Genomic DNA, 72,089 nt, shown 5'->3' with positions numbered 1-72,089 from the left:
GAATCAAACTGGATGGCTTCCATTGGGGTTGAGGTAGCTAGTGACAATCTAGCACAAAAATGAGGGTCTAAGACACCAGTGGCTGCAAGAGCTCCCACAGCCTGTGCTCCACCTGGCAAATTTGTCATCTGAGTTATTCACCATTCTGTGTGGTCTCAGTGAAGTGCTAACACTGAACTGGTGATGAGGGCATTGAACAGGTTCTTGCACCATGGATGCTTCTTACAGTATGTGCTGCCTGCAGTTTTGTCAGAGTCTTGGAGGAAGGAAATGTACTGAGCAGAAAAATGCAGTAATTCTTTGTGCTTGGAGAAGGACAGCTTGATGTCTTCACCAATTGCAGTTCAGCCCTTGAGGGGCAAAGAGGGAGGAAACGGTGGAGTTATCACAGCCAGGCTACCAAAATCCCATTGCCATTTAATCTTAGTCTCTCTCTGCTGTCTTTATATCCCTCTTTCTGATTCTTTTATTTAACAGAAATGGGAATCTTGAAAGGAGATAGGTAGGTTTTAATTCAGACTTTCAAGAAAGGAATCAAAAGGGGGAAAACCATAAGTATTGAGGGACTTGGCAGTGCTGAATTAAGAGAAATTTTTAAAGAACGATTAAGTAAAATGCAAAATAAGTTATGGAGAGGAGCAAGGCTTGACACACACTTTCATATTGGCTAACTTGAATGGTTTCCATAAGCATGTAACTTTTACAGAATTATTTTTTAAATGCCTTGTTTCCCCTTAGAAGAGCACAAGGAGTCTCAATTCTGAACTTAGGGAAAAGTTGTTGCATGATCAAGACCCAGCTGCAGGCTTAGGAGCCTTCATGTCTGCTCTCAGGTGTGACTTCCCCTGCACAGCCACAGCACTCTCATTTCACTCGCATCTTTCCCTACTTGGCATTCAGATAGTCTCTTCTGCTTACATTAAAAACCCAGCATTCATTGTGACGTGCCTTCAAAATACTGTCAGCCTTAAAGACAATATTTGCAAAATGTAACATCTTTAAAGTAAGTAAACAAATAATGAAATGCGATTTTGTAAAATTAGAACTTCCATAAAAAATACTGTCTTTATTAGCAGCTGCAAATGCTGTTCAGGGTATTACACAAAACATATTTAGGAGATAAGGAAAGATTATCCACTTGGCCTTATAAAGTACTGAGAGGACAGCATGTCATTGCTGTAAAATACTTACAGGCAAAATATGCTAAGCATTGCATTCCTTAACCCACAAACTAGGAGTTTCTTGGTCTCATGCTGACCCTTTACTGATTCGTCTCATACAAAATATCACATAATTAGTAGGCTTTGTTTGGAAAGGTAGACCAGAAGGGGAAGATATCAACAGACAGGGTCAGTGTGCTGGCAGGGCTGTAGAGGAAGCCTGCAGACGTGCACGTCCTGCAGAACGCTCTATTCTGTGTCGTTCAGTCCAGTGATGGTTCACCCTCAGCCTCATAAATAGCTACCCGCAGCTGTACGGTTTTAAAAAGAAATTAGAAACAGTTAAATTTTGGAAGAAATGCCTTTGACTTTAGTTTACATTGCTAATTACTGTAACTTATAACAAACATTAACTAAGCAAATCACACAATTAACTGCTGGTTCCTTTTATGATACTGGTATGCAGTGCTGTTTTGCTCTTGTTTTAATGGTAGCTGCAACATAACCCCATGGTGGATTCATTATATAAATCCAATCTTTTTTGTTCAGACAGTAGATTTTAACTCTGCAGTTAGACTGACATCAGTATGGCACGTCTCTGCAATACCTGATCGGCCATCTGCCTCCAGCTCCTTCAGAGCAAGTAATAAGCCAGAAACACATGAGAACTGGCAGCGATTAAAAAGGCAGAACAACTGGAGAATAAGGTTTAATTGCTAGTGCCTCAATTGTGCCAGGATAATACTATGAGCACTGACTCATCAGAATAAACTGATTTCTAACTACAGTGCTGTGCTTTGTGAGAATCAAGAGAAGAGCGTTTGACAGGGTAGACAAATGTGAAATTGCTCATAGCTCTTGGGCACCATCCCTGCCCTTCCATAGTGCTTTAATTTGCAGTCTCTAATGGGATAGCATATCTCAGGCTACTCCAGAAAACCTTTAGGAAAACTATCTATTACACAACCCCCTGTAATTGAGAAGCTCAGACCTGATGTCTCAGGTGTGATGACCTCCGGTGTGATATTGCTAATAAAGCGTTCTGCTGAATCACCTTCAACTCCTTCACCGCTGTCTTTCCTAAAGATGAAGTGTAATTACTGCTGACTCACACTGGCACATACAGCCTGTGAATTTCAGGCAGGGCATAAGGTGAGAATAGCTCCGTTGCAAATTTGAGAATTGGGGATGCATGAGAGGAAAAATTGCAGGGGGGCCAAGAAGGGAGGCAAGCATGAAGGCAGAATTACTGTGTCGCCTGACAAACAAAACCGAGGGCTATCCGAGAGAAATCTTAGCTATTTGCACCATGTTCAGCGTAGGGTGGGAAATCCAGCTGGAAATCAAAAATAGCTCCTTCTACTCCAGAAGCAGTCTTTGCACTAAGAATATATGAAATATGTAGCAGGCCTGAAAAAACATGAAAATGAGTGAAATGGTTTAGATCAGCCACACCTTCACACCTCCATCTTCTACTCCCCTCCTCGCTAAACAAAATTCAAATTTGATTTGTAGCTCTGGCCTTTGCTGAATGAAAGGAGTAAAACCCCTGTGAAAATAGTGAGGGATAAAAATACGTGTATTTCTCAGTTATGTTTCCAAATCAGTGAAATTAGCCGGAGGCTCTCAGCACTCCTCTCCCCATCACTGGTCCATCTGTCAAATGTAGGAGTAAAATAGATGTTTAAGAGGAAGCAGATGCTGGCAGTACAACTATTTCAGTGTCTCCTTATTGCAGAGGAATATTTCCTTTAGCAGCGCTGAGCTGCAGCCCAGCCATCACTGACCCAGCCGTCCCCCCAGCCCTGTGTCTGGAGCTGGCTGGGCTCTGCTTGGCAGCCAGCGTGGGAAGTGAGGAGCTACGGCAAGCGTCAAGGACCGGATGGTGGAAAATATCCAGGGACTCCGGTCCACGTTCTGTCCTTTCTCACTCTTGTGCTGCTTGCCAGTTTGAGAGGCAGTCACACACGTCCCAAATTTATTGAAGGATGGAGACACTTAATTTGCACCATTATGCGAAGGGAAATCCACACCGTCCAGGAAACCATGTGGGCTCATGGTGTTGAAAAGGAATGCCCTTTGGAAGACAAAAGATGCTTGAACGTGATGGGCCAAAGTCACTCTGGCAGCACTGGCATGAGTTCAAGAAGAATTGCTCTACAGATACTTCTCCCTCACCAGCGATGCCAGACCAAGCCTGTCGTGTAGTCACAAAACCAGCAAATTCATAGTAACGTCAAAGATTATTTGCAGGAGGCCAGAATTTAAAATCAATTGGAAAAAATACATTACAAACCACTGTGCAGATTTGTCTGTATAAATGCGCACAAATAAACCCTTATATAAAATACTGCAGGGGCTCCCATGCTGTTCTGCACAAACTTGTGACTCAGAGCAGGAAAGGCAAGAAGTTGCTCTGACAAAAATTGAAACCATAGATGAAAAAAAAGCCCACCGCTGTCTCAAGATTATTTTAAACCTGTGGCAAATGTCTCTGTGGCACCTAAACCACAGGTTATGTGCCTATGAATTACACTGCTCTATTTACCAAAGGAACAGTATAAAAATAAAGTTAAAATATTAGGAATTTATTCTGGTTTCTAGTCGTGCCAGAGTGGTGGTAACCCTGATGGCTCAGAAGATCCTTCAAAAATGTTATGAGAGACCATTTTTCTAAGTACTGCTTTAATAGCTGTGCCTTGAGGGTTTAAAAAATACTCAGTACACAAGATGAATTGGAAAATAGGTAGAATGGTGTCTGGAAAATGTCCATAGGCCACTTCAGAAAGCAAATGCTAGAGCTGTTAATCAAATTCCATTAAGAGTGGAGAAAACGCACTTCCCATTCTCTTTATTGTTTTAAAGATTTTTGTGTTTGTACATCAGGACCGTCCAGTGAAAATCAGGTTTTTTACTATCTTTTGTCATACCACTGCGCTAACAACTGCAGATACCAATTAAGCTATAACCCAGTCCTCTTCCTGGCCAAAGGGCTATAGACAAAAACATTCTCCTCTTGTCTCCCGAAATAACACTGCAAGAGGTTTCTGTGCCAGATCACATCGAGCAATGAGCATTTGACAGAGCTTTTAGCCACAGCTTCCCTCTCCTCCGCTTGCTCCTGTAGCTCCAGAGGGACTTTTGCCTCCCTCCCTCTGGGCTGCCCCGCCATGGGCTCTCCTCTCCCCGCTCCGCTCGCACTGCGGCTGCATCCCTTGGGCCCTCCTGGCTTTACGTGCAGGCCAGGGACTATTTTCTCTGTTGCTAATCTAAAAACAGAAGGTGGCAAATACGCTTTACATTTTTAATTCCACACGTCAGCGATGCCAGGCATTAAATCCCAGAGCTGAGAATGCTTTGAAAAGGCTCCCAAGAGGGATAAGCAAATGCTAGAGGGGCTAATATAATCCATACGGAAAAGGAGGGGGGGGGGGGGGGGGAAGTATTTTGCATTTGGAATTCACTCTGCTCTGCTCTTGCTGCCCTAACATGATAATTAACTATAAATATATGTCTCTGCCTAACTGTTCCTTGTAAAGGCAATTGCTGCTCTATGTTCACAGCAGCTGAGGAAGGCATTAGTGCATAGCTGTGAACCGTAGATCCTGAAGGGTAAAATTTTGCATTTTCTAAGGAGCTGTTAGCCCAGGGAAGGTGACTGATTATTTAAAATGACTGCACAGGCCTCTCCCCATCACTTCCATGCTGACAGAAAGTAATTCTTCCCCATATTACCACAAGAGACAAGGAAGACTACACCTGCCAGGGCGAACGGCTTCACAGCCACTGTGACCCTGAACTCGGCTCAGGCGCGTGCCCTGGGCAACCTCCTGGAGCCCGCAGGAGTAAGGTGTGAGCTCTAATAACTAGCTAGCAAGATGTGATCTCGGAAACAGTCTTCATCTCTCGTTTTTCCCTTCTCTGAATAATGACTGAGACTCGAGGAGGAGAAATCCAGCACAACCTCCACTGTCAGTTAGCTGCTTGAGGCTATGACTACATGGCACCTTAACCTGCACTGGCACAGAATGTCCATTTGTAGCATTTGTATGGTATTTTATACTTAAAGAAGTAGCATATTTTTCACTGGGTAGAATAAAACGCAATGTTAATTATGTACCTGATCTTGAGAATAAGAACATAATATTTGACATTTGCAGTCCACTGAAAATACCAAAATACTGTGTTTTTCTAATTACTAGCTGGAATGAATATCAGAGTCAAGTTCTTCAGTATTCAGCTGCTCAGGGATTTTGAAACAGAGGAGCAGAGGCTTCACTCATACTCCTCACAGAGTATATTGCCCCGTCGCGCTCTCTTCCAGCCGAGCAGAAACACCTTGTACCCACACCTCTTACTCTAACAAGGTCCACACTGCATTCAGCACAGGCCCAGGTATTTCTTCAGTGGTGCCTTGACCCTATGCTTTCACATGAGCCAATATAAAAGTTAGGCAACTGGTCCCAGTACAACTAGAATGCTGAGATAGGGGCCTGTGAAATGCCCCTTCTGTTTTTCTCCAGCATGGTAAAGGTTTGATTTGGAGAGAAATGAATGTCATTCAGTTATTTAGCAAATAACCACCATGTGTGCCATACAATCAGCATCTGCTACTCCCATTTTCTCAGCTGCTGCTAATGCAGCACTCGGCACTAACCCACCGCTCCCCGGCTGACATCAGGCCTGCAGAAGATTTACTTCAGCAGTAACGCCTCCTTTCCATCATTTCCACTTCCTACTGGTGGGGTTGGTTCTTAGCTCTTGTCCTGAGGACTTATGAGGGGTCCGAACTCAGTTGCTGGGGCCTCCTTTCCACCAGTAGACTGTTCCTGTGTACTGGGATTTCATACTGCCCTCGTGTCCTTCCTGAACAGAGGTGATGACAGGCCTCTGGAACTGATGTTGTCCAGCAATTCAGGTGCCCATGGTCTTTCAGAAGATTATGCCAGGTAAGAAAAGGAGGATCTTATAGCCTGATAGGAAAAAAGAAGCTCTAGGGCTGGGGAGAATGGCTTGGAAGTTAGTATTTCCTGACTTCCCAATGCGTAGCAAAGGGTAAATGCTTTTGCTGGTGCAGCTGCTGAGGTGAGAGTTACAGACAGAGACCACGTGCTGGTCCTGACTGTGCACCTTTGAAGGCAAAAGGGAGGGTGGGACTCTTCCAAGGGAATAATAAAGTGGAGCAGAAAAATGTTAGGAGCTCTTCTATCGCTCACCTTTGCTAGATGGAGAGTTTGAAGGGTATCAATATCTGATGTATGACCGTCACAAAATCATCTTTAACTGTACCCATCCAACTCCGCAGCTCCTGCGTGTTTCTGCACTGTATAGGTGTCTGGCCTGAGTTTATTACAGGTAGAGGAGGGGAGACTAGTAATGACTGTGGCTGTACACTGAGTTTATGGATGGATCTCTTTTCCTCGGGTCAGTGGATTTGCTATGTATGGTGCTCAGAGCCAAGTCAAAGAGGTCTGTGCCATACCATAATATTCTTGACCTGACCTGATGGACCTGCAGTATGTAATTAGGAGTACGTAAATTGAGGAATAGAACTAGGGGGGTTGCTTGTTTGCTTTTTGGTTTGTTTGGTGTTTTGTGGTTTTGTGTTTGAGGGTTTTTTTGTAAATCTCTATAAATTCTATTGTAATTGTTGGGTTAAAGTAAGGCAGCTGGATGCTTTCAGAACCTATCTGTCTCCTGGTTAGATGTTGAATTAGCTCCGGGCATGGGAAACTGGAGGGAGATTGTGAGTGGGAAGGCAGGAGACAAAAGCAAAGCCTTGCAAAGAAAAGCCTTTAAAAACCCCAAAATGCAAAAGCACACACACAAAAAACCATCTCACCCTGAGCCTTCCCTGATTTCAGTTCATGATACTTGCTACATACTATGAATTCATCTGTTAAAATGGTATTTTCTCAAAGGAATATCAGTAAGACGCATTCTTTCCCCAAAAAATTCAGAAATTTGCTTCTGACATTACAATGTCACAGATTTGACTTCATGGTTAACTACCGTTGTGTGTGTGATTGGGGGAAGAGGGGACTATTTAGGGCAGAAGTTGTGCTGTGTGAAGCTTTTTGTTTTGTCTTACCATTCCTGCAAGAGAGGGGAATTGCCGTATCAGTCCCATTGCACTTAGTGAAGTGTGTAGCGGCAGTCACTTTCATGTTGGTCCTAAAAGTAAGGTGCAAGGTGCTGCAAGTCCAAGAGCATATAAAATACCATGATGACCTGAAATATGAAGAGATAGCAGAGGTATTTCCCTAATGATACCTTTTGAAGCAAATAATTTTTATTTTATTCTGCCCCATTTATTTCTTTTACAGTATGGTAAACTGTAGACCAATTTCTTCTCCTGCAGACTCCAGTTTCTGGTATACTATGATAGCTTGTTTGATACTTACTCCTTTCCCCTGAGTTGGTTCTGGTTGCTAACTTATTGTAACCATCACCTTACTGACAGTCGCTCCTATCAGAAAGCCTAGTCTTTAGCTGTTGAGCAGCCTTATTTTTTGCCCCTGTGCTCAAAGAAAGCTGAGGATGTAATGCATGTACACCACTGCAGTACGTTCAGTGCACTGCAATGCCTAGAACGTCTTACAAACTTATCAGCAAGTGAGCAGACCCACAGTGCTGCGTTCATGCTTTGCCTCCTCAGAATTAACCCTGGTATCTTCTACCTTACTGTTTGAAAGATGTACTTGCTGAGATCACCACTGGGCCATCTGTGGTGGGCACTGCAAAAACAAGTCAGTCTGCCTTTTCTCCGTGGGTCCTATCAAGCTTGCATTAATTTTGTCACTGCAGCAGAAAACGCTGTTCTTCACATGGAAGAAAGGAAAGGCGACCAACTTAACAATTCATCTAGAAAGGAGATGAACAAAGGCTGGAGTGTTAAAGCAGTTTGCAATATAGGGAGGAGGAGCAGGATAAAGGTGAATGTTTGTAATGGAGGAAACGCAATCCTTAGAATAAATCATCAGTGAAATGCATCACTGATTCAATATGTCCAGCTGTCATAAGCTTCACAGACAGTCTGTCGAGCACTACAGAAATGATACGTACATTCTCAAGGCCTTATTGTATGAGGCGGATGAAGTCAGTCGAGCAATGAAAGATGGGTACTGAGCTGTGTTAAATTTTCACTGGTGAAGTTCAGGACCACACCACAAGGCTTATACCAGAGCTAGCAGAGAGTGGTATTTCTACCTTAAGGAAAATCCAAAGGTCTAACAGGTTCCTTTTCAAACAAGGATGAAAAGGTGAAATATCCATTTTTCATGAAATGAAGTATTACGTAGCCTAGAGAAGGTACGTGGGGAGAGGAGGGAAAGCTGTTCTTTGCTCTCAAGCACTTACAGGCTATTGCAAAAAGAAAGTAATAGTTTCCTCTTCTTGTCTATGCAGAATAAAACAAGTAATCAGGAGCTTAATTTTAATTAGGCTAAGACCTCAAGGGCCTCTTTTAAGGTAAGAAGAGGAAAGAGTAATTGGAAAGCTTGTGGAGCCTCCATCACTGGAGTGCTGTAAGAACAGGCTAAGCAAATGCCAGTCAGGAACAGCTGTAGTACAGGTGATTATTGAAACAGGAGGAGAGGCCTCTTGAGAGAGGATTTAGCACAGCCTTACTTTCTTCTATTTTGGCCTCACTGAAACATTTTATTCTTGATTACACTTCATTTTAAAGCTCAGAAGTGTCTGTGAAGGATGGGACTTGTTGCTTTACATATATGTAAATACTGTAATATCTACCATATTACCATTAATTTACTAGATTTGCCATATAAATTGTGGTAATTTGTTTAGAGAGATATATGTAATTACAGAAAAAGACATTCACTAACTGCCTGTGAAAATTCTAATTATGTTCTCAGGAAATGTTCAGATGCTGATCTTCCAAGGTGACAGATCTTTGTTAATATGAAATACCACCAATTTCAATTTAATTTTGCATGGTAAGACCAGGCCTAGCTTCACAAAAGTGAGTACAGTTATTAGGAACCCAACTTGAAACACTTATGTTCAAAGAATAAAGTCTGTAAGTACTGTCCCACCTATAGGCTATAACTGAAAGTTTTAAGACCTTAGACCTACAGAGCTATAGGAGCAAATCCAGTCACCTCAGTGGTGGAAATGCAAATCTACAATGCAGCTGGAAAAGTGACTTCCTAAGGGAACGAGATGATGCTGTAGGTTTGCAAGCTCTGTTTTGAGGACTGCATCTGCTTTATACCTTCAGTTTTTGAATAGGATGTGTCTGAAAGCAGCATCTAAGATGCATGTTTGAATCCCCTGGCCTAAGACCATTTTCCAAGGGTGACACTGTTTTTCTCGGTGTCTGATAAATACATTTGTAAGGCTTCTTTTTTTTTTTTTTAAAGTTACTGTATCTTAGTGTTGGTAATACCTTCCTCTAGGAGCCTGTTACCTTTTTGATTTATGCAAGCTTTAGTGTTAAACACAGAAAGCTCCCTGTTTTAAAGGGAGTGAAACTGCATTGCTTTGGTAGGGAGTGGAGAAAGGAGAAATCCTTTGCTCTGTCGACTGAGGGAGGGCTTTGGAGCTGCTGAGAGACTGCAGTACCGCGTTGTCTTTCTGCTGGGCAAGTAAGATCTTCCAAGGCATCTTTGCAAAGAAGCTGGTTTAAAACCAAAGCTTGGTCAAAGGAACCTCTCTTCTGGTATTTTTTAAGTGATTTATGTCTTGGTCAAGAGGACAAGTAAGCATTTTCAGTTGTGATGGCTGGTCACAAAACTTGGCTGGAGGATAAGAAAATGCTACTTTTCCTCATGCTAGAAGTCTTCTGCTCTAGCCAGCAGCCTTGCATAACTGGTTTGCCGAAGCAAAGTCCCACATTGAGGCAGAGCAGCCTTCAAACCACTTAAGTTACAAATCTCTCTTCAGTTCACTTTTTTTCTAGAGCAGGGAGCAGTATATATCACAAGAGCTCCTGCGCAGTAATACAGTATAGTACTTGAGATTGGTAGATGGCATTAGGGAAAGGAAGGCTCTGAGTCCAGTGTAAGCTTTGCAACGGGGAAGTTCTAAATTCATTCCCCAGGTCAGAAACACGCTGTTAGGGCTATGTGGTCTTCTGCCTTTTGGGAATTGCTTTTTCATAATTAAAATCAGATTTCTTGCTGGGAAGCCCTTGACTTTGTGTGCAACAGATTGAACTAAACCGCTTCTTGTCACTGAGTTAATGTGTTAAGAAATCCCATATAAAGTATCTGGTGTGCAACTGGTGCTGGCTAGCCTGCTCTTACTCCGTGCTTGTCTAAATTGGCACCTGGGAGAAGCAGGGGTGTGTCAAAACCCTCTGCCCCCAAGGGACTAGGGCTCTTGGGAAACAACGCACCGTTTTCTCCATTCTAAGTACCTGCAAGGGTAGGTCCGTGCCACAGCGTCAAAGGTGAATGGCTGGCTCAAAGACAGACGCTTGATTTTGCCAGAAGTTTTTTGGTACTGATGGCATTTCGGCTGGGTTCCCGGGTATAAGAGGAGAAACCCCAACTGCCCAGTGCCCCAAACAGCAGTATGGCTGCAGGAGGCAGCATAATGAGCAAAGTACAAGGTGAAAGCGAGCCGGAAGACATTAAGTGTTGCTGCCTAGATGCACTCATGCAAGCATCACATATGCTACAGCTCAGCAAGTAAGTCTGGCCATCGGATTAAGACAGACTCCTGCCAGACAGACTCACCCATGGCATAGCAAGATCCATGACACAATCTGTCAAACCAAAATATTCCAGTTAGATTTGGTGAGATACAGGGTTTTTTTTTTTTTTAAAAAAATGAGACAACTCATAAGGCGAATAATTTTGGATCTCTCATTTGGTGAAGAGCTTGGATTTGATTCTCAGGGTAATGCCAGCTGCTGACCTGAGATATCATACCATAGCCAGATTTAGCAACATCCCATGGCACAGAACAAACTGGTTGTACTTTGTATCACAACTGAAGTTGTTTAAAAAAGTTGAGAAAATAGATTGAGCTGACACAGTAAGAACCAGGTGTATCAAAATACAATTTATTCTTAAAATGGCTAGTTAACACGTAACAGCAAGGGTTACACAGGGAAAAAGTGCAATTAATAGAAGAGGCTTATTTCACCTTTGTCTCGCTACATTGCAAGTAGCTTCACTCAGGATATTATATGTCTTAGCATGGGCAAAAATGTGATTTATATTTTGATGTTAACACCATTTCTGTACAGCTAAAAGGTGTGCCAGTATTCAAACCTGCTGAGTATGTATTGGACAATTTCTCACACAATTCTTGCATGAAACACAGATCACCTTTACAGTTTGACAGCTCAGAAAGCTAAATTATAAGCATACAGATACAAAATATATATTAGTTTACTGAAGTCTAAAAAAAAACTTCAAAAAATGAGGTACAATAAAACAGCAGTTTTCTATTTATGTGCAAGCCTATATTCAGTCTAGAAAAAACTAGCAGCACCCCTGCTCTTTTAAAGAAATCAGCATTCGGAAAGTGCAGCTAATTCACTATCTTCAATATGAAGGACCTTGCCTATGTTACCCACTTGTGAAAAGTCATTGCTAACTTTCCAGTAGGGAGCAGGATACTCAACCATCAGATGCTGTAAGATTAGATCAGGTGATGAGTCAAATCATCTAATGCTGCTACAGACTAGGAAGTTTACAAATCACTTTTTGTCACCTAACCCTGTTTTTGGCATGGAGGGTGGCTTTTAATGTTTTTTTTTTTAAAAGGCACGTTGGCACGTTTTCCTTTTAACACTAGAAGGTAACCATCTGCCTGCTAAGTGACTAGGATGATGAAGTCAAGGTTAGATTTGTTCTCAAATGCAAGACATTTATTAATCACAAAGCCAATGATGAGAGATGTCTTCCCAAAGCAGCAGTCACTTTCACCGCTCACTTTGCATTGTTTCCCGTAGTCTCCTTTTTATCCCAGAGAACTTTCTCTGGGATTTAGAAGACCAGCTTTGGAAAGAAGAAATTAGAACACTGTATGTCTCCATGTTATATACCACATCTTACCTCTTCCCCTTTTCCCCGCTCTTCCATTATCCACTCCAAGTTTCTTAACCTGTATTGAAGCCACAAATCCTAGCCATGCATTCCTACCTGCCTCTGCTACCAGCATGTAGAGGGTCACAGCAAGCCTCCGTCCTGACAGCATCACCTCATCTCTACTGCACTCCCACTAGGTGCAAAACGAACTGTGATGTTCTGCTCATGTAACGTCCCTGTGCATGCACACATACTCTCACACATGCAGTTACTACAGCTTGCAAAGGTACCATTGCCTTCTGTACTTCCTCACAAGAGTCTCTCACCTGCTGACTCAGGAGAGTCTACAGCAGAAAGCAAGCAGCGTATACTTAAGATACGGGCATGCTATTTCTATAGTAGGTGGCATATGCGTCGGTCTTATCTTGGTTTTCTTTCTTTCCAAGGATAAGTTTTGGCTAAGAACTTCATTAACATAATATGGTTTAACAAGTCCCACAGACTAGTGAATTTGGATTTGTTCAGACAGCTGACAAAACCTGCCAGGTGGTTTTGTCACATAGTATGTGAACCAGAAAGCTAACACTGTTCTGTTGCCAAACGGAAGAATGCTTCCTCCCTAGTATCGATCACCAATATGGTGATGAATTTTCAATCTGACCCAAGCTCTGCCACTGGGGAAAGAGACCACTGGACAGTCTCGGACTGCCTAGCTCATCAGGCTCTCTCTCTTGTCCTCTCCTTGGAGTCTGAAGATCTACACAGTCTTTCTTGGCAGATGGTATCTGAACACCATCAGGCTTCCACTCTGCGTGGACAATCTTGTAATTCTGACCCTCGTTATTGTCCCAGAAGGTATGTTCTCTACTTTGGTAAGAAATGCAAAACTCTATCTTCTCTTCAGAGGAAATGGCAGGAGGCAAGTCAATGGTAAATGAGAAGGTATCATTTTCAGAATCACTGTAAACATTGTTCATGTATACACACTCAATGTCCATGTAGGTCTTCCATGTATCAAAGGTAATTCGAAGCTGAACCTTTTTTTCGAAGCTCACATTTTTTACTTTCACAGTGCCCGACAGCACCTTCTCTTGCAGGGTGCAGTTCTCCAGGCAGACCAAGTTCTTCTGCAGGCGGTTCCTGAAGTCCAGGTAGTCAGCTGAGGGCTGAGGGAAACCCAGAATCAAGTTTTTCTCCTCATGTAGTTTTAAGCCAGATGTTATGTTTTCAAGGCCTAAGAGGTCAAACTGAAGATCCCACCCAGGCTGCTCCTGGAACTCGGAGAAGGTGTGTATGGCTGTCAGGGACAGCCCCTTTGAGTCCGCAAACACAACTCGCTTCTTGGCTCGGGCTGCCGAGTCGTTCCAGTCACTCTTCTGAGCTTCAGAGTCACGTTTCACATGAAGACACGGTCTGAGAGGTTTGAATCTGTTCACAAAGTTTTTTCTTTGACAGTCCTCAAGGGGGCTGAGAAAACTCTTCAGTGGTGGAGAATGGGCTAAGCAAATTCTCATGGCTACGTCCACAGGCATGATGGAGCTTGGCAAGGGTGTTGGGTCCAAGATCTGTATCATTCTGAAAGGAGCAGAAAGACGGGACATTATTATTTGTTACATCAGGTAAGAAGCTTCTTAAGAATGCATATTCGCTTCATCCACTGTCTTAATTATTCATGGCCTTGTCTTTGCATGGCTTTAAATAACAATGCCTAAATTAAAATTGACAGTTCAAGCTAAGGAACTAGGGTAAGACTGTTCAGTCACTTCTTGCTAATTCTGAACTCTTTCAATTCAAATGTAGTCTTGTTTGCTTTTTCTGAACCTCTGAAAAATAAGATTTTAGTGACAGCTAATTAAACACATTTCCTTGAAAATACAGAAAAGAACATTCTAGTAACCAGTAAAACAGATCCAGTTACAGTGGAAGTGCTCATCCGCTTTAGCTTCCCTTTTACAGACTCCGAGACAGGTCTTAAAATTTCAGGAAGCTGGATCAGCTGCTTCATCTCTGAGCAGAGACAGCACTGTATTAAGCAAGTCACCCATCCTATCACAGCATCAAGTGGGATGCTATATACCTGGATGCAGAACCATCACGCTGTGGCTCTGAACAGCCATAAGTGCATTTGTTAGGCACTCTGGTTTTGGTTAATTCAGGTGAATAAAAATGCTAAAGCACCTTTGGAAATATTTTCCATGAGCTATTAACTCAGGTCTAGGTAACAGACCTCTCTTGCACTGTTGATGTTTACTGCTGAGTGAATAGGAGGAAAAAAAGGGGGGGAAGGTGGGACACACTTTAGTTTTTACCTCACTGTGCTCCAAGAACTGTCTTAAAAACACCTTTTTATAATCCCCAAAGTCCATGCTGAAAGCCTACTGCAAGTATTCAGTAAGAATGCTACAGCTTTATTTGTAAAGATTTGTTCATAACCCTCCCTCTCGGATGGTGAAAATCACAATTACTCTGCAAGAACACAGCCCATTCAAAGCCAGTTAGCTTGAATATTTGCAAAAAGGGGCTTCAACTGCAGCACACCCCTTCTGAGAAGGATGCAGTCCTTGCTGGAGATGTGGAATTTTGTTGAGTCATGGGAAGCCAGAGCATTTGCTGTGTCACTTAAATAAATGGCTTTCTCCTTCCCAGGGTTCTCGCTGGTATTCTAGAGCCCTGCCAAAAAAAGCAGAATCTGTGTCGGCCACTTAATTCTTCTCCTTGCTTTTATTATTGCGGCAGTATTTGCCATAGTAAGTAGGACAAGGAGAGTACCAGCATCAAATTAACGAAGTTTTGCTTTGCTTTAACAGGAAAAGAACTCAGGCTTCAAAAATACTCTCTGCAACTTTTGCGACGAGCTCCTGGGGCAACCGCTCCTAAGGTGTTGCAGTATCAAAAAGTGGGGGATGGAACCCCAAAACAACAACCAGCCAACCAAAAAAACCCCAAAACCACAACCTGGAAAAGGCAGGCTGCTAGAACAGGCAAAAAGCCGGCAAAAGATGAGGTTCGGCAGTATTAACGGGCACTACGCAGGCATAAGGGCGCTTCTGCAGGACCTATAGAACCAGGGGAGGGGAGCAGCGCACGCTTTGGGGCTGTACCTATAGAACCCGAGGAGGGGAGGGGAGCAGTGCAAGCTTTGGGGCTGCACCTGTAGAACCGGGGGAGGGGAGCGAAGCAGCACCTATAGAACCGGAGGAGGGGAGGGGAGCAGCGCACGCTTTGGGGCTGTACCTATAGAACCGGAGGAGGGGAGGGGAGCGGAGCAGCGCACGCTTTGGGGCTGTACCTATAGAACCCGAGGAGGGGAGGGGAGCAGTGCAAGCCTTGGGGCTTTACCTGTAGAACCGGGGGAGGGGAGCGAAGCAGCACCTATAGAACCGGAGGAGGGGAGGGGAGCAGCGCACGCTTTGGGGCTGTACCTATAGAACCGGAGGAGGGGAGGGGAACGGAGCAGCGCACGCTTTGGGGCTGTACCTATAGAACCGGAGGAGGGGAGGGGAGCAGTGCAAGCTTTGGGGCTGCACCTGTAGAACCGGGGGAGGGGAGGGGAGCGGGGCAGTGCAAGCTTTGGGGCTGCACCTATAGAACCGGAGGAGGGGAGGGGAGCGGGGCAGTGCAAGCTTTGGGGCTGCACCTATAGAACCGGAGGAGGGGAGGGGAGCGGGGCAGTGCAAGCTTTGGGGCTGCACCTATAGAACCGGAGGAGGGGAGGGGAGGGGAGCAGTGCAAGCTTTGGGGCTGCACCTATAGAACCGGAGGAGGGGAGGGGAGCAGTGCAAGCTTTGGGGCTGCACCTATAGAACCGGAGGAGGGGAGGGGAGCAGTGCAAGCTTTGGGGCTGCACCTATAGAACCGGAGGAGGGGAGCGGAGCAGCGCAGTCTGCCCCGGGGCGGGGGCGGGGGCGGGGGCGGGCGGCGCTTACCTGCTGCAGTGCATGGGCCCGCGCCGCTCCGCGCCTCGCCCGCCCCGCTGCCGCCGCCGCCGCCGCCTTTATGGGGCCCTTCCCGCGGCCGGCGGCCAAGGGGCGGCCCCGGGCCCGGCCCGGCCCGGCGGGGCCGCGCTGCCGGCGGCGGGGGGGCGGCTGCCGCCGCTTCACGTGTCCCGGCTGCGGGGCGCCGGGTGCCGCCCCCCGCAGGCACACCCGCCCTTCCCCCGCCCTCGTTTTCCCCCTCCCCCTTCTCACACACCCCCTTCACACCCCATTTTTTCACCATTCCCCCCCCGCCCCGTGTGATCCAGAGTCTGTGAACTGTAATTTTCCGCGTTCATAGTTTTGTACCACTGGATGCGACCATGCACGAATGAGCAGCAGGAAGTCCTGCGCTCTACATGAAGCAAAGGGGGCTCACAGTGATGAACAGATGATATGGGATTTTTCTGGCTTGTGCAAATTATTTTTCTGTTCTTGGTTTGCAAGGAAAAAAAAAAAGCCATCTCCGCTGCTATGTGTGAGAGTTTATTAGGAGATAGTATGGGAGCATGGCAGGTGGTGACAAGGACACCTCCATTTTGGATTCAAGCTACACAGAAGCAGAGGGAAAAAGGTCATGAAAGGGCTGGAGAGGGAAGACTTCTGCTGACTGACGCGTGGCACGTGGATCGGTACGCTGTCTCGCTGACTGACGCGTGGCACGTGGATCGGTACGCTGTCTCTGTACGTCTAATGAGAGCGCTCACAGGACAGCAAGGCTTCAGTTTCCTAGGCTGGGCCCCTGGTGACAGAAGTTCCTGCCTTTCCCGCCAGTACGTGACACTAACTGTCCCACAGATGAAGCCTGAAGCACTGACAGGCGATGCAGACAAGGTTTTGGAAAGTGCTGCTCTGTTCTCTGGCACCAGTTGTTGAAGATGACCTTGCCTGGTCCTCCGCTTGGCCAGTCACACCCCACCGCTCGCATCCTCTTCCTCTCCTTTCCCCACTCCATCTTCCTTATCTCTTGGCGACTGCCAGCTCCCTCTGAAAGGTAGATGATATGTTCTCATCGTTCGCCTGAGGAAAGTGCTAGAAAACAGTACCTGTGCTCTGGAATCCTTGCTAGTTGACGGGGTTTATTTATCTTTAGGAAGAGCTGCAAGTACTTACTATACTGGAAGCAGGGCCCGACATCCCCCGCAGGCATAAGGAAGGACCGGGCACGTGGCTGGCACTTACCAAATCTCCTCTATTTCCCTGTTACGAAAAATGAGCGGATAACTGAAGAAGTTTTACGAGCCTGTGCTACTTTAATCTCTGTCCACGCAGCTTCCCCCACAGCACAGCTTAGCTGGGCTGCTGCACTATCGGGGACCACGTGCAGCAGCTGGGGCTGCTATATCACACTACCTATGTGCAGGCATTAAAGAAGACCTGGAAAATTATTTTATTCCATGCTTGAAGCCTGCACAAAAGGAATCACCTCAAGGCTTTGCTACACGTATTTCTGCTACTGTGTAGTGGCTCATTGCACTGTTTGCCGCTATAAAACATTTTGTACTCATGTTAAAATATCTGCTTTGCCCGACTTAGCATATCACCTCAAATAATCTTTCATGTTTTCTTAGCAAAAAACCAGTAGAGATACAGAGCCTCTCGTGGGCAGATCATTACCCAAGTTAGTAAATATGGACTGGATACAGCAACTTCGTGCCTACTTGGTAACCTGGCGCACGTTCACGGCCGCGGACTGGCGTCCCGGTTTCCGGTTACCAACACAAGCAGAGAGCGTTGTGCAGAGCCAGAGTAACTCTTTCCTCATCCGAGGAGATGTCTCTGCATCGAGGCAAACTGATGGGGTTATCTGAGGTAGCACAGCAGTTTGCATTGTCAACGATGGCTCCCTAACAGCGCTTTTTATAGAGGACTCAGGTTTCCAGTTATTTTGGTTCGGCGGCTCTCCTGTCATTGGCAGCTTAAAAATGTGGATCTGTCTGTCTGCCTTACCTTTCAAATAGGGCTGCTAAAATGGGAGCACCGGAGGAAAAAATCATTGTCTTACTGTGCATTCGACAGCGCTTTATGGCATATCAGCTTTCCTGACGTTTGTAGGTGCACATAGTAGCAATGGCAGAAATATATATGTGCATATATATATAGGAAGAGACAGGGTTGATTAGAAAATCAAGCCCCATCATAGGGGGTCATACCTCCAACTGCTGCTGTAACAAGTAAACCCAAATTGACCACCTAGACTAGTTCTGTGTCTTTTTCTGAAAACATTGCACTTTAAAAGTAAGAGGCTATTTGCAACAAGTTAGCTACAGTAAATATAGCTTTAGTATAGTCACCATAGTTTTGGTAAACATTAAATGTATCTTCTTTAAAATAGTTTGCAGCCTAGGTGATCTGGAGGCAACGTGAGGCACAGGCTCACTTTGGAAGGAGTTCACCGAGGCTGCTCTGTGACAAGGAGGCAATTGGGTTCACGCTGTTCTGTTCAAAGACAAATATATGGTATTAGCTCCACAGTGAATGTTTTTATATGCAGATGGTTGTCCAGGTCTCGCTGTTCTCCTGTCTGAACTAACCAAGGCTTTTCAATCAGCAGCTCTGAGAGCAGATCATGAGTGACTGTGCCTTTCTGTCAGCTATCGGGCAGCGATGGGTTGCTTTGGCCACTTGTTTGTTGGCTCTGGTCATTTTATGGTAGAGTAGAATGAAAGAGCTGCTTTTGTCAGTCTGTGTTCTGAAACTGAGTAATTAAACAAGGTTTTTGTGGTTTACTCTGACTTTATTACTTTTGGGTCACTGTGCTTCTCTGCTGTCCTCCCCCAGAGCTCCAGGAGGGAAGAAAGGAGATGTGTTGCAGTTGAGGATATAGAAAGAGTTGAATGGCCTTTGGCACTTAATTGAAGCCTTCTGAAGCAAAGATAAGCAAGCATTTCCTCAGGGCAAAGTTAAGTCACGACCACATTTATAGGACAAAAAGTCCAGGGAGAAAAAGAATATAAATCTCCATTTCATCTGCGTAGTAATGCATCCCTTAAAAAATTGTTGCTGTTTGCAGGGTGGGAGAGCAATGCTAGCTCAATGCAGCTACAGTATGTAATTTAACATTAACATAACAAGGGAAGTCGTTTATTTGATTTTGGGCTTGCAACTAAAATCGATTGCTAGGCCAAAGGCAAAATACTGGGGTTACCAGAAAATAGAAAAGACCCACCTTCTTTTGGCTGGCGCATATTTGGTTCCTGCAGCATCGCTCAACACCTGTGAATGAAGCAGAGCTTTAATGAAAGAATATCTGTGATAGTAGACAGATGTGACCCATTAGGTGAGGGGACAGTGCTGTCACACAAGATTTACAACAGCCTTTTTTTTTTTTTCTTGAACTGAGCCTTTCTGTTCAGTACTTGCTCTCTGCTACTAAGACTAATCTTTGTAAATGTATATTATCTATGAAGTTGGGCAGCAGGTTTCTATGAATGTGTCTGTGACGCAAATAGTAATTATTCAGGTACGTAGCAAGGCTAGAGAAGTCCAAACTGAGTTGAGCCTGTGAGCCTTTGAAAATTTAAAATCAGTGATTTATCCGATGAAATACAGTGAGCAGAAGTCTTATTTAGTCTTAACAGAAGGTTATTTTCTTTGCTAGCTTCTCAGAGCCCTTTGGTGACCTTTGAAAATTCCAAAACAGTTGCAAGTATATACTGAGGAAACTTGTCCTGGGAAACACTTATTTTAGGGATTTCTTCAGCGCTGGCACAGTCCATATGAAGCATACATAAGTTTTTGATCTTTTTAGAATTTTTATTACGCCATTTGTCATGGTTCCACCAGACCTAACATGCTCCAGCCTTTGGGATCCCCTTACCAAGAGGAAGGACATCGGTAACTTGTGACCACTTGTTAAGAGACAAATCATGGAAAGTCTGGAAAAAAAGTATTGCAGTGCCCACAAAACTCCTCTTTATCATGATGATACTGCTATGCTTTGGGAGACTCCGAGAGCTTTATTTGTTGGTATCATTCAGGTTGACCAGCTGGGTTAGCTCAGTTGGTTAGAACATGGCGCTAATAATGCCAAGTTCACAGGTTCAATCCCTGCTTACTGCAGGGGGGGTTGGGCTCAATGATCTCTCAAGGTCCCTTCCAACCCAAAGCATTCTATGATTCTATGAAACTGCTGCTAAACCATGTTTGTTTGGGATGTGCTGCTTTTGGAATAAGCTTTTAACTCTGAAAGAAAGAAGGTAAAAAAAAATACAATGAAACATTTCAAAAAGACAAAAGGACATAAAGTTGGAGATGGGAACAGTAAGTTTTCAGAAATGTTTAGCTTTTCCAGATATTTCATTGTTAGACAATGTTTGAAAACTCAGACTTTTGACAGGACAGTAAACCCGTTTCCTACCCAGTTGCAGCTTGCTTGTAGAAATCAGGCCTTTTCACAGATCTGCCTGGCAGAACATACCCATCCCCTAGAGAAAGGGGCAAGCGGCGTGCAGCCAGACTCACTGAGAAATTATGCTAAGATGGATGGGGTTTATACTCTCTTAGAGCAATTGTAAGGATAACCAGTCTCACCAGGATATGATGTAGGCCTAATTCTTTAAGCACTGGCAGCGGGTCTAGGTCTGGTTCTTTTTAAGTCAATAGCAAAAGTTCTTGCCAGTACTGGGTCTTGGAACTTTGTAAGGTTACATTCAAAGGCATTTAAATTTAAGGCATTTAAATTCCTAGAAACTGAAAGCTTTAGACTGAATTAGAAGATAGAAATTGATTTAAAATGTCTAATCTTATTAAGACAGATTAATGATAGATTAGTCAATGGTAGATGAGTCATCGCGGAAATGTATAGTGCAAGAGAAGTACATTGCTTTCTGAAACAACTGACATAGAAAAAGCAAGAAAATGTATCTCGGGCTGCTCAAATGTTTTGTGTAATGTGATCATATTAAATTCAGGATATTTCGAGCAAGATTCCCTTAAACAGCTTTTATGCAAAATGCAGCCTTTTAAAAGTATAATTGCTTTGGTTGTATGCCGTAAGCAACAGCTGAAATAAAGACAATGCCATGTTACTTATAAATTGCTGCTACTTAGAGTAAAAAGGGAAAGAAAAACTGAAAGAAGGAAGGACATGAATGTAGGTATTCATTCTTGGAATAATCTGAACTTCCAATAAAGGATTCACAAGAGTGCAGAAAACAAAACACATACATATATTTTATACATGAGTATAAATCTGGCTTATGAATACAGACCAGTTTTTGAGAATGCAAACACCCTCCTAGATGTTTGAAAGAAAAGCAGTATTTCAGTATTTTTTGAAACTACGTTTCTTTTCTCATTTTTTTGTTTCACCACACACCCAAGAAGGTTGGACCTTGAGATTCTGTGGCCAAATGTTTCATAAATATAAATCACATTGCTGTATATAGATAATCAGTGTTTATTCTCTATTCTTTTTCCTAGACCCAAGTGGAGGAATTACCTCTGCTGATCAGTAGTCTTCTCCAAAGAAAACAGTAGGTGAAATGCTGCTTTGTGCAACTGGGTTATGTTTAATCCTGTGTGACCAAGCAAATGTTGGTTGAGTAGACACTTCCATCAGCTACATGGGAAGTATTCTCGCTCTTTGCAATCTTTCAAGCAAAAATGTGACTTCTTTATCCACATGTGAACAGTTCATTACAGCCTTGCAGGAGCCACATGATTTTTCAATATGATTACCATTCCCATAAGACTTACGTTGAATGAAAAACCTTCGTCCTGAATGAGCATTGCTATATCTGACAGCAGCCCAGCTAACATCTGCAATATGTTCACCCAGCATGTTTAGAAGCCTTTGAAGGGTCTGAATAATGCTTCTTTTCTTGTTCTGCCACCCAAGAGACATGTTCCATTCCTCTATTTTAGGTTCTCTTACAAGGTTCTTTTTGTCTTGTGTATCACAAGGGAAGAACAGGGCTTGGAAATCAGTACAGTGAAATTCTGCGTCAAGTTTTTCTTGGGTTTGCTATGTGAGGGGAAAAAAGCTCCCCTATGGCATAGGCCTAATAGATGAATGAACCTTTTCTCTTTCAGATTTAGTCTAATTTCTAGTAACTTCAGCCGTAAAATTGGAGTTTCCTAGGATCTGACCTAGTTATCCATTTTGGATGCACAACATTATATATATATATATGTATCTATGTATATTTCCCCAGTTTCACACAGGTCAAATTTCATGCAGAGATTAATTTCATTTTTAGATTTGCTGGAAAGAATTAAGCTTTTAAATCCAAGTGCTGTAACAGCATCAGTCTTGTTTCATCCTGCAGTGGGAGGGGAAGTAGTTAGGGCCTCTGAGTGTAGAAAGATCTGTGGCCAAAATAACATATTTGCAATAAATTGGTTTCCTTGAGTTATTCTTGGATGCTGTTTCCCAGAACACAGAGAATTTACTATCAAAATGTGCTTGCTCCATACATGCAACAATGCTTATAGTAAGTTTTGCAATCTTCACAATGGATTTAATCAGTGAGAAAAATCTTCCATGCCTCTCTGGAGAATTACAGTCATAGAATAATGGAGGTTACAAAGGACCTTTTGAGGTCCTCTAATCCAGTGTCCTCCTCAAAACAGGACTAGCTTCAAAGTTGATCTGGCTGCTCAGGTTGCTTGTCCAGCTGAGCTTTTAATACCTCCAAGGACAGAGTCCACAGCTTCTCTCAGCAACCAGTGCCAGTGCTTAACTACTCTTGTAATTTTTTCCATTTATCTATTTCTAGTTTTTTTGCTGCAACACATGACCGCTGCTTCTTTTCCTTTTGCTGTACGTCTCGGCGGGGGGAAAGTCTGGCTCCATCTTGTCTCTACTCCCTCTTTCAGTAGTGGGAGGCTGCACTCCGACCTGCTGTTACTTAGCCTTTTCTTCTGCAAGTTAAGCAAACTCAGCTCCCTCAGCCTCACCTTGTGCAGCATGTTCCAGTCCCCTAACCATCTTCGTGACCCTCCACTGCTTTCACCCCAGTTAGTCCATGAGGCTTTCTTACTGAGGGACCCCAAACTGGACACAGTTCTCCAGGTGCAACCTCACAAGTGCCCCATGGAGGGGAATAATCACTTCCCTTGGCTGTTATTTCAGGCTTTTAAACAAGATCCACGGTGTTCTCTCATACACGGAACACAAGCAGAATTTCTTTGTTTGCTGTAGCAAAGCCTCTGCACAGGATGATACATAGAAATTTGTGCAATTTCTTCAGGGCTGTTTGGTTTGTTTGGGAAACAGCAGTTATCAGTGTTTTGGCATACAATAAGTTTCATTTTATTTGTAGGTTGGGGGATTCTCTTTTTATCACTCTGTTCCAAATCTGGCAGTTTTGGCAATCATTATCACGTATACGATTTCAGTCATCTATGGAAGGGATATTGCACTTCTGTAAACAGACTATTGCAATCTTTCCCTCAGGCCTTCCAGACTTTTGATTTAACATCTGACTCCATTTCCAAATGACACCTGTTCACACTTATCTGTAAAACTGAAAAAATGTTTTCCCCAAAATGCTGATACACAAACCATTTGCTTCGCTTGCTGTCATGGATAGGCCAACTTCAAACATCTTTGGAGGCTTTTGTTCCAACACTACATTTTAAGATCTTCCACATCTTTATTTCCACATGTGTTGTGGCTTCATCTTCCTATCTCTTCTTCTAATCCATTTTGGTTGTGTGACTTCTCATGCTGTCGATTTACATTTCACCTTCTCATCCCTTCTGGCTCCAAGTCTACTAAACTGGTTCACCACACTTCCACTTTATCTCTCTTAATCTTTTACCCAAGGCTTATTAACCTGTTAGCTTAGCAAAAGCCACTAAGGTTTTCATTACTACTTTACCTCATGTCGCTTACACATTCAGGCTGGCAACCTTTCAGTTTTTCTTTCTAAAGCCCATTAAAAGGGCATCTAACGCAAAAAAATCACAGCTGCTCTTTCACCATGCTGTTCCTGCACCACACCAACAAAAATTTGCTTCAAACCACTTAAGGTGGCTCAAATGCTAATCTAACCCCCACACATCCTTCCTGGCTAGTTCTTTTTAGCCACTTTGTGTTAACCAGGCAACTGGACGGACTTCGTTCATTGAGCAAAACACAGCTCATGCACTAACTTCATCTAACTTGAGATGTACTGCAAAAGCATAGATCTCACTTTGGTGACACTGACATACATATACTAGTCATAATGTACTATTTAAGGGCATGAGGAATTATTTGAGAACTTTTCTCTGAAGGAGAAAGCACTGAGTGTGTTGGAGAGGAAAAAGAAGTCTGTTTTTATTCCCAGACTAGTAAAAAAGGAAAAAGCTTCTCTTAACCAGTGGTAGTTAGAAGTTTTTCTTTGTTACAAAATTGGAATGTTTAGAGGAATAAACGTTCATCAGAGTGCTTCTTGGAAACATAACATTTTTTTTTTTTTTTAAAAAACCCAACCTTTCTCTTTGCCTTTAGTAAGGAGTTCTACCAGGGACCCCTTCCTAGAGAATGAGATGGGACACAAAATAACACATGGCATGGGCGGCATGGCATTCATGTCCTTCTCCTGGGCTAGGGAAAACCCATCCTAAAGTTCCTGATCCTTTTTCATATGCCTATGTATGCAAAGCTGCATAGCTCTAACAGGAGAGGCTGAGAGAGATGGATTCCAGTAAAGGCAGTTTGCAGCCTATTGATAGGGCAGGAGTGGGCTATCTCCTGAGCCAGCAAGTGCCTGGCCATATCAGCTGGCTGTTATGGGAGAGGAAGTTGTGATTCTGTCCTTTGGGAGCAAGGGAAGAAATGGAGAGAAGTAAAATACTTACAAAATAAAGCTTAATAAATCTGTTTCCATCCAACCCAGAATGCTAACTTTTTTAAACTCTCCATCTCCCAAGGGAAAGGAAAGTTGCTCTGTTTGTAGCTTTTTTCCTCAGGGTAGTCATAAAGACAGTGAGCATGAGAGAAAATAAATTCTAGCTCTGTACAAAAATGGCAGCATAGAAATGATGTATCCATTTTGTTACTGCCATCATGCATTACACATTTGGCTTCTCCAGATAATAGCCATATTCATAATTCATACGGTCTGTATTTGAATATCCCATGAAGAAGGTATTTAAGGAGAAACTTCTCTGCTAGTCATAACATAGCAATGTTGAAAGCGGGATAGGGTGTTGGTCAATGGAATGTCTCTGTTTTAGAAATTACACCTTATTATCAGGGCTGCTAGCTCCAAAATCAGGTTATGAATGCCCTGCAGGTATAATACCAGAAAATAAAATAGTATACCTGGCCCTTTTATGTAACACAATATAAATACAGATAGAGGAAGAGAAGTGATGATTCATTATCTGTTCATCCAAAAACCAAGATTGCTGATTCATATGCTACATCCTAGAGCCTCACAAGTCTAAACATATTCTTGACTATCATCAAACCTCTGTAAAAAGATGCTGTGCACAGGACCGTGCCCATGCTTTCTGTCACTGATCTTGTTCTAAATCAAAAGATCTAGATCAGCCTTAGACTCATTGGTAATCTAATGTCTCATCTAATATGCTCTACTTCTAGCATCCCTTGTTATAAGCTTTACAGGTAATATAGCATTAGTTTTGTCTTCTGTGTTTTAAAATGGCATGTAGAACTTTACAAATTCATAATATAGTCTAAAGCACACTACAGCTTTTGTAAACTGCATTCCAGGCTCATGCTTGTGCCCTTTTTTTTTGTGATAGCCATATACAAAAATGCAGGCAAATCAGTCCCTCTTGCAGGAAAACGTCATTCTGTCCAAGGCAGGGAGCTTCCTGGACTCAGACTTCCCCGCCCCCCCATCAGTTTGTTGAAATTAGCAAAATCTTCTTTCCACCATTTTTATAAAAATAAGGCATTAATCTCTATTTTGTTTAAACTGTATAAACCTATTAGAGTTGGATGCAATGTTGATTAAAACCAACTGTGCCCAATGAAACTGCAGGTTTTCTGAAAAACATGAGACCTACTCCAGTGTAAGCACATCAAACTAGTGTGAAGTGATTAATAACTTGTTACTGTATAAATATAGAAGGTCCCTACCATGATTCTCTGTCTGACATTTCTAATGATAGGTTCTCAGCTAACAGAGATGTTTCTCTTGCTTTCATGGGTCTTTGAGGTCCTCTGTTCTTAGGATCATTTCCGTTCTTTATCCATGTGAATTTGAAAGAGTAATTATACTCCTGAAGATCTTTCCCCAAACAATGTTACCACACTAGGTGTGTAACCCTTATAATGCAAGTAATAACAAGGGTGGAAACTCCCACTTGAAACTCCTACTACCAGTCTTTTCTTGATGGGGCAAGAAGATGCTTAGAAAGATATTAGGTGGGATGTGCTCCGAGTTTTGAGACAATTCTACTTTCACTGTGCATCATCCCCACAGCCACAATAGTTTGCACAAATTTAATGGAGCATGAGGTTCCTTTGAATATGTGGGTTTCTGTACTTCAGTGCCAGTATAATTCAGCCAGCCTGAACTGCGATAACCAACATCAATCTGTTGCAGTGCTGAAAAGAAACACCATAAAAAACCTATGATAGTTTCAAGAAGTGTTGCCTAATATTTATTTCATCTGTCTGTATTGTTTATAGAAGAAGTGGGTTCAGCAGACCAACTGAGCAAATCTGCTACCTTCCTTGCAGATTATTATTGGTATAAGTTTCACAGCTGAATGATGTTTTCATGCCTTATCAAGAGAGTCATATGGTCAAAGATCTGAAACAAGAAACTAGAGCAAGACTTTCTACCAGGAGGGAAAGGACACTCACAGATAGACCGTACTATATACGCTCCAACAAGCTATAGCTAAACTCCTGTAGAATTCTTTGAGCCACTGTTACATCATACAGTATTTTAATTGTTGAGTCAGCATACTTTTAGCAGGTTAAGACTACCAAAACCTATTATGACTCCATTGCTGATACATAACATCATATCTAAAACCAGTTTTCTTCCTTTTTAAGTCTTATGAGTAGATGAGTTCAATTACCCACTGAGACTTCACTCTTGCAGAAAATTGACTAGTCATCCACCTTAAATTTGTCTCTGGTAGCCTGGCTCAGAAGGCAGGTGGTAGGATGGCTGATGCAAAAAGTGTTATGCATGGATTTATTAGAGTGGGTAAGAGAGATATGAGCATACATTCTGAGAAAATGCTTTGTTTGCCTTTTTTTTTGTTTGTTTTTTAATCAGAAAAATGGGGCACTGATTTCCTGCCAGGGGATATTTTTTAATAGGAGTGTCTGGAATTATCTATTAAACTGGGTCTAACTTGGAGTAGGAGGCAGATAGCAGGAGGAAATGGTGATGGAAAAAATGGATGCCAGGCTAGGAAATAAGTTAAGTTAGCAGCTCCGTATCTCGCAGGCTTTGTTCTGTCTCCGAGCAGTGTCCCAGAGTGGGTACTGACACAGCATTTTGCTATGGTGTCCTACACTCTCCTCAAAGGGGAACCAGAGGAGAGCACTGCCAGTTCATGTTGGTCATTTTCTCCCATCACATATGTCATAATTTAAATTTAACATGTGCCAAGAAAGAAGTAAGCAAAAATCTTTTTATTTAGATACATTGTCTAAATATGAAGGGAAATTTTAAGTCTTCATAAATTCTGTATTTTCACTGCAGTTCAGTGTTTTGTAGGCACGTTTGATTTTATCCAAACATTGCTTCTCTGGCAGAAATTCCCTCTTGGGTTTTATTTGAAAAAAAACTTCCAGTGTCCTTGAGCAGTGCTAAGCACAAAGGCCCTAATTCAGAGGTGATGTTGGCCACTGTCCTTCCTTTGCTCTGTTCCCTTCGCCTTGTGCCTCAGTTGATGCAACACAAATGTTAGGAAAAGGTGAGAGCTAAAACGGTGCATGACATTTTAAGAGGCACATTTTCCTGCCATCCCATTCCTCCTCCTCCTGCTCTTTTTTTGTCCCTGCAGTTGGAGGAGCCGTGCCAGTTCCGAGCACGTCTAGCTGCTGTGTGTGCCAGCCTGGGGGCTGGGCTCACACATCCGCACAACAAACACTCCCCAGTGGAACATCCATCACTGAATTGAGGCGAGGCAGGTTGCTGGAGGGAATATAACAGGGGACTCAACCTGCTGTTCTTGCCCTGAGGACATGAGGGGAAGTGATCAGATCCATCCTTGCCTCCCCTCATCTGTAGCTAACAGAAGACACCCAAGAATTGATTCAGTGAGCCTTTCTAATTAATTTTTGGTCATGTCAGAGAGGTTTGCTGAAGCCACAGCAGGACTTCAGGTGAACTTTTTTGCCCTGAAAAATGAGCAAGAGCAGTCACATTCTCCATTACAGCTGAGAGGCAGCTTAAAAAGTTAGCAGCCTGTCAGCTCCAAAGCGGTGCCTCACTGTAAGTGTGCTATTAGACTTACCATATGCTAACATGGCAGATGCAAAAATAAGGTTTGCATGTCAGTGGGTCTGCTGCAAACAAGCTCCAATACAGCAGCTCAAATGCACAACCATGAGCATATCTTTTAAAGGAAAGGGTCTAGATCAAATTCAGAAGCAATTTAAAAATAGGATGGTGTTAATTTCGTATAGATAAACACAGGAGAGTGATACAAGGTGGTAAAAGGTACATAGCAAAGGAAAAGAACATACACATAAGTCCCTGCAGGTCACTGTGGCCTTGCTTTGAATTCCTTCTGAATTTAGCCTGGAATGTCAATGCCCAGTCAAGTCACTGTTTGAACACAGCAGAACACAACCTGCCCAAGCTAAGCTGCAAACATGAAAAACTATCCCCCACCTCTGTTATATTTTTCCTTGTTAATCACTTGATTATTTAAAGCCTTCTGATAGCTGATGGAAAAATTGCTAGTTAGAAAGCTGTTTAGAGATCCCTAAACTGAAAGGCAAAATGTGAAATGAACACCAGTCATGATACCAAGAAATTATGGAAGGTCTTTCCCTCTTCTGTGATCAAGCCCAGGAAAAGGTGTTACTGTTTGTCTTTTCACAAACATACTTTTTCCTATAAGAGAAGCAATGTAAACTTTCCTATCAAGCAGCCACAAAGTGCAGATAAGTGTCACACACTGGTGAAAATATTCTGCCCCCCCCCCCTTGAAATTCCAAGACATTTTTTTATATACACTGTTTTTTGTTGTTTGGGTTTTGTAGTTAACATTTATGCTAATGTTTCCATCCATTAATTTTAAGTGCCCCGGTGTTTTGCAGAATGTCAAGGTACAAAATAGCCTGCATGCAGTATTACAAGGTAACTACTTAGCCATATTTATTATATTTAGCTGTTATCAAAACAAAAGAATCAAATCATCGAATAGTTGAGGTTGGAACCATTTTGGCCTGAAAAATCAAGGTCTTTCACTGATTTTAAATTTTTGGTTTGAAACTTTTTGACACATAATGCTCATCGTGTTTGTGTTGGTTTCTCTTCACTCAACTTCTTTTTCCCTAAACAGTGGGCAGAAGGCAGGGTTTCCAAATGGCACAGACTGTGTTCCAAGATATATCAGTGCTTGGCATCAGAAGTTAAAAAAGCAGCAGAATTTGCCAGTACTCACAATAACCACATATCTAGCTGCTTTACGTAACTCCTCCTAGTATAGATACGGAGGTGCTATATCAGGGTTTTACACAATGTAAGTTTGGAAGCTCTGTCTGGGGAGTATGAAGTCACCTAAGCCTTCACATTTGTGCTGGGATCAGCTGGAGCAGAAGCAGGGGTTTAAAAGAGGACACTGGCACTTTGCCTAAGAAAAAATAACTGCCAATAAATCCTCTGTCTAAAGTATTTGGACAAAGTGTAACTGAGAAATTAAAAAAATCTGTAACCGGGCAATTTCAAAATACAAACAGACAATCTTGGATTCCTTGTTTCTTTGTAAAGAAGAAATATATTTCTGAAGTAGCTCAGTAACTAAAGGTCACATCTGGTTCCTGAGGCTTCTCTTCCCTAAAGGATGAGTTTCAGTGTTGTCCCAAGCTGACTTCTGTCCATACAGACAGATCTCTAGCTTGAGTAACACTATGAGCTTGGCCTGTGTGGGAGCATAGCTTGGAGCTCATGCCTTTCTGATGCTCAGACCAATAATAATAGCAAGGTTATGACTACTCCATTCTGCTGATATAACTACTTGGGTGGTTCTACTATCGCTTTGCAACACATCTGCTTTTATTTAACTCCTCTTTCGTTCTTGCGTTAACTCTTACCATATCTACAGTGAACTCTTTACCACCTCTGCAGGTGAATTACCTACACAAAACCCACAAAACAGCTGTATATATGGTGCTCTGAGAGAGTGCACAGAGCAGTGCCGTACTCCTTGTCCATCTTCAATCCATCCTGCTGCCTCACAAGTTGCTTGCAGCCTGCGGCCTTTGTGGCCTCAAGTGCTGGACTCTCAGCTCTGTGAGGGACCAGCTCACACCATCTCTTAGCCTGTGCTTCCAAGCTGGCATCTGACTGACCAGATTGTTGCTTTAGAGAGTGGTCTCAGGGCAGCCATTACTGCATAATTGAGGTTTAGCCAGTATGGTTTCCCATAGCTTTTGTCAGCAATGTATAAGTAGCATGAGTACTTGTTTAATTTCTTACTATACTGAAGCATAATGTCTCCGATTTCATCTAAGGACTGATTCTTCTCTTTGGAGGCTTATTAAATATGCCTTTTAAGAATGTTATGAGCTCAGCATCAAAGTACATTATAAATCTGTCCAGAGATAAATAAAACAGGTCCAAGGAATGTTAGCTAAGGGAATCTATAGTAAGATTTATTTATTTCTCTATCCCTTCTGCCAGTGCAGAGCTTCAGGCATCCCCCAGCAGAACTGCCTGGCCCAGAAGCAAAGCGTTTGGTTTCCTTTCCTATCCTAAAGGGACTGGTGGTTGGCCGGCTTATTTAGCAAAGCATTTAGGTATGTTTCTGAACTTCCCATCATGGGTATCCCTACGTAAGTCAACATGACTATTCAAAACACCATAATACTTTGCTAGCCAGAGCATGGCCATCTGGGAAAAAAATCACTGATTCAGCTCTTGGCCAAGGTGGGCTACACCTACAGGACTCTGTGAGATCTCTACTAAAAGCAAAGTAATTCTCCCCCAGAAGCTGGTGTTGCTGTGCGGTTAGATGCAAGGGACAATTTCTACTTCATACTCTCTAGAAAGTGAATCCACCTTTCCAGAGCTGCCCTCTCTGTGTTGCCTGATGCCGAATGAGAATAGCTCAGAAAAAGTATGATTTTATTTGGTTCCAAATTCATTTTGCTAAAAGCTGCTTTGACTAAATTGGAGGATTGCTAAGACCTTCTGATACTTCCTTACTGTCATCATTCTGTCTCGGATAAACTGCTAGTAGCATGAGGGCAGGCATGTATCAGTTGTTCTGGTAAGAAAAGCCTGTGCTTTGGTCACTCAATCTTTGCTAAAGCAAGATCACTTCTTTCAGCTCACTCAATCTAGCTATAAAATGAGAAACTGATATTCCTAATAAAATTATTAGATACTGTTATAGTCTAAAGTGTCTGAATAGAGAAGAAAGTCCCTGAGCCATTTGTGTACTCTCCTGCATATGCTGTCATAAGTTCTACAGTGTTTTGCTCTGCTCCAAATACATGGCTGACACTAGGGACTTCGCTGGTTGCGTCAAACTAACTCAAATTATAAAAATTATTTGTTCGCCTACAATTAAAGATCCCTAGTAACTACCATGCACTCCATATATTTTTTTCAAGGAATATAATTTATCTTGGAACAAATACAAATGAGGCCAATTTCTGACCAGTGCTTATCTGTTGCATAGGATTTTTGTTTACCAGCTAAGAGGGCCGCAAAAACGGCTGGGTGCTATGTCCTCGTCTACACTGCAGGGACTATTCTGGTACACGCTGAAGAGCTTCCATAGATGGACAATATCAAGAAAGACAGCAGTAGCTCTGCTGCATGAGCTGTCCGGACAGCAAAGCAAAAATCATCAGTGAGATTATTTCTGAAGAAAAACAGTTACTAACCTACTGGGAGAAAGCTATTTCACTGTTACATGCCTACACGGCATTTATTTTGTGTGCAGTGATAGCATTTCAGATGTCTTTAAGGTTTTAAGATCTTGACCGTGCCCACTACCTCCACACCAATCTAATTTTCCATTCAGCTGTTCTGTTTCCAGTTTTGAAATTGTTTGGGTTATGAGATAGATCCAGGAAGTAAAATAGGCTCCCACTGGGTGCGCACTGGTGAAGCGAGGTAGGAGACTCCTTCAGCCAAGTACTTTGAGATCCCATCTTGAAGACCAAAGGGCCTGGCCAGATGAGGAAAAGAAGTGAAAAGGAAAGGGAGAAGGATGACCACTCACTCTCCTGGAGGGACTCCAGGGTGATAGAACCTGAGATATATTTAGTTTTAACCCCAAGTAACCTTGCTGTTGAAATGACATCCTGTGTAACTTGCTCTTAACAGCAATAGTTAGCATTTATGTAACTCTGTAAGTAAAAAGGGCCTATTTTTTAATTTTATAGACATGTAATATTTTTCCTGGATAGCTAAAAACCCCATGACATTTAGGATTACCCTATACACTCAGAAATGTTGCCATCTAAAGAGGAATTTATCAGGTGTTAGGCACTGGCTGTACTGGCCAAGTACACAGCGGGTACATGGTATGCAAAATAATCACAGTCCCAGGTGAAATACAAGCACTACTATTTACTATTTTTAGGCACCATGTAACCATGATCTTGAGAGTGACCATAAGGCAACATTTCAACAATCAAGGTACGTTCAATCCAAGAAAAAAAACCAGTAATTTTCTGGAATGAATGGGAAAAATATTTTCCATGGATCAATAAAGACATAAGTTACTGTTATAAGGCTTTCTATAACCTATGCAGAAGAACCATCTCAGTTGCTTATAAAGAATTACAGAAATAAGTAGATCACAGAAATACTCCTAGAATAAACTGTTTGAATAAAGTGCTCAAAAATTTCCCTCTCTTGCTATACAATATAAAATCCAGAAAAAAGATTTTCTATGTACATAAATGAATGGTATATTGCTATTCATGTACATCGCTCAGCTGTGATAGAAAGCAACAATACTTAATTTGCTAATATTTTCCCATCCTTTAAATGTATAATATTGGCAATAAACAAAGCCTACCAATATACTAACTCTTCCTTCAATTAAAAAAATAAATTTTAAAATTGTTTTATACGTGTTTTGTGTGTGTGGCACTGATGCCCAAGACATTTTACTTTTAAAATGTTTTAACAGCTATTTTTAGTAGGCAGTGAAAGGGAAGTCATTCACTTGTCTACTTGATAATTCTGTGAACCTGCATGCAAAAGGTAATCCAAGTGAAAATACAAAAATTAACAACGGTTAAATAGTTTGAACTTTGGTAATGTATCTACACATGTAGCTGGTAAGGTCTCTTCCAACATACCATTAATAATCTGTCAATGAATGAATGGAAAATAAGAATTATTCTTTTCTTGCAGCCTATGTAGACATAATACGAAAAATGTGCTATAGATAAGGAGTTAGTTTGCTATCATGTTTCAGTGCCCATCCTTGTGCTAATTACGCACTGAATCTTTGTAGTAATATGTTCTAGTGTAAAAACCCAACAAACCCTTTGCATAGCATCAATGAAACTGTTGGTAGATGTTTTTCTTGCACACACTTAGCCAGGTATTACATAAAAAAATAGAGACCTATGTGGAAGAGTCTCAAAATGAAGCCAAATTAATGACTTTTAATTCAGCTTTGCAATTTCTTTGGCTGTTAAGACAGTTCAAACATAGAAATATTTTAGAACTTTTTGACCACCCAGGGTTTTCTAAGTTTTGTTAGGCCCAATTCTACATTAAATTTAAGGTATAACCAGCTGCTGTGTTACTTTGCTTCAATCTGAGAGGTCTGACAAACAGATTCTGTCTTCAATTTACTCATGGAACAAATAAATAAAATAGAAGATATCCCTTGAGTGGGGTTTAGTCCCTTAAATGCAGGGTGGCTGCCTACCCTGCATGCACATAGGAATGCAAGTATGTTTATGTCCTAAATGTCTGAGTCTTTTGAGATTTATCTGTTACAGGCAAAAATATCTTTGGATGCAGATTTTAAACCTTGCTTGCAGTAACTGAAGAATTGTTTTAATGGATCACAAAACTTTTTTTCTCCAAGAATCTCTGGCAAAATGTACTCTACCCTTCTTGAGACATTATTACTGGTTACAATAAGTGATAAGACATTGGAAAACTCATCCCAAAGGAGAAGTTTCTAATTGTCATGTGTTGGTTTAGCTCCAGGATAACTTATGCTTAGCAGGACATATACATAACTGTGTTCACTTCTCATAATCCTCCCTTTTTAAAAAAAAAAATTACTATTTATTTTTATTGCTTTTTACTGACAATTTGTGACCATTAGAGTTTTATTCCAATAAACTTTTGAACCGGTTTCCTATTTTGTGTCACTCGGTTAAAAATCTGCATAAATATATTCTTCACAGTAAGTCTTAGGATTTTAATGTTTTCATATCTGATTTTAATACCACTGTAATGACATTCCTTCTTTTCATCACAATTCCTCTTCTGAATCAGTGCCATGGACTACTTTTCAGTAGGAGCCTTCCATTAGAAATGTTGAAATTCTTTGGATTTGATCATTATTACTTCATGGTGAAACTATAATTACTTCTTGAACCAAGTAACTGTGTTGCTTAGGCTTAAGTCAAGAATAGCCTCTTTTTTTTTTTTTTTTTCCCCGCAGACTGTGGAACTAGCTGTTCCAAGAAGCCATCATTTGAATTGTTGAGAAATGGCCTCTCAAAAATTTGTCCTGAAATAACACTTTGCCAATCTATGTGCAAGTAGTTGGAGCAGTACACTACCACTTTTTAAAAAACCATTACATTTAGTTGCTTCTTTGCTTTCCTTCACACTGCATTCTCTGTATGGTATTTACACTTCATACTATAGGCAACAAATTTAGGTATCCAAATTAAAAGTAGAGGCTTCTTATACCATCAGTGGAAAGAGGTGAAGTGCTTCAGAGGGTCATTAAGAGTACATAAGAAAGAAACCTGCCTGCTTTGTTAATTACTTGGAGGACCTAGACACTTCTGTTAAATGCCCAGGATAGATTGTGAAGATGTCTGAATCTCCCCAAAGCCTTCCCCCCCTGCAATTGGGACAGGAAGCTAATATTGAAATCTCTTAAAATAATGTCACTTGAACTGCAATTTAAATGCATGGAGATTCTCTCACTAGTTCTTGCTCCTCTGAAATTTTCTCCCTCTAAGATGATTTTTCCAAGAGGATTACTACTTCCCATCTCAGTTCTAGATAGATTATAACCTAAGTAGCCCACCTTTTTTTTTTTTCTTTCGGTCAGCTTCAGAAAAGCTGAGTATGTCATGCTTGAATAGACATTCCAGTTTGTCTTTATTTGTTTTTAGCTTTTACGTATTATTGTACCTATTTGAGATATAAATGAGTCTGTTTTGCTAACATCCCTAGTCAATGCTGATCGTTGGCCCTACCGCTCCTCTGCTACTTGTGGCTTTCTTCCTAATAACAATTTCCCAGGTCTCTGCCATGTTCCCATGCTGGCAGCCCACGTAATTCTGTCTTGCATGTGTGGAGTCTATGCTTTTAAAAAAGCTCTCTGTGCTCCCAGACATGTTGCAGGCACTAGAGAAAAACAAACAAAAGCTCCCTTTAAACACTCTAGACATGTGTCTGTCTAGTCATCTTTGACAGCAAAACTGGAATCATTTTAAAGAAATCACAAGCGCCCTGGACTAAAGGCTTTTTTTCTGTGTAATCTAGTTTCCATGAACTCTCATACACTTATCTGTGCTTCTGGTGTCAGGATCACAAGCTTCTCCCTCCCACTAAAAAGAATCTTCTCTAAATGTATCATGTGAACTGTCATCTCCACAGCTGGTCACCGAGCTGCTGAACAGTTCTCTTGGTTGCTGCATACACAGATACGGTATTTCGATAACTAAATCACCTACCATTACAGCTTGCCAACAACTCACAGTGTAGCCACATCTCCTAGAGGGACCGCTTGGCTCTGTGTTTGCTCCTCTCTGCAATGCTCAGTCTCTCAGCACTTCACTATTTCCGATTCTCCTTTCATCTAATTTTCTTTTAAATCTATTATTCCAGAACAACTTTTCATATTTATTCCACTTTACCCCCATCTGCTGGTAGAACAAAGCTGGCACATATAATATGCCACTAACTGCAGATGAGTGACTGGCAGAGAAAAGGAACTAGCTCCTGCTTAAAATGAGTAGCCAAAGTACTTTGTAGATGTGATGAGAAGGGGAAGGGAGAAAGTAAGTTCCTTTAAAGATCTGGTTGTACAAACAGTCACTGTTGCACAACCTGTACTGCTTTGATTTTGCAGTGAGCTCTTATTTGTTAAATTGATCAGCCTCTCTTTTCATTTACAAAAAGTAGCTTGCACTGAGAAAGTTTCTATTTATAGGTTTAAAAATTCAGTAACTAAACAATAGACCATTTCTGTGTCCCTGCAAAATTACCTGGTTTTTTTACAGGCATGCTTTATTATTTCCTGATGTACAGCATTAACTATTGTTGGTTGGCTGGAGGTTTTTCCCAAGTCTCATCTGGAAATACTTCAAATGAAATACATTTTAAATCATTCTTTTGGAATAAGCTAAATTTCTGAACACGTGAAATGTCCTATTAATTATAGCATTTATTTTGCTTCCAAGAGCAAGGCAAACCACTGCAGGGACCAGTCAGGCAGAGCTGAGAAATCCTCAGGAAATGAAGGAGTGACAGCTGAAAATCCTAAATCTGATGGACTGCCTTGCAGATTGGCACGGACAATGTCTCTGCCCGTAAGAAAACTTTAATCTCCTAAGCAGAAAGGAAAACGGTTAAAGGGTTTAAGGCTGCCTTAGTCTGTCCATACCCAACAGTCCCTCTTTCTTTTTCTTGTTCTCTTCTTATTTTTCCTCTTACTCTTTTTTTCTTCTTCGTTTTTCTTCTTTCTTCTTTTCTGCCCTCTAGCGACCAACCATGTTTCTAAATAAACTGTTCAAGCGCACTTCAAAACTACTTTCATGTATCTATTAGGCCGGGTCATGCCACAAACATAAATATGCTGCAAAGGTAGAGGCTTTTGGTATATCACAAATTACACTAAAAAAAAATAGCAGTCAAATGTTTCCAAGCTGTTAATGGCTGAGTGTCTCAGGTGGTGATATAATAGGTAATTAGAGGTGGGTTATAACCCCCCCCCCCCCCCCGCCTTCCTCTAGAAAAATCCCTACCACATATATAGGGTGGGATTTGGCATATATTTCAGCTATGGTTTTCTAACCATACTGCTGTACAGAGGACTGGAGGAAAGCACTGGATTTTACAGATGATTCTATGATTATTTTCTCATAAAAGAAAGAAACGTATAAATAAAATAACAAGTAGATTTGTTTTACATGATGTGAATCTCAAAAGTCAGCGTGAAGGCTATTAATACACCAATCCTAAAATATGCTGAGAGTTTTTGACTTGCTAAATTCAAGTCTAATTGAATCCTGCTCTTACAGGATAGTATTTTTTTAAATTATTTTCCATTCACAGAGACCTGCCATAGTTTTACGCTCAGGTTATCAGGAAGTCATACTGGAAAAGGAAGTCAGTAATTTAGAATAATAGTATCTTTTTGGTATAATGACGTGGAAAGAGTGGGGAGTTTGTTTATTTTAGATCATGCTCTTTATTTTTATAATCCTGCTCTTTTTCTAACTCAGTTAATTTTTTTTTCCATTAGCATTTGATAATAGCTTTTGCCAAGGAAACAAACATACATAGAGTTTATAGTGAACTAGTGAAAAATTGTTCTAGTTTTAAACTTCTTTAGAGAAGACCTGGAGAGCAGGATGTGTTTGTATTTACACAGGCATTTACAGTTCCACAGACTTTTAGATACACAGTCCCTTCTTCAGTTTTGAAATGGAAGCAGCCGAGTTAATGCATTTGCTAGTTCTGCTGTAGGCCTGAAGAAGGGTTTATGAACTCAAAAGCTGGTATATTTTTTCCAGCTATGCTAATGGGGCTAATAAAAGATACAAATGGCAGTACTGTGGATCTTTTTTTCAGTCTGTGGAGCCTGCACATAGAAAGGCCAGTTTTCATCATGCAAACTTTGGAGATGCTGGGAAGGTCTGAGATGGCTGCAGGCCTATGAGCCACATTTGATGACAGTTTATGCCAGAACATTATGGCCACATGCAAAGCACTGGATGAATTATGTATGTGTGACAAAGCTCATAGGGGGACTCTGGTCATAGCCTGACTTTTCCCTGTCTGCTGAGCACAGCTTGTAATTTAAGTGGTGATGGAGAGAAAAGCCAGTGGGATGACGGAAAATACACGTGACCAATGCATCCTGTGTTTGTCAAAGCACACGGTTTCTGTCCCCATGCTGGCTGCATTCTTCTGTCCCATTTCTACTGTGGCTATGTGTAAATTAGTAAACTAAACAGTGTCAGGACATAGACACAGGCATTGGTCCTTGACCTGTTACTGTAGCATGGTTTTGGCCTGGAACAGCTAGTAGTCTCCCCCAAAAAGTTTCCTGGGCATAGTTTAGGCATTGGCATGGACCAGGGACAGAGAACATGGATGTGACTGCCTTGTTTCAGAGACCAGGATGTTTAACAGAATGGAAGTGACTAAGCTGTGGAAATGACCAGCTGCATCTCTTCCTGGTTCTTAGGCTATTTAATTTACTAGTATAACAATAGTCTGCAAATTCAGTTGAGTTTGGAGGCACCTACCTTCCCTGCCTTTGGAACCCAAAGCGTGTCCAAAGAACGGCAGTGATGCTGGTGAAAGCTCTAGAGCAGAGGTCTTGTGAGGAGAGTCTGAAGGAACTGGGGTTGTTTAGCCTGGAGAAAAGGAGTCTCGGGAGACCTTATTGCTCTCTACAACTACATGAAAGGAGGTTGTAGTGAGGTGGGTGTTGGTCTCTTCTCCCAAATAACAAGCAATAGTATGAGAGGAAATGGCCTCAAGTTGTGCCGGGGAGGTTTAGATTGGTCGTTAGGAAAACTTTCTTTGCGGAAATGGTTGTCAAGTACTGGAACAGGCTGCCCAGGGAAGTGGTTGAGTCACTGTCCCTGGAGGTATTTAAAAGATGCATAGATGTGGTGCTTAGGGACATGGTTTAGCAGTGGACTTGGCAGTGTTAACAGTTGGACTTGATGATCTTAAAGGTCTTTTCCAACCTAAACAATTCTGTGATTCTATGACCCTATTCAACTTACATTTTCCAAAGTGTTTTATTATGGCATGAGTGGAAAAATACATTTCAAAATTATCAAATGAATTCTCTAGTTAGTCCCATCTGAGCTGAAGCTTCCCCATCAAGCTTGTTAGGCTTAGAAGAGGGAAAGAGATGTTCTCTGTTATCTTCCAGAACCTTGAATTGGCAAAGTCAACCAACAGTATTTTCTAATATCTGTTTTCTGAGATTAAGAAAGAAACCTGTAATTTATCTTGTATAATTTCTATTTCATAGTTATTATGGACTTCATTTTGAGCAAGGTATTTTGCTATTAACTATGTAAGGATTTTGATTACTTCGGGAAGTTATTAGCACCAAAATGCAGTCTTACACATTTTACAGGAAAAAAATATCCTTCAATAGTTGTCACCTCCTAATCTACATTTAACTACTGTAAGCAGCAAAGGGAAATTTCTGTTCTTCTGGGACGAATTGCTACCTCTGACTTTTGTGCTACCCATCTCCTGAACAGGGGCAAGCAGCAGGTTAAAGACAGACGGTAGCAGTATCTTTTATCATGCTTCCTCCCCAACTTTGGAAAAAAGTGTACCCAAAAGCTGTTTCGTATTTACAAGAGCCCACTTTCAGATCTTTTCCGCAGCAACATGGGCCTTCGGGGGCGACGGAGAGAAGAGAGCGAGCGCTTTGAGACAACCAGAGTTCCGTGGACATGGCCGCTATGGCGGCCGCCCCTCGGTTCCAGCCCGCCTCCCACAGCCCGGCCCCGGCTCCAGGCCCCGGCTCCAGGCCCCGGCTCCAGGCCCCGGCTCCAGGCCCCGGCTATGCGCGTCCGCCCCGCCAGCGCCTCCCAGAGCGCGGCGGAAACACCGGCCGCTCAGGTGAGGCCCGCGCAGCGCCCGCTCGACTGCGCCCGGAGCCCCCGGACCGGAGCCCCCGGCGCCCGGCAGCCGAGGCCGCGCCGAGCACCACCCCCCCGGCCGCCCCCCCCCGGCCGCGGCTTAGCCGCCCCACTGCGCATGCCCGCTCCGACCGCCCACGCGCCCCGCGCGTGCCCAGCCCCTCGGGGGCGCGCCTGCGCAGCGAGGCTGGCACAGTGCTGCTGCCGCCGCCGCGGCCGCTCCGCCCGGATCCCTCCGCTGCGATGCGCAGGGCCCAGCGCCCCGCCCAGCGGCGCGTGTCGAGGGCTGCCGCCGCGGAGGGCCGCGGCCTGTGAGCGGGGCGGCGGGGCCCGGCATGGCGGGGCGGCGGTGCGCGGGCGGCGCGGCCGCCTTGGCTGAGGCGCCGGGCTGCGGCGCGGCGGCGGAGCCGGCTCGGGAGCTCTTCGAGGCCTGCAGGAACGGGGACGTGGAGCGGGTCAAGCGGCTGGTGCGGCCCGAGAACGTGAACAGCCGGGACACGGCGGGCAGGAAGTCCAGCCCGCTGCACTTCGCCGCAGGTACCGGCCTGGGGCCGCCGTCACTGCCTCTGTGGGGAAGGGGGAGCCCGGGGCGGGGGGCGGGTGCCGGGCCCGCTGCCGGGCCGCGCACCTCTGCCTCCCTCTCGGCGCGGCGCCTGGGCAGGGCCGGGCCGGGCCGCGGAGGAGCGGCGGGTGCGCCGCTGGCCGCAGGCCCCGCCGCAGGGGGTGGGCCTGGGCCCGGGCCCGGGCGCGGTGGGAGCGCCTCGCCGGCCCCCGCGTGCATCCGGTGGCCGTCCCGCGGCTGCGGCCGTCTGTAGGCGCGACGCCCGCTCTCGCGTGGCTGATGAGCCGTCACCCACGCGGTGGTGGCTGCCGAGTGGTACAGGTGGTGTCTTGTTTCTTTTTTTTTTAAAAAAAGACAAACCTCATTTGGCGTTGTGGACATCTGGAGTGAGGTTTAGACTGTTCGTGTTGTGGCCTGTGAGCTCTGACAGGTGACACATGTCCCAGGCACTGTTTCCATTGATTTCAGCAGGCCTGCTCTTTTTCAGAATTTCACCCATGAAGGGTGCCTGTCAAGATAACACCGTTTCTAAGCTTTTTGCCTTCTTATCTTTAGCAAATAGGCTTTGTTCATTTGGGACTTACATACGCAAACAACTGACATCACACAACAACTGCTTTCGCTGGCAGCAGGCCAGAAGATTGTATCCCACCTTTTCAGACAAAGACCTGACTGTGACTGTTGTTTTCGTGTTGTTTGTTTTGATTTTATTACAGCATTAGACTAGGACCCCAAGGCTGGCAGGCTGCAGAACACAGCAGCTTCTTTTCAGCTAAACAATATAGATAGTAATAAAGGTGTTTGTTTCTTCATTTAATTGTTTTGGAAACGGTTTCTACGTAAGGTGTCCTTTCCTCGCGTTCAGTAGACTTAACGGTCTAAGTTCTTGAAAGCTTCTTCAGGACAGCTGCATTTCACAGATTTAAGAAACTTAATCAACAAGACAGCCCAGGAGACAACTTAGAATATCCTGTCAGAGGAAAATAATTTTGCAGCTATCTTTTTGTATGTAGCAGTCCTGCCTGTTTGCTAATAAACTCTGAACTTCTAAAGAAATGAGTATGTTTTACAGCATTTTGGAGAAGTGAGGGTTTTTATCCTTTTTTTTTTTTTTTTTTTTTTGTATAAGGAGTTCTTCATGCAATGTAGTGATCTAGTTTATCTCTCTGGATGGGAGTGATCTGTCTTGACTTTAAAAAACAGAACTCCTGATCTATAGAAAGCTTTTTCATTAAAGAATGCATAGCAATAAGTTCATGTAGTTGTTAGTCTTCTAATGTTAAACAGGTTGGTGTGTAAATGGGAGAGGCCATTGCCTTGCTTACATCTACTTCAGATGTGATGCAGAGAAATTAATTGCTCCTCTCAGAAGACTGTAGCGGTTGCCAAAAGTTTCTGGTTGACATGTGACAAAATACATGCGTAATTTCTTGATTTAACATTCTTACACTGCTTCAGGTAGAACTCTGCTGTTGTCAGCCTACCTGCAATAGACTCAGTGTGAAACATGGATGTAAATAACACCTGGACTTTGGGGTTATTGTTTTTGTTTTGTTTTGCTTTGCTTTTCCTCTATTATTCACAGTAGGAGTAATGCTAGCTGTCTCTAACGGAATTATGTTCCAGGAAGTATAAGCAAAAGTCTGTTGTGTTCTTGCTTTGTTTAGCCTAGGTGTTCTTGGAAAATAGTTTCATTCAGTTTCAAGACTTGTTTCATGGAAGAGGTGGAGCTGAAATGTGAAGATAGGTTTTTGTATCGCCCTTTTTTCCTTTTTTTAGTGGCATTCTGGGGTCTGAACTTGGGTTCCATCTTTTAAGCTTTTTCCCAGATCTTACCTAGCAATTTAAGGAAATAAATTCCTCTTTTTCCATGTGTCATTTTGTAAAGGTGGATTTTAAAATATATTAAAAAAATACTGCCAGCTCTCCCTGGGCACATGTCATTATTAGAGGTAAGACATATTGGGATTTTGTAGTACAGAGTTGTGTGAGCAGTAGGTAAGTTGTACTGAAGCTTAAGTCAAGAGCCCACCACCCTTTGCAACATAATAAGCTCAGTCCTCTCTCACCATAAGCTGCATGTACTTCCTCAAGTCAGTCCTTTTCATCACAGTGTATGTCAAACTTGAAAGTATCACAAGGTTTTAGGGACTTGGCAGGAATCAAAATGCCCTTCCTGCAAACTAAAATTCATCCAAAAAATGAATGCCTGGGGCAGGGGAGAAGAATCAGAGCTCAGTTGGTTTTGTAGCTTTTCATCCCGCCAAAATTAGGTGAATGTCAATTATGACACAACAGTGACTGTAAATAATTTTTTTTTTCAATTAGATACAGTTACAAGTTTCTATTGTGATTAATATTCAGCATTTGTCAGCTAAAAGTTTGTAACTCTTTGGGGAGCAAGTGTAGTGAGCTACTCAGCTGTCATAGATGGTAGAAGAGTGTCAGCTGGAGGCCCTGAGTGAGCCTTCTACTTTGCAATAAGAGATAAAGTGTTCACAATGATGAGACAGTTATCTTGCACAGTTGCAGGCTGTGATACAATTTAGTTGTCTTTTGATAGGAGCTCAAGAGCCAAAAAAAAAGAAACCATCCCTTAAAAATGACAATGTGGTGGTGGTTTTGGTTTTTGTTTTGTTGTTGGGTTTTTTTAAGTGTTGAAACTGTTTTTGCAGGAGTGGACTAATGGCAAAGGGGAGCTGTTACGGTAGGTAATGGCTCCCTTCCCTTTGTCAACAAAGGCCGTCCCCTCTTTCCACACTCAGTGGAAACAACAGAGAGGAGGGAGAGGTGCAGAGTTTGGCCATCTCCTCTGTACACGTACATCCTTTAGAAAATAATGAGAAAATACTTCTCTTTCCATATATGGTGTCCTTTTGTACAGATGCTTCCACAAGGAAGTAAGGAATCCCTGCTGTGCACTCAGCGCTGAAGAGAAGTTACAAAAATGGGTGTAATGCACATGAGCCTGTCTCAACATTAAAATAACTACAGGTAGTTTAGGGGTGTTGCTGTACTTAGGGTATTTTCCAAATGGATGCAGGCTTTGTGCAGAGAAAAGCTATGGGTTGCTCATGAATGGTATCTGATAGAACCTCTACTAAATAGAGGGCATCCAGGTAAATTCTCTATGCCTATAATGAGGTTTACAACAGCTGATTTTCAGTTACAGTGTTGATTCCTGCTAAAGTTGGCATTTTACATTCAAAAATATGGCTACACATCAAAGCTTTGAGGGACAGGAATGCCTTCTGTACAAGAATGAGGCATGTTTAGCTACCAGACATGTAACTTCTGGACAGAGAATTTGATCAGAGGCTTTTCTAACATAACTGAAGCAGTTCTGGAAAACCTTTTTTGGTGTGGGAAGGGGAAGATACCAAGCAGTCTGTCATCAAATAACAGCAGCTTTGATGATGTGTTTGCAGGACTCTGTCACTTGTGAAAAGTCTCATCTGAGTAGATCCTCGAAGAATTTCCTAAATTTTGAGTATACATTCAAACTAGAAACAGAATATTTTGAAATTTTGAAGACATAAGAAAAATTCAGGAGGACACATCTAAGAAAAATAATATTTATAATATCTAGTTATGAACGCTAAACTTATTTAAGAATGAGAAATATGCTGCATATAATTTACTATATAGACAGTATGGCTGCATGGGTATATATTGTGTAAGTACTGATTTTTTTTTTGGCAGCAGAAATATGCAATGAATATGGCTTACTATGCCTGTGCAGATAATTTTTTTTTTATGGATCATACATCTGATCCAGTTCCCATCTCAAGTGTGCTGAGCTCCTGTTCTCTGTTAGGACAGGCAAGGTGTCTTCTGTTAGTCATAAGATGGGTAACTGTCATGTTGTGACTCAAAAGGGGATTTGCTGTACAGTATGCGGTTCTATCGAAGTCAAGGTGGTAGCAAGCTAAGATTTATATTATTAATAATGTATTTTGAAGAATTGAAGCACATCATCAGTATAGTCTTGTGGCTGTTACTTGAAAATACCTTGGAGTTCATTCTGGGATTAAAAAATTTCACATAAAATTATTCTTATAATAATCAGAAATCTGTGGGGAATGTGGTTCCTTACCAGACTTTTGAGGGAAGAGGAGGGAAAAAAGAATTTAACAAAGGCTTTTCTGAATACCTTTCCTGGCCTTTTTATCTTTGGCATATACAGCTTGTATACAAGATCTCGTTGCAGCAAGGAGGTTCCAGAAATTGCTTAATAGTGGCAATGTTTGGTTTTTGAGCTCTGAATAGCACAGGTGAACGTGCTTCTTGCTCCAGGGTTTCAGTTGCTGTCAGTCTGGGAGAAGAATTTACTGAAAGTCAGGTTTAGTGAAGAATATGCTATGAAAAAGTTGAGTTGCAACTAAAACTAAAAAGTTTGGTTGTAACTAAAATGCTGACGCTTCTCATAAGCTTCTGTGACTTTGTCACTGAAATGCTCTGTAGTTATCAGGAATGAACATCATTTCTAGGTTATGGTTGCAGGGACTTCTACCTACCTACTGATGTTCCGTGGATGATTTATAACAGGGGTTAAATTTGCTCTAATCTCAGTGTTGCTGGTGTTGGCAACTGTGTGATGATTCAGTCTGAGGGGAAAAGCTCAAGATTTCATCCCCACCCAGTTCTTGATCTCTTCAGGAAAATGGTTTGCAACTTTAAATAAAGCAAGGAAGGCCCAGTCCTGCACACACGGGTTATTTTCCAGAAGGTACTTGGCACAAGTCTGACACATACCAAAATATGGCTCTTAGCTGCCCTAATAATCCCCGAGACCCAAAGAGACCTTCATGAAACCTTTGAGGCATTTCTGTAGGCAGTGGCCTTTGGAACATTATCAGGTGGGCATAATGTTTACAGGCAGAAGTCCTAAGTCATTCTGGCCTCTTGTGAAGATATTGGAGAAAACATAGATAGAGTTGATAATTTTGATGTCCTGGTTTATTTGCTGTTATATAAATGTGCAAGATACAGCTGAAATTAAGCAATAGTAGCTATAGAATTGGCTTATAAGAGCAATTACCTTATTTATGTTGTGTTTCTAGACCCAAATGTGCAAGAGGGCATTTTTTTTTTTGCTGTCTACTAACTTGAATGACAGGATTGTAAAAAAATGCCTTAGAATGTGTAAGAGCATTTTGTGCTTCAGTCAAGATCAAATATTTATAATCATTTTAGGCATCACTGAAGATAGACGTGAATGTCTTTAAATTATGGTTGTGCATGCTCTTGTAATAAATTTCTTCAATAGAGAATGGTCTCAGATAAACTTATGTCCTTAAGGGTTTTCTTGAGTGATCATTTCAAAGATGGAAACTGTGTGCACATTATGTTAATTATCCTTAGAAAGCAAATAGCCATGCTTCTAGTTTTAACCTGAGAGCGGTGCGGCTTACTTGCCTTTTTTAGAAAACAAGCAATGTGTTTCTGGAAAATACTTTTTATGTTACATGTTTTTTTGTTTTTTGTTTTTTGGTTTTTTTTAAAGCTTAGAATATGAATTGTACGTGCATTGGCTTGTAGCCAGTCTCATCCTTACCACTCCCAGGGCTCATCTATTGGTCCTTCCACAGACTGGCTGTGGGTTGGCAGAGTATCATGCAAAATATTGTTTGGTTTAATAGTCATATAAAATGACTAAGAAAGAGGTTTTGTTGTCAGTGTTTTGTTCTTTTTGTTGCGTTTTCAAGGAGCTGTTGACTCATGGGGCCCCTCTCAAGATAGTGATTGTTCCAGTAATCTTGAATATTATTTTTCTGCTGATTTTAATCTAATTTTTAGAGGTTTCAAAAAACAACCTTAGTGTGTAAATGCTCCTTTAGTAAACAGTGTCAGTTGTGATTGTTATTTAGAGTGGTTACTGTTAAGTTTGTTGTTTTAATCTGTGTATGTGGGACAGGGAGTTCTCCTACCCCACCCCAACACCTTTCCTCTCTAGCAGATGGAACAGAGCTCTTTATCTCTTCCAGGTTTTGGTCGGAAGGATGTAGTTGAATATTTACTTCAAAGCGGCGCCAATGTCCATGCGCGAGATGATGGAGGCCTTATTCCTCTTCACAACGCCTGCTCTTTTGGTCATGCCGAAGTTGTCAATCTTCTCTTGCGGCATGGTGCAGATCCTAATGCTCGGGATAATTGGAATTACACTCCCCTTCATGAAGCTGCCATTAAGGGCAAGACAGATGTCTGCATTGGTAATTTTCTCCCACTCTTCCTTGTGACTGACTCATTTCTTTTCACTGTGAAAAATCAAGAACCTTTTAAAGACCATTTTTACTCTGTGAAGCTATGGCTGGTATAAGGATTAAAACTAAAAATCTTTCATAAACTTAAATTCATATGCCAGTTCTATAAGAAACATGTTTTTAGGTCTGTTTTTGATAATTTTCTGAGTAGAAAGGTTCACATTGACATCATGGGGAAGGAGCTTTAGAGTGACATGATGGAGCTAGATTCTCTTCTACTTCAGCTTAGATTCTTATGCTGCCTTCTGCTGCATGTGGAAAGTGCAGTGGAAAGAACAAAACTGATTTTAATAATGGATTCATTCTGTCTCTGTGTAGCAGCCATGTTAAATTAGTTAAGGATAGGAGCTAAACTTCAATTATATTGACCACTTGTTTTGCCCACACAGTTCTTAAGAGTTAGGAAGAGGTAGAAAGTTGGATATGTGGTCAGGAAACTCATTTTTTGGTTGTGTGGTTTGCTCCCATTTACTTTATTAAGGAGCACATCTGGAGAGTTGTATATACAACATTGCCTGTTTGGCCCCAATATCAGTGCAGGGTGCGTGGCCTGCTACTGCTGTGCACAGTTTAGGGCATAGTCACTTGTGGCTTTGAGGCAGCATGCTCTGGAGCCGATGTGAAGTAGCTACTGTTTTTTGTGGTATGTCAGTCACAGTCTTTCCACTGAAGTTGCGTCCTGCCAGTCTGTGATTGTTCCATTTCTGCTCCTCTTTCTTGTCATAAAATGCGTCTAGGCATGTTTCACTAGTTAAACTGTTCACAGATGACATTAAGGAATTCTGACATTAAAAATTTGAGAGAGGAAGTTAGGATCAGTAACTGGATGTTTCTTTCGTTGCTTGCAGCTTACAGTAATGCTACATCTCATAAGCCTTGTCTTATAGAATTGTTTTCTTACTGAAAACTTTGGCATTTTGTAGTACTGCTGCAGCATGGTGCTGAACCAACCATCCGGAACACAGATGGAAGAACAGCTTTAGATTTAGCAGACCCATCTGCAAAAGCAGTGCTGACTGGTAGGTGATAATCTTTAGATTACGTTATGACTAAGAACAGTCAAATGAATGTAATGCAGTACTTTGGGTTTTGTCTTTCTGATATTACTTTAACTTCTCTCTGGTTTATAATTCTAAATAGAAATTTCCATAAGGCCTTCATCATCTTAGTCATGCGATGTGTTCTGGATAAATAGTTTATTGTGTGGTTCGGTAATGGACTGTCAAATTTTTTGCACTTGCGTTCTCTAAAATTTTGGAAAAGGGGGATAAGTAGTGAACTTCATGTATATAGATACTTACTTAACAACTAAAGAAACTCCATTTTGTCTTCCAGGTGAATACAAGAAAGATGAACTCTTAGAAAGTGCCAGGTATGGGTGTTTGGAAGATATCTGGAATTAAGTTATATTTTCAGGATTATATGTAATGAATATATATATATATTGGCTTTTGAGCTGGCATTCCATTTAGATGCTAAGCTTTGGCTGTTATCAGTGAACAAAGCTACAAAAATAGTTATATAAATGCTTTTTTGCTTTCCCTTTAATGCTGACAATACAGAATTGAATGTATTACTTCAGAACAGATCTGCTGAACATTATAGCAAGGAAAAATATAAAAACATAATAAGCTACTAAAAACTGGAATAAAAATATTTCTGCCCATTTCATATCTTGTTTTTCAGGAGTGGAAATGAAGAAAAGATGATGTCTCTTCTTACACCATTAAATGTTAACTGTCATGCAAGTGATGGCAGAAAGGTATTTTTGTTTAAAACTTGATTTAAAATTAGTTCACTCTTACATGTTTCACAGTTAACTGACCAGATTTTAAGAATATTAAACATAGAATCTATCTGTTTTCTTTAATATATGTGGGAAAATAAGATTGTACCTCTCTAGCAGCTAGCTGATTTTTTTTGTTTGTTTTTTAACCTTAAAAGGACTATGTAGGCATTTCCATCCAGGAGCAATAAACAAACGGCTTTTCAATTGGAGCTTCAGCTTGACCTTCATATCTGCAGTGATAAAGAAGGGAGGCCTTTTCATAGATTCTTGCCGCTATCACAGAGAAATACACACAGGCCCCTTATTTGCCTTATACCCTGGGCAAGTTATTGCTGCTGTTTCAGGAACAAGCTACTCATTGCAATAATTTTTGGTAAAGAACTACATGAAAAATGTTCAAAATCTCTATTTTAAAAAATCCTGATAGTCTTCTGGGTTCAGCCCCTTGCCTACCGAAGGTTCAGATTATCATAAATTTGTTTGCATCCTCATTGTTCTCATTAAGTATGTGTACTCATTCACTTAAGTTTTGTTTGAATGAGTTTCCCTGTTGAAGGCTTTGTGGTAAGATTGGGATCTCCAGAATATCCTATGCATCTCTATTCTCGTCTTCTAGTTACAAGACTCATCCTTTAGAAACGGTACAAAACCAGTTCAGTTGGTGAGTTTATAAATGAAGAGGATAAGATTTCTCTTCGCTAATTTGTAGCTCTGCGTTTGGTGCTGCTGATGAGTATGCTTGAGTGGGTTTGCAAGAAAAGATCATAGAGTGGTTATCCAACTGCTCTGTGGAGGGTGAGAATATAGAAGAGAAGATTATTGTTTCCCCCCACACCCCACTAACTCCACTCACAGGTGTGGATAACAATCTTTGATAATTTCTAAACTTAATCTATTGATTAGCAGGAAGACGTCTATATAATTTAGCAGTCATTGTTTCTAATGGCCATCTTATTTCCCCTTTCACAAAGGACATAGTTTGTCCAAGCAAAGTATTTATAGTTATGGTAGACTAAAAGACAAAAATGGACTGCAGGACTCAAAAATCCATTACGAGGGCCTTCATTGCCAGAATGTATTAATGATGGAGTAAATTTAGGATTTGCATTTATGATGACTGTGAGAATAGTCAGTAAGCAGTGAACATAGTTATCAAACGTCTGATTCAAGCACTCTGGTTTTTGTTTTTAATGTTGCAAGTACTTTGAGGACTTCAGTAATTAGTACTGTTAACAAGTTTTTAAAAAAAATATAAAATCAACCCTTGGTTTTTGTGTTGCTGATTACTTCTACGTTCTGTCATTTCAGTCTACTCCTTTACATTTAGCAGCTGGGTATAACCGTGTAAAAATAGTACAGCTCTTACTGCAACATGGGGCTGATGTACATGCTAAGGATAAAGGGTAGGTTCATTTTTCCTTTGTTCAGAATAAAGAGAATTTTTAACAAAATTGAGATGAAGTAAAGAGTAGTAATACCATTTTAACCATGAAGAATTTCTAACTTGAGACTGTTATGGCATCTTTAACCTTTCTGTTATGACAAAAATGCAAAGTGTACAGACTTAAGACTTGTGAATCAGCAGAATCCAAATTGAGCTGGCCATAGAACATGCTGCCTTTTAGGTATCACTAGCCAAATTATTATCTCTTGTTTAATAAAATACATTCATATGCCACTGTGAAGTCAGCAAATATTTTCGATGGTTGAATCAATCTTAATTTTCTTTCTGCCTTTAAGTTTTTGCACTTCTTTTTGCAAAGAATGTGATAAAAATTCAAGATCTGTTTCCCAGGGGTTTTATTTGGACTACATTTTCAAGCATTTGGTTGTTAAGTCAGGAAATGTAGTGAAATATGGACATGCTAAGTCTATTTAGTTAGACAAAATATAATGAAAAACCTATTTTTAAAATGTGTATTTATGTACATTAAAGATTATGGAAGGCAAACCCCTATTCCTCCTTTTTCCTAGGATCACTTCACAGCTACCTAAACAGCTGTGTGATCAGTTTTAAGTGTCCCCTTGGGGTTGGAATTCACTTTTGTCATTTCTCCCTTACTAGCCCACAGTGAAAGAATTCACTTTGGGCAATTTCTCACTTGCTCCTAAGACCACTGGGTTTGAGAGAGTGTGAAGCTGGCTTTAAAACCTTTGTAGCTCTGTTGTTCCTGTAGAATATTGTACAGTTACTTAAACATTAGCCAGTAAGACTTCTTTAGTTTCCAAGGGAGAAGATAATCTTACAGCAATGTTCTTGTGAAGAAGGAAATAATTACTGTCACTTCTGAAAATCCCCTGCAGATAGTTCTTCCTGCTTAGGGTTCTGAGTCTGAGCAGAACCATTTCATTTGCAGAAGAAGGTGCAATTAATTTCTCATTTTCTGATTATTTGAAATGTTTATTGTTCTAAAAAAGGCTGACAGGATTTTCTGGGTTCTTCTCCAGCTTCTTAATTCCCCTCAACTTCATTTGAACATCTGTGATACTATTTTTGTAAAATGTTGAAGGTGCAACATAGTACCATTTGCAATGTTACAGATGCATTTGGAATTGAAATATGCATACTAAGATAATAATTTTCACCCTTTCTCTCCTATATAGAGATTTGGTGCCACTTCACAACGCCTGTTCCTATGGTCATTATGAAGTAACAGAGCTTCTAGTAAAGGTTGGTCTTTGAAGAGATTAAACTGCGTATTAGTTAATAAGAACAGCTTATAATAGACTAATGCAAGTTGTATTTTTTTTAATTTTGTACCTAGATTACAAAACTTAAAGAATGATAGATTGCTTTTGCTCTACATGTTAGTTAGTGATTATTAAACTGGAGCTACAGAATCTTCTGCTTGCAAGGAAGCTTTTTCCTTATAAATGTGCTTTCTGTTTTTAACTCTCTGTGCTCCAAAGTTGGATGTTTTTGTACCACCAAGTGCTTCTTATCTAAACCTTTCCACCCTCACCCAAAAAAACACCCCACCCAAACAAGCCCAAAAAAGCCCCCTGAGCAATACTGTGAGTTTGACAATCAATATTTCAGAGACAGAGTATTAGGAGTTTTTTTAAAAGAATACTGGTAAACTTTGTAAATATTTTAAAATCAAAGAGTAATCAGTCTCTTGAGGGAATTAACTTTACAACATCAGTTCTAGCCCTGAACTGTAGCCTTCACCTCAAAGAAAGAAAAATGTGTCCATTTTCCTAACATAAGTGAACTCTCAGAACTGAAGTGCCTTATCTGGATTATGTTAATCTTGAAGGTAAAGCATGATGAGCATTAAACTAATGGCTTGAAGATGTGGCCTGCAAAAATCTGAGTGTCGTCCACCAAGGGACTTCTGGACTGTGCCCATTCTCAGCTGCTACAGCAAATCAGGATCATTATAACAGCTGGGAACATTCTGTTAGATAACTCTAGATGTTTGGATGCTCAGGGAATAGCTGTTCTATCCTGTGTGTCTCAGTCCCCACTAGTTCCATGTGTCTTTCTATTTTAATATTATCTATTAATAAAAATTAAGTAAAAAAATTATTGAAATAAGCATTTATTGTAGCAAGTATAAATAATCAAGATTTTTTTTTACTTCAGAGGCCAAGTGCAAAGTGAATCCTTACAGTTGTGATACTATACAAAAAAAAACCCTCTTGCCTAGACACTACTGCGTGTCTTAACAGTTAAGCTACAGTTGTATTCTCTGTTGGATTTCTGCTCCAGTGAATCTTGAATTATGTTTTGCAAAGCACTACAGCTTTAACAGGAGCAATGGGAAAGAGCATGTCCTTTCAGACTTGCTAACAGACAGAACTCAAGATGCATACAGAATGTTACTAGAGAAGAATTGCACAGATATTAATCATCAAGAGTATTACTTGCAGAACCTTGTACTTCAATGTTTTGAGTTGAAGTCAACTTTGAGTGCCTGTCTCCTTCTAGATACCTTGGCATTCATATCTTGGTGGGTATTCAGATGTGAACATCTTAGTGCAACTGTTCACTCTAGACTTTTTCTAGAGCAACAAGAAACAGGAGCTTGTTCAAAGGTGATTGGGAGTGTATGAATTAGGCTCTTTCTCCAGTTTGACCTGTAGCAGCGCTACTCTCCTTTTAGAGATGCTGGAGAAAGTCTGAAGAGATTAGCCTGCCTTCGGCTTCTTTGAATGTACCTGTGAGACACTAGAGGATTAAAAACTGCCATGTGCTGAGATGTTGTGTTATATTGAAAAAGAATGTCTGGAGAATGTCTTGGATACAGTTTGCATACAAGCATTGATTTTTATTTTAACAGTCCACTGCACTGAAACTAATGATAGAAGTCTTTCTCTAATGATCTGGTTTTGATATTGCATCTTTTTTACCCCTTTCCTTTTCAAGCATGGAGCATGTGTGAATGCAATGGATCTGTGGCAGTTCACCCCTCTGCATGAAGCAGCTTCTAAGAACAGGGTGGAAGTATGTTCTCTTTTGTTAAGTTACGGTGCTGACCCAACACTGTTGAACTGTCACAACAAAAGCACCATTGATTTGGCTCCAACACCCCAATTAAAAGAACGATTAGCATGTGAGTATAAAGTGTGATCAGTTCTACAGTTATAGATTGTAATGTGTTCTTAGGTTTGCTAGACAGTGACCTGCCAGAAATCAGATTTGGAAAATGCTTACACTTTCCAAGCAATTGTGCAATGTTGGACAGTACATTTCACTCTTTATAATTTGAGATTGTTAGATTTTCTGAATGGAGGAATTTAAAATAATTTTATTGTCAGTTTTATAGTCATGTGGTTGTGATGGGTTTTGTAGCTTTTCTTCCCTGAATCACGCTTTCCTTCACAACCTTACCAGTACACTTTCATTTTCCATACTTGCTCCTGTCATTGCATCAAGACTGTTGAAATATTAATTTTTACTCCACTGTGTCTTGTTTGAAGAAAAGAAAAAACATAACTCTTTAGAATGCTGAATATGTTTGAGTATGCCACAATCACTGAAAGTTCAAAGAAATTGATGAAAGGTGTTGATTTTTGTCCAGCAAACTTAACGAGTTGAAAAGAATGCCATCAAATTCTGTCCTTGGGTGGTCAAACAATAACTTTTTGGGATATGTACAAAAATGGTCAGTAAATACTGCATTAGACTTCATGTTAGGGTCTAGAAATGGTTTTCCAAAGACAGGTCAGAAGTAGAGATTTATATATGCTTGAATTGGTACATATGGGGAGAGTGGAACCTAGAACAGCAGTGAATGAAATAGATCTTGTTCAGCCAGTTTGGATGTCTCTGGCTTTGGTTTAAAAACAAAGCACATTCCTGTAGTGTTTTGACTTAGCTAACAAGTTCTGTCAAGTGATGTAAAAGCTTAAGTCTGAGTTGGAAATGTCTGCACCACGGTCTGCTGAATAAAATGAGTATTTTTATCTAATTGAAAGAATTGATCCTCTTGATCCTTCTCAAGTTAAGGAATGTAACCTTCTGCTATGTATGTATTTCTTTTTAAAGATGAATTTAAAGGTCACTCATTGCTACAAGCTGCAAGAGAATCGGATGTAGCTCGTATAAAGAAACATCTTTCTTTGGAAACAGTGAACTTCAAGCATCCTCAAACACATGAGACAGCATTGGTAATATCTCAGGATTCATTATTATTTTGCATATATTGTGGCTGACCTAAATATACTAGGTAATAGTTTAGAACTAAAAATTTCAGTGTCAGAAGAGTGTAATTCAGACTAACCTGGAATATCCAGTGTCTAGTTAAACAAATAACATTGATTAATACTTTTTTTATTAAGGTTAATATTAAGACTAATCTAAACTGTCTAATTTAGGTTGTCTAAATGGCTGTTTTTCTGTAGAATAGTTTTAAGCAACAGCAAGCTACGTGTGTTAGGTTTGTTTGTAAAGCTTGAAGGTTTCCAGCAGTTGTTGGAGAGGGAGCTCAGGAAAATACCACAGTAAATCCAAAAGCCCATGTGGAATCTCCCAAATTAATAAGCCTCTACATGCTGGGGTTTTTTTTTCTGTTGACTTTGCACATAACCAGGTCTTAAGTGCCAGCTGATCAGTAAGCAGTAAAACCTGTGTATTGCTAGCTAGTTGTTAACACTACAGTTTTTAATGTTCTCAGCACTGTGCTGCTGCATCCCCATATCCTAAGAGAAAACAAGTATGTGAATTGCTGCTGAGGAAAGGAGCCAACATCAATGAAAAAACAAAAGAGTGAGTGGTTACAAATGAATAGTCCTAAGTGTTTGTTTTAGAAGATTTCGCAAAATACATTTTGAATTTTTGTTTTGTTTTGTTTTTTTAAAGCTTCTTGACTCCTCTGCATGTGGCATCAGAAAAGGCTCATAATGATGTTGTTGAAGTAGTTGTGAAACATGAAGCTAAGGTATGAGTTACTATGCATACTTTTTTTTGTTGAGGTTTGCCTACTATATTGGTTTTCATAGCATGAGAATGGACACCTGAGTAGACAGACTTTTCTAAATTAATTCATTTTGGAAGGTTGTGGATTTATACACTTAAGAAATAGGCCATCAATCCATCAGTACAGCTCTATATATTAAGGCATCATCATTGTTTTGGTCCTATTTTATAAGAACTGTGGATGTAGTAGTTCTCACTGTTAACTGAAAGCTCGTAGAGTGTCTTACTTGGTGCTTCATTGTCCATCAGTAGTAATGAAATGCTTAAGGAAAAAAAAATTAGGCAATATATACAAACAACAAGAAACTAGACTGAACTGTAAGACAGGTAGACTTTATGTGATGTTGTGTGCAGTAAAAATTACAGTGAAGGCAAAATGTTAAATCATAACACAGTGTTTAGTTCAAATTTCCACAAAAAGTGGAAAGCAGATGCTCTCTATAGTGCTTGAATCCTGCAAAACGAGGAGTTGAATCTCTCTCATGTAAGCTTGATTACAGCCTGACTGCTGTGAAGTTTCCAAAGCAGTGATCAAAAGCAGAGGAACAGTAGCGAATGCAAGTAACCTTTGGGTACAAAGTTTTAAAGTGTTAAATACACTTTGACTGAAATGCATAGAAAGTCCTCAAGCTGAAAGACTACAATAAGCCAATGCAGGTAAAAGCTGTCCTGCATGTTGGCACTGAGGATTTGTGCTGCCATGAACAAAATAATGGCCTACTTCTGTATGTGGTAAAATTGCTGTAACTGTTTACGCTGGATTTTTCACATGCCTCTGAAAGGGGGCTATTCTTCCTCAGTAAATGTAGTTACAACTTTATGAACTGCTTTTGTTTAAATTTTATCTTTTGAAATGTCATGACCTTTGGAAATATGCTGAATATGTTCTTTTAATTAAAGTAAGAAGAATACTTCTGAAACTCTCCCAGTCAGCAATGAAAACAACTTTAATACTAAGTTTGGTGGTATTTCTTGTCTGTGTTATTTTTAGGTTAATGCATTAGATAATCTGGGCCAGACCTCTCTTCATAGAGCAGCACATTGTGGTCATCTTCAGACATGCAGGTTGCTGTTGAGTTCTGGATGTGATCCTTCCATTGTGTCTCTGCAGGGCTTTACAGCCTTACAAATGGGGACTGAAAGTGTGCAACAGCTACTACAAGGTACAACTGTTTTATTCAAGATCCACTTCTGAAGTAATGTTGTGCTTTGTTTTACTTGCCATTTCAAGTGCTGTCAAGAAATAATAGTGAACACAAGCACAAAAAAAAAAAAAGAGTACTTTCTACAAAAGACAATACTGGGTTGCACAGTTCTTATTTTATAACCACATCCACATGGAGGGTGCCTGCTCTAGGTGTAGTTAACAATATTTACTCTCTAGTATTCAGCTACACAGATTGTCAGAGATGCTCAGAATGTTTCACGGTGTAGCCACCTGGAATAATTTTGAAAAATCCTGACATAGGGAGGGAGGAATCTTGTAAGCAGAAAATGAGTTTTAAAAGCAAAAAATGGCTTCTTTGCATTTGTGAGCAGAGGCAACAGGGTACATAGATTTTCAAGACTAAGGTTTGGACATTATACACATAGGTAAGCTTCTTGATATAGTCTAATTCTGAAACTGAAATAAGAATGTTCAGTTGGTTCCACAATACTTCAAAATGGATAGGAAGTGTGTTGCTAAAGGCAACTTTGCAAACACTGTTAGAGCTAATAGCTACAGTTGTAGATAGTAAGAAAAGACAAAACTTGTGTATAATTTTTTATATATAACTTTTTTTAAGGGAAATCCTTGAAATACTCAAATGATTCCCTGTCTTACGTACACTTACCTGTCATGCAACCTCATTTATTTTGCAGAAGGTATCCCATTAGGTAATTCCGATGCAGATCGACAGTTGCTGGAGGCTGCAAAGGCTGGAGATGTGGATACTGTAAAAGTAAGCTTAAACCTGTCCTAAAAATAAGAGGGAATTATATCCCAAACTATAATTTCTCAAAACAAGCAATGAAACAGCCCTTCACTGACTCCTTTAGAGTTGTGATCCCTGTCCTAAAACCTTTGTATTGCACAAATATTACAGATGACAAAATATAATGTTCACCACCTCGAGAAGTTTTTCGTATATAAAAAGTGTAAATAAGTCGTCACAGGTGTGGATTTGGGAGGAGGGAGTATTTAATTTTTTTTTCCCTTGGGACACAATCTGTGAAAAGTAAATGTAAAAAAAATTACGTAAAAATAAGTGAAGAAATAAACTTTCTTTTTAATGAAAACAATTTTTCAAAATTAGATGTGTATAACAACATTTTATGACTAAATGAAAAGCATGCCAACACTATATATGTGATGTATGTTTTGCTTTGGGGATTTCACAGAAACTATGTACAGTTCAAAGTGTGAACTGCAGAGATATTGAAGGACGTCAGTCTACACCACTTCATTTTGCAGCTGGATATAATAGGGTATCCGTTGTCGAATACCTTCTTCAGCATGGAGCTGATGTGCATGCGAAAGACAAGGGGTAAATACTCAAATGTATATTTTCTTGGCAATTGTAATTGCTGATATCTGCCAGCTCTTGAATATTGCTAGATGATAAACATCCCATCTTTCTTCAGACATACATTTTTTTTTATTTTCGTGGAAAGTTCTGTTAGAATGAAGATGTTCAGAATATGCACAAAAGCATTTTGCAGTACTTGAAACTAGAGCATCAAGAATTGTGTTTTTACTTCTCTTCAGTGCCCCTGCTGATTGTGTTTTTACCACTTTGGCAGTTGATACTCCTACTATGTTAGACTATTTTGGAAAATAAAAAAAAAATGTTTTCAGTATGGTTTGATTATTGAAGGTGCATTGTGTTTTACGTTTATACCACTCTGTGGAAAAAGACCAAATTTTTAAAGAGAATTTTTCTCTTTTTTTAATTGTTTCCAGAGGGCTTGTCCCTTTACATAATGCTTGCTCATATGGTCACTATGAAGTTGCAGAACTGCTGGTTAAACATGGTGCAGTTGTCAATGTAGCTGACTTGTGGAAATTCACTCCCTTGCATGAAGCTGCAGCAAAAGGAAAATATGAGATCTGCAAACTCCTGTTACAGGTATTGCATGTGCTGGAGAGAGGTTGTTTCCTTTTCTTTCTTGTTCAGTCTGAAATGTGATTGGACTTCTTTGAGAAACTGATTTGTGTTTTGTGGTTTCTAAATGATTGTAGTTAAATGTATGTTTTCAGTAAAAGGGATACTTTTAGCAACTGTGTTGTCCTTTCTCACACAGTAAATGGAAGGCTTTCTCTGAAGGATTTGAATATGTGTCAGAATATTTGCTCGGGCCTGAGATGCAACATGTTTATTCTGCGTATGTACTTACCACCTGTTTTTGATGTGCACAGCATGGAGCTGACCCTACAAAGAAAAACAGAGATGGCAATACCCCTCTAGACCTTGTTAAAGATGGTGATACTGATATTCAAGACCTACTTAGAGGAGATGCAGCTCTACTAGATGCTGCTAAGAAAGGTTGTTTGGCCCGAGTAAAAAAGCTGTGTTCACCTGACAACGTCAACTGTCGGGACACGCAAGGACGGCATTCAACACCACTACATTTAGCAGGTCAGTGGTTTAATTAACTGGTTTGATCAGAGTTACTGGTTACTGTGGCTGAACTCTTATGTTCTAAGCAAGTTTAAAGTGTAACCTCAAGCTAGAGGATTCCATATTTTCTCTTTAAAAAAAAAAATACCAGTATTTTATGCATATTAATCTTACGTTCCTCTTCTAAACTGTTTAATTTCTTTGATTTCCTATTCTCTCTAGCCAAAGAGGATCTTTTATTGTTTATTGACAGAGGGTTTAAGACCAAATACTCTTAAATAGGGTGAAACTGTCCTCACTAATAGGTAATACACTGTCTTCCCTGGGATTGACATTTTAACTTTCAAGTAATTTGAATGAATTACTGCTTCTCTATAGCCTGTTGAGGATGTTTTTTTTAATATGTTCTATTTATCCTGTCCTTTTGCAACTTTCCAGCTGGTTACAACAATTTGGAGGTTGCAGAGTATCTGTTACAGCATGGAGCAGATGTGAATGCACAGGATAAAGGAGGTTTGATCCCTCTGCATAATGCGGCATCTTATGGGGTAAATATCTGAAACTTTCTGAGGCTTTATTTTTTAAAAAAAAGCGATACATTTCATTGACAGCATTGTGAGCCAGTACTCTCTAAAAAGCTTTTGCAATTGAGTTGTAATGTAATCTTATTTGTAAAACACACAAAAAAAATTTGATCGTAGTCAGCTCATTGTATAGGTGAAGACTCTTGAATTTGTAAAATCATGTTTGGAGTTTACAGAATTGAGTTTTCTGAACGTGAATGCTTAGAAAGCCAGCAGCCTGAAGGGTGTTCCATAAAATGCATTTCCTTACCTGTGCCAGTCAAATTTTATCAGCAAGATCTCATTTTCACTTATTTGGCTGGTGTTGAGACATTGTTTTTGTGGACTTCCTGGATCTTTGTGTTTGGATCAAGTCTTTAATCAAAACAGTTGGAGTACTTTCTAAACTGAAAGTTCAAATTCAGGCTTTTTTCCCCGTCAGATTCCCCTGGATTTGGGATTCTGTTGTAGTCTGTCCCTTTTTCACAAGAGAAAAAAATCTTAACTTTTTACTGGTATGTTATAGGTGAGGAAGGAAACACCATGTTTTAATGCTTTTTTTTTTTTTTTTTGGTCATAATTAAAAAGTAACTGTATTCTAAGAAAATTCAGAATGGGGATCACAAAGAAGTATCAGTGATAGTTCTGAGTCAGTTTAATACACTGTGGTACCCTGGAGTTTAACAGGTGTTTTTATTTTCCAGCATGTTGATGTAGCAGCTTTACTTATAAAGTATAATGCATGTGTGAATGCTACAGACAAATGGGCTTTCACGCCTCTGCATGAAGCAGCCCAGAAAGGAAGGACACAGCTTTGTGCCTTGTTACTGGCACATGGAGCTGATCCTACTCTGAAAAACCAAGAAGGACAAACGCCATTGGACCTGGTCACTGTAAGTGATGGGGCTCTTCTTGGGAAATCTGTACTTACCTACCATTTGTGGCAGCTCATCTAAAAACTGTCCTTTAAAAAAAATAGTAATACGGCAACTTCTGCAAAATGTGAAATACTGTGGTTTCTCTGGTGTTTACACGAGCCTTTATAAACCTTTAAATATTTACTTGCTCAAGACTTCTTATTTCAAGAGGGAATGGGGGAAAAACAAAACAACAAAAGGAATTCATGCTTATAATTTGATGCTTTTAATTTGGTCCTTGTACGTTGACTAATACAAAAATTGTGGCAATAAAATGTAAGCAAACTTTGTAGCAATGTAAATTTAGGAAACTATCTGGCTGTTAAGTTTTTGGGTTAAGTATTATAATACAATTCAAAGCTACACTCAGTAACTGTTTTGTTTCATAAATTCTGGTTGCCAGTAGAAGGGGGGTTTTTTTTGTTTTTCCCAGAAGATGAATTCTGTTTAACTGTCCCTAAAGTTTTCTAGAAATATTGAAGTCTTTACTTCTTATCTTAATACAGTTTTTATTTATAAACATTTTACAGTTTCATGTATGCTGTTGGCACAAAAGGCCATTTGTAAACTGCATTGTAAAATGCGTATTTTTCCAATATGCGTTTATTTTGCAATATACTTAAGAAGTCTAGAATAATGATAATGCATTCTAGGAAAAAAAGGTTGTGTAAAAGTGTTCCTCTGTTTTAGTAAGTTGTTTTCTGCTATTTAGGCAGATGATGTCAGCGCGTTATTGACAGCAGCAATGCCTCCTTCCGCCTTACCGACTTGCTACAAACCTCAGGTTATAAGTGTGTCTCAGACTACAGGTTCTACAGCTGATTCCCTGTCTTCTGTTCCATCCAGTCCATCCAGTCTGTCTGCTGCAAGTAGTCTTGACAACTTGTCTGGTAGTTTTTCTGAACTTCCTTCTGTTGTTGGTACAAACAGTGCAGAGGGAGCTACTGTTCTGGAGAAAAAAGAAGGTGAGGCTTTCTCAGTTAAGAATGAATAACGTTTTCTACCATGTGCTAAAAAGAATACACAAGTGTAAAGTTTCCCACACATGCACACAGTTACTATGACATATGTGGTATCCCTATTCCTTATGATGTCGATAACGAGGAACAGAAGTCAGAAAGTCTTGTAGTGTAAGATTTTAGTACTTTCCCCTTACAGAATCTTTAAAATGTTCCTTTTTTTGCTGTACATAACCAAAATGGTGAATTGTGTTTTAAAGAAGTCAAATGAAATTTGGCTCCATACCGAGCAGTATTTTACTACAAACTTTGTCTAGTTTCTAAGAGGCTATTCTTAGATCAGGTATCTTGAAAAGGTTACTTCTATAATGTGTTAGTTCTCAAAACATTTTCTGTTTGAACATGCATTTCTAGTAGCTAGTTACATGCTTATCTCTTGGAAGCACAAAGACTGCTCTTGGGAGGTGTAGAAATCTTAGACTACTAGGGTAGATTAAGTAATAGTTGCCACTGATTAGTGATATAGGTACTTAATCCTCATCTTCTGAAGATGAGGAATTTCTGTCTCTCTTGTTACTGCCACAGACAGTGTGTAGATGTGTATACTTTATTTTATGATACATGTATGAATGTTCATTGTGAGTTTTTCTTCTTACCCAGTTTCAGGTGTAGATTTTAGCATAAATCAGTTTGTGCGGAACCTTGGCCTTGAACATCTAATTGACATATTTGAGAGAGAACAGGTAAGTAGCTATATTTATTTCCAGATACTCAGCTAGAAAGGAAGGGACTAAATACTGACTGTTTAGAGTAATGTAATGAGACAGATTTAAAATGGGTGAATGTCAGAAAGAGTGGAATGAAGGGAAGGAGTGTAACTGGATTTTTTAAATTTATATATAATATAAATATCTATTAAAATGCATGTGTATATATATAAAACTGGGGGCATTGATGTCTATATCAGTTTGAGAGTGTAGGCACATTTCCTTTCAGTGGTATAGATGGTGGAGTAAATAAGTAGTCAGTGTTAATTAGTAAATTTCTGGGTTTGCTTCTGCTGGCTTGAATAAATCTAGAAAATTGTATTTCTCAATCAGAAACATCATCCTTGCAAGCAGCATGAGTTACACGATTAGAGTTTGTAGCATATTTATTTAAAGACAAAAGTTTGGAGAAAACAAGTAAAAGTAAAGTACAAGAATAATACACTAAAGTCTCCAATGTTCATGTTCTTTTCACATTCGCTTTTTATCTCAACGATTGTGAGGTATATTTGCACTGCCGTTGGCAGCTGTTCTAGTCTGTTTATGGTGTTGCACAAAAAAATGGTGTTGCTTTCATTATAGATAACACTGGATGTATTGGTTGAAATGGGACACAAAGAACTGAAGGAAATTGGAATTAATGCTTATGGCCATAGGCATAAAATCATTAAAGGAGTTGAAAGACTCATTTCTGGACAGCAAGGTAGATACTTGTTTCAAATTATTATGTAACACTGCTGTTATAGAATCCATTTTTATAAATGCTTTAGATTATTCCCAATTGTATCTCATTAAAAAGAATTGATAATAAAACTTTGTCCTAGAAAATGGCACTTCAAATGATAAAGGTGTCTTCCTACTTGAAACCTAAGCACTTTTATTTGTGCTGTGAATTGCTGTGAATCTCGCCTTTCAGGTCTCTAATTTTATTTTTTTCCATGGTGATCACTGTTTTGTATTTACTTCAGTAAAGTGTAGACCTAGTGCAAAATGATTGTAAGCTTTTTGAGGTAGGAAGTATTTATCTTCATGGGAGCACTCTGGAGAGCAGAGCACATTTCCTATTGATGGGTTAGGGCCTGTTATGTACTTTCCATTGGGTTCTGCAAAAGAATACTGCGTTTGCTCTCTCAGAAAGCCAGCTGAAATTCGTATATATACTTTTCTTTAAAAATACAGTTGGTGTGCTTCCAGTGGACCAAAATTAACAGAATTGCTTTAACAGCTTCAGCTTGTATTGAAGTTGATGCTAAAGCCTCTTTATTTGTGCAGCACTGTTGATACCAGCACAATCCTGGGAATAGTATGCTTCATTTAACTATGGCTGCATAAGAGACAAAAAAACCACAAACCTTTGTTTCCTCCTTGTCTCACTGAAACATCACTTACTATTGTTTGCTGTATTTCATAGAAATTGAATAAATTAGTTAGAATTGGTAGGATTTTTTTCCCTCTTGAGACACCATCTGTGAAGTCTCATTCTAAAATCTGCACTCCATATTAATGAGAGTCACTATCCCAAGCTCCAAATTTATTTTTTGCTCTTTAAAACAGTATTAACCAATCCTTAAGATAATCCATTTCCTAGTAATTAAATATTTAAGTGAATCTTCGTAATTTTCTCTTAGTTGTCAGGTGGTTTTTGACAGATTCATTGAATATTTTGGATAGAAGTTACTTTTAAGGTGTCATTTCAGCCTCATGTCCTGTTTGAGTTCTAAGTTCACACAACCAGTAATCATATACTGATCTTACCTTCCAAGTAGGACTGATGTATTTTTGAACATACGTATATTCATATATGTCTGTATATAGACAGAATGTCAAACATCTAAATCCTTCACCACTCCCACCCCCATTCTTTCTAGACTCGTGCTGTCTTGCCATAAAGGGCCTGACATATGTCTGTGGTTAATGTTACAAATGACAAAGTATTTCAACAGCTCTTAATCTTTTTTTCTAGGGTGTGTTTTTGGGGCGGGGAGCATTGTTGTCGTTTGGTTGTTTTGTCAATTTTCTGTATCTTGCCGTTGTGCTCTTGCACTCAGGTATGTTTGCATTGGCATTTTGGCATCTCTTCCGAACACGGTATAGCCATTATTTTGAGGTTAGCAGGGCTTTTGTGGAAGAGCTGTATATTGATGCTTTCTTGCCAGAATTTCTTGCTTCTGAACACTATTCCAGTCACACACTGCTAACATGAGGCTCCTGGCTGTGGATGAATCTGTGATTTCCCTTTTCCCCACATTATTCCTTTCTAGAGAGATTATGGCAGACCCAGCATCTGACTCTGGTCACCTGCTAGTTGTCTGGGAAGGCCATGGGCAAAAATACACCTGATGCATGCTGTTTTTGTATTCTTATGTCCAGTAATTACATTCCCGTTATTTGCCAGTTGTGATTGAAGTCTGTATGTAAATTGACAATGTAGTCGGTGTAAAATTCCAAATTTTGTTTTGCATATTTGGAACGATAGAGAAGTTTCCTTTAAGCATTCAATATCAGGCTCAGGCCTTTTAGGTTCACAGGCTATCTTGGTTCTTTTGTCAGCTCTTTATGCATGATCCATGGGAAAAATATTCCTACTGAAATAGCACTTCAAGTCAATTCTCTTGTTCACGATGCCATTGCCATCAGTAGTCACGGACTCCGTCCAGGGACAGGTTGCGCACTGTTTCACTGCTTAGAGTTGAAATGAACTCTTGAGTAGGCAACTGGTTACATACAGTTTCCCTGTCATGTACATTAACGTACTGAGCTAAGCATAGACAAATGGGTTAATGTGTCTGAAATGTTTATTCTTCTTGAGAGAATGACTGATCAGTATCCACAAATCAACGAAAGTGATTGCTGTTGATCTGCAACCAGACCTAGCTGCTGTGCTTCTCATGGCATTTATAATGTATGCATGGTAATGTATGGGTAGAGGTTATAAACAGATGCTGAAAAAGTTTGTTTGAAACTCATGAAATGATTTGAGGGATCACACTTTGACATCTGCAAAAATGTATGTGGCTCATGCAAGGCAATTAAAGTCATTGGTAATCTCTGCCTTCCTTAGCAGCTAACCTCTTCATCTTGTAAACTGAGTTTTGAGAAAATGGTCCCTTTAAAAAGAAAAACCTCTACTGGTTATCATTCCAAATCAGTAGTCTTAAAGCACTTTCTGAAACTGTTGTTGTGTTTTGCTATATCCACAGGACTTAACCCATATCTGACTCTAAACACTTCTGGTAGCGGAACTATTCTCATAGATCTTTCCACTGAAGATAAGGAATTTCAATCCGTAGAAGAAGAGGTATGCGTTTCTTTGTACTCTCAGTATTTTTGCTATTTCTACTAAAGAAGTAGATAAAGAACTATTGCTAGACAATTTAACAGCACAATAAACATCTCTAAGCCTAAGAAAAACTTGCATATAAGGATACTTCAAATTTCCAACTTTGCAGCACTTATAATGTGTGTTCATGACGTCCATAATTTTTTTCTTATGTTATTACTGCTTGTATCTTTAAAACCTCTACTATATAGAAGAGCTCTTTAATATAACATATAAATTCTATGCTACCGATTTGCTTGTCTGTCATACAGTTTTAAGTTACTTCATTCCAAAGTGTCATCATCACACAGGACAAAATTCTGAAGAAACAATATTCTAAATAGATTAGTGACAGTCTTTTTCAATTTGAAAACTAGACCAAGGATTATTCAACATACGGGTTGTTTTTTTGTGGGTTTTTTGTTTTTTTTTTAAATCAGTAAACCTGTTTATGTGCCTTCACAAAATCTGGCATTACTTAACATAGTCATTGCCTAAGAATTTCTTGGCTGTGTGGTTTTTGTTGGTTTTTTTTTTTAAGACAGAATTAGGGGTTTTGATTATTTGATTGTGTGAAGAATATGTGTTTTGAATGTGTTCTGAAACAAAGTGATCCTCCTTAAAATTATCAATCTTCAGATGCAGAGTACTGTCCGAGAGCATAGAGATGGAGGACATGCTGGCGGAGTCTTCAATAGATACAACATCTTAAAGGTAGCTGTTGCATTTTTATGGTTGATGGTTACACCTTTAGAGTTTTGGTTGAAAATAAAATGTCCGTAAAATATTCTACATTTGTGTGTTGAGTTCCATAATGTGGTAAGATATACCATTCTGAGACATGCACAGGAAGATGATCATCTTTCAGGGAAATTCAAAGAATAAGATTATATGGAAAAGCTGCTTATGGGTTAATAGTCATTAAGAAATTTTATGAGAAATTGACATAGAAGGACCTCACAGAAGACTGTAGAATGTTTGAGGAAAAAGACAGAAGGTTTTATAGGATGCAAAAGAAGGTTTCTGTTGGGGAATGGCAGGGGAAAAAACAGGAAGAAGTGAAAGCAAAACTCTTGAAGCATGGAAGTGAGGGTACATATTTTGGCTTGATTTAACTCCAAAGAAGCCTAAAACACCAGGCAGCAGACAGCCTTGCTTTAAATAATTTAGTGGAATTTTGGTTTGCATTCATATTTTTTTCCCCTGAAGAAATGGTCATTTTCATTAAAATGATAGAGATTTTGATTTTCAAGTAAATGCTAGTAAGTTTTAGTCTGAACTGACATTAGTTTCCCCAGTAGAATTGATATCCTATATCACACATATAAGGCTTTGCCAATGTCCAGCATACCTCTGGAGAGAGTACATCATTTACTTTTAAAAGTCTCCTGTAAGTCTTCATGGAAGACACTTCTTAACTTACTAGATGATCTTTTTACTAGTGGTTTGGCATCACGCTATGTTTGGAGTGATATTCAAGTAGAATTGTGACTAAGCCTGCTAAATTTAAATTAAGAAGTATTGCTCAACAGATGCTTGAAATGAATTGATTCTTAATTAAGCATATAATTATGATTTACTTAAGTTACGCTACAACAATCAGCTTCTGCAGGATAAGTTAGCGAGTTTGTGTTTCACTGCGTTCTAAGGAAAGTATTCTTGTTTAAGTGGCAGTGTAAGTGTACTGTGGTATAACTGCTGTAGGTTAAACATCAGTCAAGTAAAGCAAACAGAACTTTTCATTTTCAGGGTGGAACTTATGTTTTGACTGTTTCAGATTCAGAAAGTGTGCAACAAAAAACTATGGGAAAGATATACTCACAGGAGGAAAGAGGTCTCTGAAGAGAATCATAACCATGCTAATGAAAGGATGCTGTTTCATGGTAAGATATTGAAATGCACCTTATGAACTCATTTCACCATCAGCACTCTTTATTGGTGGTTTCTATTGGCTCAAACAAAGTAAATTTTCTCAGTGGAAATAGGTTCTATGTTTTGCATGAGTTTTACAGGAACAGGTGTTTGTATATGTCACAATGGAGACATAACGCACTGCATCTTTCTTCTGAAATTTGCATCTCCTTGTCTCTCCCTAAAGGAGACTTCAAAGTTCTAAGTGAAAACATTCTAGCAATTATGAATGGAGATTAAGGGGTGTGCCTCCTCCTTGGTTAAGTTACTAATTCTGTGTTATTGGCTGTATGACCAAAATGATTAAGGTTCAAACTTTATTCTGCTATGGGTTGTTCTGGAGTTTGGGGTGGGATTTTTTTGTTTTCTTGGTTTTATATTTTAATAAGTTAGTTCTTGTTCATCATTCCAGAAAAGATAGCTTATAATTAGCAAATTAAAGCCAATTGAAAGCTCTCCTATGCACAAATACGTAGTTTGTCCTGACGAGGAAATTAAGAAAGTTCACAGTACATCCTTACAATGAAAGCTACATAGTTCCCAACATAATACATTACTGTTGGAAGCAGCAATAACACAATAATTAACTGCTTGCCCAAACTTGATATCTACATCCTGTCTTTTGCCTGTGGCCTGCACCCCTGTAAGGGGAAACAGCCTCTTAATGGAATGACCTGTCTTTAAAGGAAAGTGTTTTAAATTAGTTAGATAATAACAAAATTATCCCTGGAACAAAGCAATTAATGCTTACGAGTGTTCTTTTTTTTTTTTTAAGTCTTTAGTTTATATAATTTTTGTAAGCGTTAACATATGTCTTTAACCATGTATGCCACTTCCAGGAGATGATGAGCAATTGTCATAGGTTTTTCTCATTTTCATCTGGAGTGTTCTTCTGCTTCACACACAGTTTTATCATCTTCAGGCTGGAGGATAAGGCTTTCAATTATTTTCACTATAATTCCCGATATAACTCTGAAATGCCATGTTCTCTTAGAACAATTTTTCTCTAAAGGTGCTTTTGTATTTATATATACTGTTACAAAAAAAACCTGTGTTTTTTTGTGAAAATTAATGGGTATCAGGTGTCTTGAGATGCAGAATCCAACCATCTTGAACAGATTATTCTTTAAGGCTAAATTTTATGACCATTGCAAGTAAATAAATATTGGGTTATGTTTATTGCTTTTTAAATGCAATCTGCTTAGTGTTAGGAAGAAGATGGGATTTACGTAGCAATGCATTCAATGAATCTTGGTTAGAATGAAGCTGTGCCAAAGGGAGTGCAGATTCATAGAGCCTTCTCTTGCAGCAAGAGTGGTCTCAAATATTACCTTTTGTAAATCTTTGTTAAAAGTGTACACTTACCAGCTGCTGTCATTTGTATGATACCTCTAGCAAATTGGCTGTGTAAATCTGAGGTCAGAATTTCTGGAGATTGATTTCCTTGGATGTATAGAAAAACTGTACAAAAAAAGTTGGGAATGGATGGGTGAATTGTGACACACACAAAAATCTGTATACTGTATTTTCAATATTTTACTTCCTTTTTCTTAGGCTCCCCATTTGTGAATGCAATCATTCACAAAGGCTTTGATGAGAGACATGCCTATATAGGCGGCATGTTTGGAGCTGGGATTTATTTTGCTGAAAATTCTTCCAAAAGCAATCAATATGTGTATGGAATTGGAGGTGGCACTGGATGTCCAATTCACAAAGATAGATCTTGTTATGTTTGTCACAGGTAAGTCATTCAAAAGAATCTGATTTTGCCTTTGTATATTCTGTTATAGACCATCAAGTCAGCAGAGTCTCTCTATGAAGAAAGATTTGTTTGGTAACCAAACCTTCACTCTATATGCTGGACCTAACGGAGACTTTCAGAAGACTTTGAAGTCTTAAAGAACCTTTAACTATCTTCAGTGCCTTTAACCAAACCTTTGCCCTTAACTTACTGTAAAAATCAGAATTGGGTAGCCAGAGAGTGAAGAGGATCTGCTAGATGCTTGTGTAAAAGATGCAGCAATATGAGGGTTTAGTCCATTGTCTGTTACAGAAAAAGGAGAAATTCAGTGATATTCAGATGCTCTAGTTCTTTGAGGAGGACGTACTTTGTAACAGTCAGCCCCCACATCACTGCTGCTTCACACACTAGAATATAGATGTGGGTTTGTGGACTCTCTACCACTAATTGAGTTCTTAAATCCACTTTTCTGCAGAACACCTGTTACGTCTTATGGACACCATCAGTTCAGAATAACGTTACTCTCACTTCATGGAGTTAATTGTGGTAGTGGCCATCATTTCAACCATGAGGGTATTTTCTGTGTTTGTGTGCATACTGTTTTGCATTGGTAGCACAGGGATAAGGTCATTCTTCCAGTTTCCTTCCTTGAGACTCTGCCCCTTTTCATATTGCTTACTCTTTTCTTGCTTACTCTTTTCTGGCACTCTCAAATAAAGAGAGTGATCTTCTAGAGTTACAGAGGATGTCAGAGTATTTTCATGCTTTCTGAAGTTTTGAGTAAGTTGTTTTAATTCGTCTTGTGTGAAGAGTTAGAAAAGCAAAAAGCTTTGGCTGAGCAGAAGGGTACATAACATTGGTCTCCAAAAATGCTGAGATTCTATTGCCATTGCAGTAGTATATATGTAAAGAAATAAGTACCCTTGTTCTGTGTCTCTATACTGACAAATGCTAGTATGAGGTACTTTGTGTTGACCTAGAATTTGCACTTGGCTTTGATGTTGATTTGGCTGTTAGATACAAATCTAGTGTTAGAACACAAGTGAATTATGTTGTTGGTATGAGTCATGGGGGGCACCCTCAGAAAACTTCGTAAGAAAACCAAAAAAAGCCCCCCAACAACCCATGAAAGGTAGTGACAATCTTTGAGTACGTTAAGCATGCTGTTTCCAGTAATTAAGATAAACATTTTTTGATGGTATTACCAACTCTCTCTTCAGGCTAAAGAGCTTTTCCAAAGGGAGCGTATCTTTTGTCCTTCAAAACAGAACTTCAGAATTTTGTGAAGTACAAAGAGTGATTAAAGTGGCTTTAAAGATGCACTGTTGTCCTCAAGTAAAAGTTTCAAATTATGAAGATAGTCTTTCTGGAGCTTCACAAGCATTTCATACTCATGGTTGTTTTTCCCTTTTAACGCAGGCAGTTGCTGTTCTGTCGTGTAACACTGGGCAAATCTTTCCTGCAGTTCAGTGCTATGAAAATGGCTCATTCTCCCCCAGGACATCACTCGGTTACTGGGCGGCCCAGCGTAAATGGATTGGCATTGGCAGAATATGTCATTTACAGAGGGGAGCAGGTAAATAGCTTTTTGGTTTGGTCTTTCAGACTTCTATTTAAAGGCATGTAGTGTGCTGGGTTTTTTCCTTACGTTCAAGGTGCTAGGACTTCATTTTGTCTTAAAACAAACTCCAGCTGTGGTTGCAGGTGAAAGGATCCGTGTTTACTGAATGCTCCAGGCATTTTATCTTTGACATTTTGCCTTTTTTTCTTTGGCATAAATACTTTTTTCGCCTCTCTAGCAAACATTCTGAATTTATCCAGAATATGAGATCATAATAAAGAACGTGTGTGTCACTTTTTCAGGCTTATCCAGAATACTTGATTACTTACCAGATTATGAAACCTGAAGCCACCGCTGAAGCTTAAGACAAATTACTTGTGGGAAACCATCAGACTTTGGATGCGAAGATACCAATGGCTGCCATCCTGTTAATTACAATGAGTTGTTGAAAAACTTTCATTCACAGGTGGTGTGGTAGCAAATGTGAACAAAATACACCATTTTTGACTTGAGAAAGCTTTAATAATGTACAGTATGTTTTTCTAAAATTTCAGAAATGTCCTCTTTTTCAGCACTTTAACAGATACCATTCCAGGCATAAACTGGTGTTTGGCTGTACTAAATTATAAACAAAAAATAACTTGAAACAATGGTTTTATACAATACTGCATTGAAATTTAGCAGAAATTGTAATGCTCTATACAGGAACTCATTTTACTAATATTGTGTTCTTTGCATTTACACTGAAAACGTTTTCATTTGTAAAACTGTAAATAAGAGCTTTTGTACTAGCCTGGTATTTATTTACATTGCTTTGTAATATAAGTGTTTTAGAAATGCAACCTTGTACAAAATGTTTTTTCCAGATGTTGGTTTGTTCATCTGTGTTTTCTCATGCACGATAGATTTGAAAAAACAATTTTTTTTTTTTCAGGGTTTATCACTTGTGAGGGAGAAAGCAAATTTTATCGGAAGAGGTTTAGAAATATCCAACTTTAGATTGAATATGCAAATGTTTGTTCTGTATTTTTATTTATGAAATATACATTCCTGAGAATGATGGGCTATGAAAATAGAATGTTCCAGCTGAATACTAAAGTGGTTTTCCACCTACTTCCTAGAGTTGCATATTTTATTTCTGTAAAACGTCTTCTGAAGTTTTTTATTTAACTATAGGTATAGTTAACCTGTATCCTCACTTCAAGGCTAGTAGACCTTGCAAGTTACAGTTTTAGTAAATTATTTTCTTTGAATGTAGTTGGAAAATTAACCTCAAGGAGGTCTTTCTTGAATTCCTCTTGCTTACATTTAAGCCGGGAAGTTAAATAGTTTATTCCTTATATGAGGGCAAACAACTTGGCCTTTTTTGTATGCTTATTTTGGTAAATTAATC

At 40.1% G+C, this 72,089-nt stretch overlaps 2 protein-coding genes across 2 annotated transcripts; one reads left to right on the top strand and one right to left on the bottom strand.

The window, feature by feature from the left end:
- Positions 1–12,792: 12,792 nt before the first annotated feature.
- PPP1R3C (protein phosphatase 1 regulatory subunit 3C) lies at positions 12,793–16,103 on the bottom strand. The gene is made up of 2 exons (XM_075717820.1): positions 16,090–16,103; positions 12,793–13,738 (listed from the first exon to the last, which is right to left on the bottom strand). The coding sequence occupies exons 1-2, from the start codon at positions 16,101–16,103 to the stop codon at positions 12,793–12,795; spliced, it is 960 nt and encodes a 319-aa protein (XP_075573935.1).
- A 24,550-nt stretch (positions 16,104–40,653) lies between these two features.
- Positions 40,654–71,672, top strand: TNKS2 (tankyrase 2). Its single transcript, XM_075717408.1, has 27 exons — positions 40,654–40,855; positions 46,868–47,092; positions 48,067–48,162; positions 48,479–48,515; positions 48,830–48,905; positions 50,241–50,335; positions 51,537–51,603; positions 53,305–53,491; positions 54,427–54,548; positions 55,055–55,146; positions 55,240–55,318; positions 56,348–56,519; positions 57,220–57,299; positions 57,739–57,884; positions 58,301–58,466; positions 58,757–58,976; positions 59,397–59,506; positions 60,226–60,414; positions 61,151–61,403; positions 62,058–62,140; positions 62,747–62,867; positions 65,365–65,462; positions 66,123–66,197; positions 67,261–67,366; positions 68,949–69,135; positions 70,555–70,711; positions 70,999–71,672. Exons 1-27 carry the CDS (start codon positions 40,654–40,656, stop codon positions 71,059–71,061), a joined length of 3,504 nt encoding a protein of 1,167 aa, XP_075573523.1. The 3' UTR covers positions 71,062–71,672.
- The last annotated feature ends 417 nt before the right edge of the window (positions 71,673–72,089 follow it).

The sequence above is a fragment of the Pelecanus crispus genome, chromosome 10 (genome assembly GCF_030463565.1).
Source record: "Pelecanus crispus isolate bPelCri1 chromosome 10, bPelCri1.pri, whole genome shotgun sequence".
Classification (NCBI taxonomy): Eukaryota; Metazoa; Chordata; class Aves; order Pelecaniformes; family Pelecanidae; genus Pelecanus; species Pelecanus crispus.
This window is presented reverse-complemented; position numbering and strand designations above follow the sequence as displayed.

Bases quoted from the DNA above. Each gene is read 5' to 3' on its own strand.
- TNKS2 (XM_075717408.1), top strand. From the start codon at position 40,654: ATGGCGGGGCGGCGGTGCGCGGGCGGCGCGGCCGCCTTGGCTGAGGCG. The intron at 58,977-59,396 runs GTCAGTGGTTTA...GCAACTTTCCAG, and splicing joins AACACCACTACATTTAGCAG to CTGGTTACAACAATTTGGAG. The intron at 60,415-61,150 runs GTAAGTGATGGG...TCTGCTATTTAG, and splicing joins CGCCATTGGACCTGGTCACT to GCAGATGATGTCAGCGCGTT.